Genomic DNA, 71,747 nt, shown 5'->3' with positions numbered 1-71,747 from the left:
TCTAAGTACACTTTCGTATTCAGAAACTCAATGAATCCTGACTAATTCAGTCGAATCGGATCGAATCATTAAAAGGTAAAAATCTTCCGACGTGAATTTTTTTCATTTACAATACTCGAATCTGAGATGTTATTTAGAAAAAAAATAAGCGTCGAACCGCTTAAATTAATCTATATTGATTCCCATGTTTTTATTTTTATCTTAACGACTCACTGAGAAATTGTAAATACCATTAGAATAGTCAACAGACGTGAATAAGTTTGCCATCATACATTAAATTGCTTCTAGACCCTTCAGATCCTACATGATTCTTTGTTTGATCCGCAACACGCATGCAGAGGTCCTTTTAGTTTAGTCAATCAACTCTAATTACATGGGAACAAAATGGTAAAAATATATTTTAAAAAGGACATTTTGGACTTTCTCTCCGTCGATTACAAGGTGTTCGTGTTCCCAATTAATTTATTAAGACTAATTTTTAATAAAATATCACTTTGATCTAACCACAAAATGCTTTTAGTAAACTGCTTCTCAAATTTTTTGTTATATTTACAGTCCATCCATAAACAAAATTTACTTACAGCGCAGGCATTCAAATTCTATTGGCCAGTACTTTGTAATCAGGACTAATCAACGTTCGAATGAAATTAAAATTCTCAGCTGTAATAAGTTGAGAGCCAATGATTTCATCAAAAGAAATCCCTCCGCTAATATTATAAATCGCCAGCCGTATTACTACTCATGGTAAATTGAAGTCAGCTCCATATTTATTATATGCAGCGCCACTTCTTATAAATTTCTGCAAACGTCCATCTTGCGCCGCCATGCATTACCTGTTGAACTGTGGCTCCGAATTCGAACAAGGATTAGAGATTCGACAACTTACAAAAATCGATGAATGAAGTACTTCTTAATGAGATATTAAAATGTTACAACCGTTTAGTTTAAAAGGTTAATATAATTAGATACAGTGTGGTTGGTTTATTTATTTATTCTCTTATATATATACTTCCCCTTACATGTTAGCAGCAATAGTTTTGAATACATGTCCTGTGAAATTTCACTAAATGGGAAGCATACGTGTGTGCAATATCTCGAACTTACACTCTGATACCACGTGAGATTTTAAAATATTACATATATCTAATATAAAATGTTAAAACTTATTTATTTATTCTCTTATACTTAAGACCCTGGAAAAAAGTATGAATATATCATAACATAGGAAATATCTTGAGAAAAGGAGTTTTTGTGTAATGTCATTGCTCTTGAAGTATAATTAATATATCAGGTGACAATGTTATAAATCAATAAAGTTCTCTAATTCCTCTTGATTTTTAATAATATCACAAAAAATATTTCTGGTAACAATAGATTTTTTATATATCTAGTAAAATAATGACACGTGATATACTTGTTACTAGATGTGTGCACAGGTACCGGGTATACTTGGAACCGATCGGAATCTACCCGTTAAGGTAGGATCCGGATAGCTCGTATTGAAAATAGGATAGGTTCCGAGTATTAAAATCAGGAACTGGTGAAAATCGTTTCTGATTTCAATTCCTGCCTATAGGGTATCGGAACCGGTTATTTATTAAAAAAAAGAGAAAAGAGTAAAATTATTATCTCCTCTAATGAATCAGAACAAAAGCACTTTATTGTGTGAGATCGTAATATGAATATTTAATTTTATCGATGGATTGATGAGACATATTTTTGTTGTTATGGATTAATCTAAATTTTGTTGATATTCTTTGGCGTGATTACTGATTATAAATGTGACATTTTCGATTTTATTTAGCGAGAAAAAAAAATTTACAGGTTTCAACAGAGTACCCGAAACCTATGGTATAATACAAGTTCTAAGTAGGTTTCGATTCCAGGATTCAACAAGATATAATCCGATTTCAAAATCTTGAAACATATTCCTTACAAAGTAGGATCCGAGTGTCATGAAAAATACAAGGTATTCAGAACCAATCACTCCTGCCCGTTACACATTATCCTTTCTCGGGCGGTCATCTCCGATCGTACGTAATAATTGTTTCATTTTATGTGGTTTCTTTTCGATGAGAAAGTGGAAGCAATTTCTTCTTTGACCCCAGAACAGGAAAAAGGAAAACTCTTGAAGTGCACACTTTTTTCTTCCTCGAGTGTGATGAAAGCAAGTAGGCAAGGTGAATGTGTCAAAAGCGACCAGTCTACCATGCGATAAAAGATAATAGAGGGAAAAGAAAAACTGAAAATGCAGCACCTATGCGAGCGAGACAATTGTGTAATCCAACAGTTGCTATTTACTTTTTGCAGTAATACGACGAAGGGTAACGTAAAGACAAATAATCAGACATTATTTGAGGGTCTCGACAATCTTAGTACAAAATTTAGTTTATTCGTAGAATTTCATATTAATACTATTTAGTTATGCATTAAACCTACAGAATTTTCATGAAATCGAAGATATAATTGTTAAATTTCATTGGATTTATAAGCGATGGGACATGTTTTCAATCCAAAAACTCGAGATTATAAGTTGTGATAGCCAATATATTATGAATTTATTGAATTCTTTTTAACTTTTTCATGTAGGATTCTAAACTCTCAATAATAATTAATAGATGATTGGCTAGGGGAGAAACTAGCAATAAGGATTCTCACTCTCGCTTAAGAGAAGCCTTATGGAATATAATGGACTCTTTTTTGGTGGATTTCATATCATAAAAAATTGATATTAAACCATATAAATATAATGGACAGTTAAGGGATTGGAACCTTCTTCGAGAGTCCAAGCATGAAAATAAGATTGTAAAACCATAGGCTACCTTCTTAATGGAGAAAAATATTGCTAAACATAATCCTCCTTGGAAAAAGTAACATAACTCTATCTTTCAATTTCTTTATTTGTTGTTAGTATTTCGTAAAATGAATTTGTGAAGATTAACAGGATGCAAAATTAACAGTTACGAATCAAGCGTGCTGTTGATTTGTAGAGCATTATTTCTACATTACAAAACAATAGGAATCAGAGAAACTCAACTAGCACATTAAAGTTCATATACAACTTTAATTTACTGATATGGTAGAGATGAAATCCGTAGTTCAATTTGAGATTAATGATTAAGCTTAACTAGATTTACAGTCGATATATATCGTGTTGCTTGCATAAAAATAAATTTATAAGAAATGGCGAAAATTTATTCTCAAATAAAGTGAAGAATTGCAATAAGAAGAAAGGTTCTGTCTTTCAGTAAACACATCAAGAAATAAATGACACGGCTTGTGATAACGATGTACTATTACACTGTATATAAAATGTAACAATAAAACCTCCCCTGCATATTTCCACAATCTGAAGTACCTATCAAACGTGTAAACGAAGAAAACAAAGAATAAAATACCTATCAGCTCATGTTAAAGCAATTTCCAGATAAACATTTTTGGAAATTTAGATTTTCTGAGCTAACTACTTCTGCAATCAATCACTTTTCACAAAATAACGATATCTGAGACAAACATCCCATAAACATAAATTTCTAGTGCCTATTTTGAACACATAGTACTCGAACAGAACCCTCAGTTGCCGAGGGAATCAAATCACGTTGTTGGAAAATCAGACCCCGGCTTAATTTAAGTTGTTCTATTCTTAATTTGATTTGTGGATGCTATGCTAAAGGTCCATCAGCATTTCGTTAGATCTGCCCATTCACAAGAAAACAAAATGTAAGGTATGGTAATATAAACTATAACAAATAAGGTATACCTTCCAAGAAAAAGCCATGGCCTTTGTTCGCATTATTCAAAGTCGCTTTCCAAAGTGACACTGCAAAATACATTTATCATAAACAAAAATTGTGAACCCGAGAATATTCTGACACCTTATGCCATTTTTGGTAGATGAAAATGTAATTATGTTCCTAAGATCTCACGTGGATCTTGGGTAATTACATGTCTTTGGTTTTTCCTCTGGTAGACTTGTGAAGCTTCATTGTATAATATCATTTCTTTCCGCGGAGGATGAGGTTGACCAATCGATTAATATTATGCCTCCAGAAAAAGACCAATATCTATTATCTTCATAACTTTTTTACTAATCGGATCACTTTCTGAAACTATTTGTAAGAATAATGAATTTTTCCTAAATATGCAAATGAAAAATAAGTAATATAATTTCAATTTTTTTTTAAAAAAGTATGGTTACTCAAAGTCGTTTTTGGTCCTAGGACCAATAACAATAACAATAATCTTTAAGTGATTTTGTTATTTTTTCCCTAAATATTTTTTTCTTTACTATATCTTGTTCTCAACCTGATTTCATGATGTCACTTTTCTCCCTTCTGTTAATTTTCAGTCAGAAACATTACTTTTTCCATCCGAATTTTTTAAAATATAAAGTTGTTTTTTAAAATTAAATTTAGATCAATTTTTTTTAAAAAAAGTAAAATCACCAGAGGGAGCCGTAGAGGAGGGGGAAGATGGAGGCCTCACTAGCGGCCACCATTTATCAAATCAAGATCGCCAGTACTGGGCGGTGGTGCCTACCTTTGAGGCTCCACTGCCCTTCACTTCTCCCTCTTTCTCTTGTCAATTTTTTTTAATAAATAAATTGGGGGAATGGTGGCCTCATTAGCGGCCACTACAGTTTAATAGGATCATTTACAATTACTGATGTCATTGACGAGCCCAATTAGATGGGTGTTGGCCACTCCCGGGCCCTACCCCTCTGAAATCGGTATCCCAATAGAGCTCGATTTTGTTCGAGTGGATTACTACCTAATTGGGGTCACCAACGACCTTAGTGATTGAAGGCTATCTCCCTGGGCCAGTGGTGGAAAGAGAGACTGCCAGGCCCCCACACGGCCCCCTCCTATCCTATAAGGTGTGGCCTTGGACCTTCATTACCTTGTTTCCTTTTTAAAAACTTTTGTATATTTTCTTTTATTTTTTGAAATTAATATTTATTTAAAATTCAAGCGGAAAAGTTAATGATTTTTATTGAAAATCGACGGAAGGATTCAAAGTGACTCAATGACAGAAGATTGCAGGCGAGGACCCAAAAAAATTCTTAGGATGAAAATGACAAAAACACTAAATATTGAGAATCAACTATCAACTTTTTCTAACAATAAAAATCTTCCTTCTAATCAAATAAATAAATAAAGAGCGAAGATAATGGTGAAGCCAGTGAACCGACAAACCTTGGTAATGAAGATGAACATTACTAAACATAACGGATCATTCATATCGATTCTTTCATATTCTTACTAGACTATTTCAATTTCCCAATCACGAATAGATTAATTAGAAAATGGAACCTCCTGCCAAACTCTTTAACTATTACAATTACAAACCTGAAACTCCTGCCTAAGAGTCATTGACATTTGACAATATTAGTAATTACATATCTATCTATTCTATGTACTTAAAATAAACTCCACGGTATAGTGTGCTCAGCGATCTCTATTTATTTTAGGGTAAAATGCACTCTCCCCTTGAAATTTAGAGAAATAATATATAATCCATTTGTTTAAAACATAGGCACTTAAAATCATTTGTCTTCTTTGACCAACTAGTATTTTTTATAAGAAAATACAAATTTGGGACATAATTTTTGAATCATTCTCTTAAGGCCACGCATTTATTATTTTATCTAATAAGGCCACCATGTAACATAAAAAATTCGTGTAAATCCTTTCTTACTTTAAATTATATTCTGTAATTTTGGAAATAAAAAATTAAAAATTAAAAACAAAGTGAAAAAAAAAAAGAGAAGGTGGATGACGAGAGAGGAGAAAGGCCTCCAAAAACATTGTTTCAGGTGGTAATCATTGATGGGCCACTACTATTGCATAATTATTTGCTGCGATTACAAAGTTCAAAAGTGCTACGTTTTTTATTGGATATGATTCTTTTGATTGTACAGTTTCCATCCTTGATGGCTCGCCTTCAGCCACCATCGTGCAAGATGATGTCTTTACGAGCAGCGGTAGCCGGTGATGCGTCAACTGCCTCCTATTCTCTTTACTTCTCTTTGTTCGTAGTTTTTATTTTTTTTTTGTATTTTCAAATTTTTTATTTTTCAAAATAAAGAAAATATTTCAATAAGAATTTTATACAGTGAGGGCTGTATTCAGTAAAACATATATGTATGGTCTTAAAAAGGAGAAATCCAAAAGTTATGACCTCATTTAGTATTTCTCCCAAAAATAATGATTTGATCAAATAAGTCAAATGGGATTAAGTGTATATTTTCTCAACAAATGGGGTTGAGTGTCACTTATCCAAAGATCATGGAAAGTAAGTTCAGCTTACCCTTTATTTTATGAAAATCTATCAATCGGCATTTTGATAATTTTGCGATTCCCTTCCTCGACATTAAAATACAAATGTTAAATGAATAACCTCTATCAATAATAAATTCATTAATTGATAATATAATATATATATATATATATAGAGAGAGAGAGAGAGAGAGATCCACTACTATTAGAAAATATATAAAAAGATTATTTTAAAAATAACTAAAAACTAAAAAGGGCCCTGCATCAGCTCGCATTTATGGTGACTAATCTATATATATACTATTATAAAAACAGAGGTAACAATTCGGACGATGCCACGTAAAACTTAGGAAGAATGTTAATGAGTGACTTGAGTTTTCACTAATCACCATGTGATAATTGGCATATGATTATTGTCCCACATTACTCTTGAAATTTAAAAAATTCTTACTTTTGGACTCGAAAGTCCTGAATATATAGTTTTGAATAAACTCAAAATATCCAACCAAAAGTTGAAAAGATATAGAGGAAAAGTTATAATGGATATATGCTCTCAATATCTTCACAAGAAAAGAAAAAAAAGAAACTATCATATCCTTACTGTCCATGAACATCTCAACACGCTCATAGCATCTAGAAGTAAGGGGAAAAAAAAGAAAAATGAAGAAACTTAAACAAAATGGGTTAATTTTATCAAAAATAATGAATTTTCACTACATTTTTTTTTTGAATCTAGCAGCAACCTTTTTTTTTCCCCCAAATCTAGCAACAACTTGCCGACGTTAATCCAAATCTAACATCTGTCCCCTACTCCTTAAATTTTCTGACGGGACAAGATAATGGCGGGTGACGTGGCTAACTATTTTTAAGCTCCAATAAAACAACGACACATGGACTTATGGTCCCACTCGCTTTTTTAAAAAGACCCTAAAATTTGTTATTTTTTAAATTTGGCCCCATATTCTTGTCTCTTTTTTCCATTAGCACACCCATCGATGGACCTGTGGCCGAAAGGGAAGGAGGAAGGAGAAGGAAGAGATGTCGGCGGCGGAGTCGAGTGGTCGAGGATCAGGGGAGAGTCCCCAACCAAGTCGACCCCCCTCCCTTATGCCTTTGTTTTTTAATCAAAAAAGCATAGGGATAAGGGAAGGGACCGACCCAGCTGGCCCCTTACCCCACCGATCGTCGATTCCTCAGGCGACAACCTCGCCTGAGGGGTCTAAAGTAGGTGGGGAAACCTCCAGTCGGGTCGGCCCCCCTCCCCTCCCCCTTTGTTTTCATTTTTTTCGGTGTAACCATTATTTTCATATATAGATTCAATGTGGGGGTTCTGTAAAAGAAAAAAAATGTTGATTCTTGGTGGGTCTGTCCTATTTGATTGGAATTGGGGGTTTTAATAGGGTGAGAGGACTATGCAGGAGATGGAAGTTAGGGGTGAAGCTATCTTTCGGGGCACAAGGAGAGTCTCTGCTTCGCGGGGTGGAAGATGGACGACGACTTTACTACCCTTATCATAAGAAGCGATGGTGATGTGAATGAAGATGCGAGATGGCGGAGGGATGCGTGAAGAATAGAGGACGAGCACAAAATGAACAAGAAAAAGAAAGGAAGAATGGGGAGAATAGGTAAGATGGTGATGAAAGTGATAGCAAGGGGAGGGAACAGCCTTGTCTACTGGTCCATAGGGTGTGGAAGAAAGAGAGAGATGGCAAGAACCGCTACGTCGGATTCCATTAGTATGTCAGTGCTGTTAACTTACCACGTCAGAAAAATTGATAGACTTATGGACCAATGTTAGATTTGGACTAGCATTGGCAAGTTGAGGCTTGGGGGGCAGGGGGGGAGCTAATATGTTAGATTTGGGAAAAAGGTGAAAGTTCATAATTTTTGATGAAATTAAACCTAAAGAAAATATAATTAATAAAAGGGTAAATCACACCAAAAATCATGAACTTTCACAGTTTTCTCAAATATAGCGTCAACTCTCTATTTTTCCAAATCTGACAGCAACTTGCCCACGTTAGACCAAATGTAGCATTCATCTCGAATTCCGTCACGTATTCTGACATGGCAAGTAACGGCAGCCGATTTGGCCCGATGGTTTTAAAGCTCTAATTAAACATCGACACCTGGACCAATGGTCCCACTTGATTATTTAAGAAGACCCTAATATTTCTCATTTTTCAAATTTGGCCCATATTCTTGGGGCCGAGTCGAGGAATCAAGTAGTCGAAGGAGGAAGGAGGAGGAAATGACATCGACAGCGGAGTCGATGGGTTGAAGGGTAGTGGAAATCATAGTCAAGCCGGTCCCATCTCCTCAAAAAACAAAAGGAGAGGGGAGGGGGCGACCCAACTAGGGCCCGCCCCCGTTCGCCGTTGACCCCTCAGGTGAGGTGGGAAACAACGTGACGAAGATATGATGGACGAAGGAGGTGGATGAGATAGTGGTGCAAGGAGACGAGGATAATGATAAGGGAGCTGGATGGTGAACGACAAATGAAAAAGGAAGAAAAAAGGGAAGGCTGATGTGTATGGTGGATTGTTGTTACCAAGGAAGTAAGAGGGACAGGGAGTTAAGGTGGCTATGGAGAGAGGAAGAAGAAAAGAGGGATGAGAGCAAAGATGAGGAAAGGGAGAAGGAGATAATGAAGTTGCGGTTGTGGTGATGGAGATGGTGATGGTTAAGAGGAGAAGGGAAGGTTATTTATGTATGTGTTGTGTTGTGTTGTGTGTGTGTCTGTGTGTGAGAGAGAGAAGAAAAAGCCAGTGTTATCAGAACCGGATCGGACCGAGAACCGAACCTATATTCGGTTCGGTTAGCTTAAAAATCGAAAATGCATAAATAGATTGGTGAACCCAAAAAACCGGCTAGTTTTTAGATAAACCCATCGAACCCATTCGAATCGGTCGGTTGCACGGGTTCATAATTTTTAAAGGAAATCCAAATCGAATCCCCTTACTCGAATAAAAAATGAGCAGAATTGAATCTTAAAACCCTAGTTTAGTCTTCATCTTTGAGCTCAGTTTTCTTATTCTTCATATTCACTCTCCTTAGTTCAGTCATCGCTCATCATCACTGATTTATACTTCGAGCTCGAGCATCATAAGATTCCTCTTCTCCTTCAAGCTCGAGCATCGCAAGATTCCTCTTCTCCTTCGAGCGGCAGAGTCCAGAGTCTCCAAAAGATTCCTCTTCTCCTTCGAATCGAGTAGAGCCTCTCATACTGCATCAATCTGTTGAACACTTGAACTGATTGAGTAAAGCCTCTATTGTAAAGGAGCTTCGATTCGAGCTTCCTCACTGTCTCTATTGAACGGATCGAGCATCAACCTTCTTGTCGATGTAATCAGCCTAGAATCAGGCTCGGGCTCTATCGTAGGGATTAAAAGGGAGAAGGCAGACGGGAGCCTTGTTCTTGTTATCGTCGATGTACTAGAGGATGACAAAGGACTCGAAGATGGATTTGCCATTGTGGATGGGCTCTGTTGTAGGGATTGAAAGGGAGAAGGCGGGCGGGAGTGTTGTTCTTGTTGTCGTCGATGTACTGAAGGATGATGAGGGACTCGAAGATGGGTTTGTCGTAGGGATTGGAAGGGAGAAAGCAGGCGGGAGACTTGTTCTTGTTGTCATCGATGTACTGGAGGATGATAAGGGACTCGGAGATGGGTTTACTGTTGTGGATGGGCTCTATCGTAGGGATTGGAAGGGAGAAGGCGGGCGGGAGCCTTGTTCTTGTCGTCGATGTACTGGAGGATAATGAGGGACTCGGAGATGGGTTTGTTGTAGGGATTGGAAAGGAGAAGGCAGGTGAGAGCGTTTTTCTTGTTGTCGTTGATGTACTGGAGGATGATGAGGGCTCAGGGATGGGTTTGCCGTTGTGGATGGGGTTCATCTAGAAGAGCAGGGGACTCTTGTTTGTTTCTTAGGTCCTCCTCCTTGTACACGAGCTGGATTGAGCGACGGTGGACAGACAGAGCAACGAATGAGAGAGGGGGAGTTAAGGGGAGAGAGATATGGTTATTTTTGAAAAAATAAAAAATTTTGGGTCTATTTTTATAATAATCATGTATTGTATAATTTTTAATTAAACGTGTAGTCCGACCCATCGAACTCGTGAGCTCATACCTTGACCAGTTCAACATTTGGTCTGATTCTGATAACACTGAAAAAAAACTATGTGTGCTGAGGATGGAGGTAGAGGCTAAGGAGGAGAAGGGTGAAGAATATGTTAATGATGGGTGCTGGTCATGGAGATGACCCTGCGCCACTCTACATCTGATCATCTCTCATTGAAGAGCCACTTTTTGCTTAGTCTCTGATGGAGAAATCTGGGTACGGTCGAGATGGGATATTCCTGTCGAGTTGATGTTGGGAAAATTGAGAGATGATGTTAGATTTGAAAAAAAGTTAAAATTTATGATTTTTACCGTGATTAACTCTTAATAAAAATAAATTTTAACAAGCATGCAGTAATTTAAAAGCAGTTTTCTTACAAACAATTTGAAATCAATTTTCTTACAACAAACCTAATGATGTCGTTGATAGAACTTTATGTTACTAAAACTCTCATTCCAATAGTACTAATCAGTTTTTTTTTTCTGTATGCTCAATTACCTCTAGCCTACGTGAACGTGTGAACTTTCATCTAATTAATATAATAACAGTCATGATGATGAAGATATGACGATCACTTATAAGCAAAATATATCATATCAACTTCGCATATGGTTTTTTTTTTTTGGTGCCAGGGATTTAGAGTGAGAGTGTCATTTATTTTTCTTTTTTCTCTTAACGGAGTGTCATTTCTCACAATAGCAATTCTAGAGCATTATTTTATCAAAAAACTAGTCACATAAACGGTGCGTTGCATGAGTATTTAGTGATATTATAATTTTATAATACAAAATATTAGAAATAAATAAAAAATATTGAGAGTAGTTACATTAATTAATATCTCTAAAAAATTATAAAAATCTCCTTAGGAACATATAATAAAATTATAAATATATTATGAAAATTTGAAAAAGAGTAAGTTTATATTAATGGAGAGATTCGAAGAAACGACTGACCACAAGCTAAGAGGCAGGAACGGGAGAATTTCACGAGTCCAATATGCTAACTTGGAAAACCATCGTTGCACAAACGGAAAAATTTCATGGAAGTATGCTAAATTAATATATATATATATACTAGCCCTTATACCCGCGCTTTGCATGGGATTAGTCCTTAGTCATTTTGAAGAAAATTTTCAATTAATAATTCGTTAATTCTTATATTGTAATAGTAATTTTTTCCCTGGCAATTAATCCATTTGGTGAAAGTTGAAATTTTTTTGATGATGATGATGATAATAACAACATCAATAATACTAACTGCATTACCGTTGTGATATGTTCATTGACTAATGAGTCATATTTTGCTGCTGATCAGAGAGTAGGGACTGAAAATGTACACTTCTCTAGGCTAATTTTTAGGTTGCTACCTAGCTCCTTACCGGAAACATATTCTGGCCTTCCAAATACATGGAAACTTACAAATTTGCTCAAGACATATACGCAGCACAAAGATTGAGAGCAAAAGCAACTTGATCTATCATGGTTATTGCATTTTCATTCCTTCCCATTAAATTCAGAAATGTAAACGATTACATCAAGAAAAGGCACAAGTAGCGACGGTCCATCAAAATTGGAGGCAATCGCTTTGATGATGATCAACAATACTGCTACGATATTGTAAAGCCATATTTTCAACGCCCAAAAACAAAGACTGAATACCATGGTGCGCACACAAAAAAAAAAAAAAAAACATCGTTCCATCAGTTTGACATTGACCCATATGGCATGGATATATACACTCACTATGCTATGGACTACACTGAAATTGAAAACCACCGAGGTCGTACAGAGAGATGAAAAGGGAAATTCGTCCCTACGATTGGTAATCACCAAAATTTGTAGTGCAACCTGCAACTTGAGGCTCAACATCTGTGTCGGTAGGGACTGTCACTCTAAGCGATGCTTCGTATAGCTTTGCCAGCTACTTCTTTAGACTGCATTAGCCTTTTCAAATATCTCCAAGAAACAAAGAACGTGCGGCAGCAAAAGTATTACAAGTCAAAGAGCGCAAAAGTAGGAGGTTTTAGAACAACTTACGTTTGCCATTGCTGATATTGTCCGAGGACTCGTAGTCGAAACAGATCGTTTGGAAATATTCGACTAAATGATACATGGTATCGAAATATCCGATTGCTTAAATTATCAGATAATGTGCCCTTTCTACTTGAAGGAACCTTACAATAATAAATATAAAAATAAAGCAAAGAAATGAAGGAGCCTCATAGCCTAGTTGTTTAACTATTCTCTGAATGAATAATTTTCATACCTTAATCTACAGTCTTTCAGTCGAACTCGGGCACCATATCTATTCGGACAAAGATCAGGTAATTTAGTCGTTATAATGCGCAAGCATGTCTCGCACTCTGAAGATGACAAGGCCCCGTTGCAAGCACCATGTGCGTACGCCTTCTCCGTTTCATCAGGAGATTCAGCATAATAATCGTATCCGTTATCTGCAGTTTCAAATACCACATCCTCGAGGACATCTTCTAGGTTACTGCTAAAAAAACCACCATCAGCGTACTCTTTAGGGTTGCAGATATAATCCACGAGGGTCGTGTCTTGACTACCTCTTGCAATGCTAGCAAGAGAAAAGAAACCCATAAAGATGGCGATAATGATTCTTCGTGAGGCGATCATGATCGAGTACTGCCTATAAGCTTTGTTTGATTTTTTACACTGACAATTTCTTTGAGTTATATACTGGAGTTTATTCCCACCAATTTGCAGATGCGCTAAATTCCTTTGTAACTCTCGTCATTTGCGAATGCTTCCAAGTATAGATTCTATCGTCTGCCGGCAATTCAGTAGTTCCAATGGATTATGGCCAAGACTTATTTGTAAAATTATAACATAACTGCTTTTCAAAAAATCTAATTTTCTATCGGAAAATATGACCACAGGACTAAAGTGGTAAAATTCCGGTAGATTGAGCACAGAAAAAAAAAAAACAAAATATAAAGATTTAGAATGAAAATGGCGAAAGCGTTAATAAGGTTATGACATAAATCGTCCTTTTTTCCGTGGCCTTTTGGTAAACCAAAGTTATAGTTTCTCACAAATTTGAGTATTGTGAATCGAAAAAATTCACGCCGTGAGAGATTTACCTCATATGAGCTAACTCAACTGGACTGAATTAGTCGGACGCCCATTAGGCTTCTAAATACCAAAGTGCTCACCAAAAAAATTGAGCTTAGATATCCATGTGGGGAAAGCTTACGTATGCCAAATTCAGAACCGAAATTTCCAAATAACTCATCGTTTCATATCAACTTATACTAAACTTTATAGGCTAAATTATGATAAAAATTTTACAATAATTATTTCATTTATTAGCGGCGTTTAGTGCTTATCAAATAATTTTACTATATAGATTTCGTATATTGTCTAACCTAGGTTTACTCAACATGGTAGAATGAGATGACAAGGAAATGAGAATAAATGCGCTATGACGCCATGTCTCTATCTTAAGTACTTATGCAATCTCTTCTAAGTGCCCGACTAACAAGATGAAATTAAGAATGTACGAAGCAGAATGAACTTTCTAATGAACGTACAACTTCGAGAATTGCCGTAGCATGAATTCAATGTATGAATATGCCCATATTTTTTTTTATCATAATTTACAACACCGGCACCGTGCTTGTGTACAAAATTGGTGCACGTAACAGCAAAGAACAATAATTCCATAATATACCTTCTTTACTGGGCTAAGTTTGAATTTGATTATGTGTTCGCATTCCTCCTAACTCTGTCGAAGATTGGATTTTGTACCAAGTCTTTTGCAGAAGGCCGCTGCCTTGGATCAGGATCCACCATCATCTATTGAATATACGCAATGTCAGGAAAAGAATAGTCAGATTCAAAGTGCGCAGAAAATTCTACCCTGAACTAGTCTTGTAAACCAAATCTGAAAATTGTGTCCGGAAACTGAAATCAAATGACTGCCTGCCAAGCAGTGATCAGATGGGGTGGCGGTGGTGTTCAAAATCTCAGCTTTGCAGTTCCGGATAGGAGTTCAAAGTCCATCGCAGAATTAATAACTGCTTTCGCATCCCATAAAGTTTACAAGGAAGAGTGTAATTACCTTGAGTAAATTCTGGAATTGCAACGAATGGCCCGGAAGAAGAGAAAGTCTTCCCTCCCTAAGATTTAGAAACTGCGGGCCTGAATCCGGTAAAGGAGAACCCCTCACAAGCTCATAAATGGCAGCCCCCAGAGAAAATATATCGACCTTGCTCAAATGATCATAAACATCATTCAGGATTTCTAGGGGCATGTAGCGGGCATCACCCTCCTCTATAGGAAGACTCTTATCCAATGGAGTTGCACAACCAAAGTCACCAAGCTTATAAACACTGTTCTTGACGTAAATATTATCAGGCTTCACGTCTAGGTGGGCAATACCTCTATCGTGTATGAACTGCAATGCCTTTGCAATCTGTTTAGGAAAGCCAGACGAAAATTTTGTTAACAAACAACGTATATTTCATAGATGAAATGCAAGTATCTAGACTGAGGGAGATATCTTTTTGGTAATTCAAATGAATAGTCTAGTTTCTCGACACTTCCAAGTACAACCACAAACCATGAAGACTCAATGCAGAGCTCCATAAACTCAACACGGAGCTTCATGTATTAAGTTGTTCAACAAAGTGTTTCAACCACAACACATGGAAGCTGAACTTTATCTTTTGCATGAATTAGATAAGAAAATGTCAATTTTCTTAAATATACTACCCACGTTCCTTATATCGCCTTTTTTCCCAGCTGAACATCAAACCGCTTAGCTGGAGAGACATGACTAATAATCTTTCTGAGATTCTACGATGACCAATTTGAGTATTCTCTGATTTAACTAGTGCACCAATTGTTGGCAAAAGATCCATTTTTGTGAGTTAACATATCAATAGAAGAACGCATATGAGCATATATACTAAACATCACATAAAATATGTCAAGTTATTCTAAATGGATCATGGACTCACTGTCATAGAATGCAGAGATTCCGCAATCCAAATCGCAGCACCAACCAATTAACAAATAGAAGAGCTATACTGTAGAGATGCTCATTTTCATTCGTCGTTAATTACGCCTTTTCTTTCACATAAATGGGTCAATGACTCTAACAAATAGAAGAGCTATACTGTTGGATTTGCTTATTATAGGCCAGAGCAATCAATAAATCATCAAAGATTCTGCTTCACTGTTACCAAGAAATAGCTCATATAAATGCACTGACATCGTGCAACAAAGTACAATTTAACTATCGTGTCAAGCAAATCCTTTATATATGATATAGATCAACAGAACTGCACCTGATATAGGGCTTTCAACGCTTCATTCTCAGTGAATGATTGAGAAGACTTTCCAACAGATAAGCTGTAGTCACAGAGCTCCATCTGAATGTAGAGCTGCTCATTTTCAAACCAAGAAGAGTAGTAACTCGTGATGTTCTCATGAGACCCTGTGAACGAAGATACTATAAAGTTGTCAGAGGGAGATTATGCTGGAAATATGCAATTGATGAAAAGGGCTACTGTCTTCACCTAAAGCAGCTAAAGCTTGAACTTCCATCAAAGCTTTTCTCCTGCAAAAAGGGGGAGAAAAAAAAAGTTTAAGAATCCCAAACAAGAAACAAATATATGATAGCGCCGATGAACTACCTTTCCGTGTCATGATGTAACTGCCTTGTGCTATGTTTCACAGCGTATAAACAGCCATCAATCCTCTTCAAAACTTTGAAAACGCGACTGAAGTTCCCAGTACCAATTTGCTGTAAGAAAATCAGATTATTAAGTCACAAAGCGCCAATTTGTTCATTTAAAATAATGAACACAAAGGATAGATTTTAAGCACTTCAGGTAGGATGAAGACCTCAATTTCATGGAAATCTGTATGATAACGTGAGAGCCCATCTCCACCAATTATTGCAGGAAAGAAACCTGCAAATTGTGACAGTAGATTATAGTTTCAAAACATCGGAAAATTCCAAACATTAGAAGAAATAGCACCGATTATTCTCTTGAGGAAGATACGACAAGAAATCCAATATGCCGTCTAGCATAATACATCAAGGCGGTTCACCTGCACATTTTGATCTTCGATTACCAAAAGGATCTATCTCTATATCTGAACCTTCATTGAGGTATGGGTTCTTAATGCAAGGAGGAGGCATCACCCGGCAGCGTAAAGCAACAGCAGATTGTGGCACATAACTGTGGACCTTTTTATTCCCCTTCACCGATGTTTTCTCTGTCTTAGCTTCATCTCTTTCAAGAGTATCCTCCTCAAGTTCTTCTATGTGTGGACAACCAGATAGTGAGGGACTCAATGGATTTAATGAGATGCTATCAGTTCCTGCACAAGTATAGCATATTTATTACAAAGAAATTAATGAGCTAGAGCATGGAAACAGCACAACCACACGGAAGTATAAGAACCAATAGGATAAACAAAAATCCCCCACTAATTGTTGGACATGACAAAATATTTGAAGAAGCTGCAAATAAAAGAACAAAGCATGGAATATGTCGTGCCGGGCTTCCAAGTCCTAAGTGCAGTTAGATCAGACACAGATGATCTTCCCGAACTCCTCCTTAAGTCATCAAGTTAGACCAAACTTTTCCATCTCAAACATATGTTTAACTTAGATGAGAACCAGTAGATAGCTCGAGCATACCCTTGAAACTCAATACCCTGGCCTAAACAGCCAAAAAGTTCATATCTCCAGATAAAGTTGGGTGGCATTCTGAGCAAATTGTTTCTTTTACCACATAATGGAATGTCAAATAATAATTTTTTGGAGCTAATATTGACATAATTCATCGAAGCCAATATATAATCAACCTGATTCCCTTTTTTACAATTCAACAGTTGAGAGGAAAGCTTTAGTCTCCTATTCTACACTGCATGTACAAAACAACAGCACCCTCCTCCAACAAGTTCATTAGTTGCACATTTCATAGAGAAACAAGCTACTTCTTTTGATACCAGATGTGTAAATCTAGCTCCTTCTAGGAACAGGAGTCAACGTTCAGATTAATATTGAATGTAGACATACAATGTCCCTGAAGAAATAAGCACGCAGAGTGAAAAAAATGCACAGAAATTGGAAGTCAAATTATGAATCTGAACAAATTTCTTGTAGAAAATAAAAGTACCCTCCTCCAATAACTTCATTATTTGCATATTTCACATAGAAACTCAAACAAGCTACTTCCTTTTCATGCCAGATGCACAAATCGAGCTCCTTTAACCGACGGAACTCAACTTCTCGATTAATATTAGCCGCAGATATAAAATAACCCGGAAGAAGTGAACACTCTGAGCAAGAAATTGCTAACCTCGTCCACTTGTTTTGCTCGCAGTTTTTACTTTCTCCGGTGACTTCGGGCAAGGAGTGTTCTCCTGCACAAATAAGAAACTTACTCTGATAAATCCACACATTCAATCATAGTATGATGGAGCAATGAACGGCTTAAGAGTCCTCTCACCTTATTGAAATTGACACTGTTCAGTAAGTTCTGATTATCCGGCGTGATGTAATCGGGAGTGCTGCAATCAAAATCAATCAGAAACACTTCGGTTATCATCGAATACGAATGGGAATAACTAATTGCCGGAAGTAACTAAGACACTGCCTTGATTTGGCACAGAAATGTCGACGGGATCGATTACCAGAAGAAATCCTGACTGAGGATGAAATCGAGGTTGGCGTCAGGGGCGTCGAAGTCGTGAGCTGGCATAGTATGCCGGTGAGGCTCCAGCGGAGCTGAATCCGAGTCTTGGAGGCTCTGAAATGGGGGAAACGAGGGAGGAGGCGGCTGGGGGCGAAGGGAGAACAGCTGAGCCTGCTGACCAGGCTGCAAGCTCCTCGACAGCGGTCCCTTCGTCTTCTTCCGCCCTCCCGTCTTCCCGCTGCCGCCGCCGCTCCTCTTCAAGTTCTTCCTCTTCATCTCTCTCTCTCTCTCTCTCTCTCTCTACAGTCCCTTCGACTGGTTGAGGAGGACGAAGACACGATTTAAATTGCGCGGGGATTCGATTATTTGGTGAGGATCCGGTGCGATGCGATGTAGATGTTCTTGCATCTCAGCCATTGAATACGTGGAGGATGGGATTGGAAAGGAATCTGCAACCGTTAATTGATGGTTTTAGGTGGGAAGCTTCCGTGGGTGGCGTACCATGTAAGCTTCATCGATTTTCAGCGGACGACAGAATATGTTTCCTCCCAACATTGGAGGGGAAAAGGAAAACAAAAAAAAATTAAGGTGGTGTTTGCTAACGAAATAGTGTATGGTTGTATTTAACTTCACAAGATAAAGATAAAAGTCATTGAAAAAATTTATTATTAAAAAATTAATTATAATAATGAAAAAGTCTGTGAAAGAATTATTAAATTGAAAAAAATAAAAAAATAATGATTATATTGTCGAATTGTGAGAAAAATAATAAATAATTTTGAGAATTTAATATTAAAAAATTACTTATAACAATGATTAAGAAAAAATACGTAAAAGAATTTATTATTAAATTAAAAAAATATAAAAGTAATAATTATATTATTGAATTGAGGAAAAAAAAATTAGAGTGAAGTGGAGCATGATTTAACTCCATTGCCAAACAATTCCATCCCAAAAACCAAAAAATTAGATTTGGAAACAGTAGACTAAATTATTACTATATATACCTAGGGGTGATCGGTTCCGGGTACCCTGTATATTTCATAATACCCGGACCCTACCCTGTAAGGGACAGGTTCCAAGATTTTGGAACCGGACCTTACCCTGTTGAATCATGGAACCGAAACCTACTCGAAACCTGTATTATACCACAGGTTCCGGGTATCCTGTTGGAACCTGTAAATTTTTTCCTCTCGCTAAATAAAATCGAAAATATCATATACATAATCAGTAATTATGTCAAATATATTATCAACAAAATTTAGATTAATCCTTAATAATGAAATAATAATATGTCTCATCGACCCATCGACAAAATTGAACATTCATAATACGATCTCACACAACAAAATGCCTATGTTCTGATTCATTAGAAAAAATAGTAACTTTACTCTTTCCTCTTTTTTTTTAATAAATAACCGGTTTCGGGTACCGTGTAGGCAGGAACCGGAACCGGAACCGATTTTCACAGGTTCCTAATTTTAATACCCGGAACCTACCCTATTTTCAATACGAGCTACCCAGACCCTACCCGTTAGGGTAGGTTCCAACCGGTTCCGGGTATACCCAGTACCCGTGCACACCCCTATATATACCTATATATATATATATATATATATATTAGATTTACCTCTAGAAAAAGGAAAAAATAAAAAATAGGTTGCCGTTTTTTTGGATAAGTAATTAAATCAGTTCGATTTTGTATTTCCTTGATAAGAAATTTCCGCTAAGAAAGCATACCCGTTATCGGCCTATAGGTATGTCGTTTCACGATCTAGGATCTGTTTCATACAAATTCTACAACATATGCATGTATTAATATTATATTATATTATATTATTTGCAAATTGTTTGAAATCTGAATATTATGTGAATTATGAAATTTATTAGATGATTCAATAACTTACTTGTAATTTAGTTAAACTTACTTAAACTTAAAGTGCTTATAAAGTCCAGATAATTAATTTCCGAAGGGCTTGCACACGCCTCATTAAATCTAAGTAATTAAGTTACAATTTAAATTGGAAAGTTATTTTAAGAAGATTTAATTAAAATTCAAAATCGACTTTTCAAGTGGGGAGTTAATATGGCGGTATTTAATTAATTTATTTTTTTAATTACATTTTAGAGAACATTAATACATTTGTGAATTATTTTAACATTTGTTTTATAAATTTATGACGTTAATTTATAATTTTTAAATGTTACAATTTTATTTAAGATAAAATAATAAAAATAAAATATTAATAGAATTATAAAAATAGTGCTCCGCGTATTGCATATATTTCTTTTAAATAATTTTCGGATGTGTTTAAAATAAATAATAAGATAAGTAATATAGGATTGAAAAATTTAATTGCAACAATCAAATCATGCAAAAAATAATATTGTGAAATATACATAATATTGCTTTATTATGAAAGGAAAACATACCATTAAAATGAAGAAAAAATTGCAATGATAAGAATAAGTAATAATTTGATTTGTATAAGATTATTATGTCAATCAAACATTACAAAAAAAATTATATTATAGAAAAATATATTATATACGGGATGTAAATTAAAAATATAACATAAATAGTTTTTAAACTTAAGTTTAAAATACGTAATAGCATATCGATCATGAGAGAAACAGCTTGACATAAAGTGTAAAGAGAAATAAAAGTAGAAAGAAAATAGTATCGAAAATGAATTTTGTCTATGCTCTATTTATAGGACATATAACACGTTGAATTTAGAAATGCATCATATTTCGAGAAAAACTTTTAAATTACCGAAAGAATTTTAATATTTCAAAAATAGAATATTCAATTATACCCTAAGTACAAATAATATAGACAGATATTTACAATTCATCGAACCAATGCATACAAAATCTTCCAAATTCATTTAAATTAAATTAAATTAATAAATACATGAATATATTCGGGTACATGAATCTTTTTTATTAGAAATATAATTTTTCGAGTAAGCGAAGAGGCAATTAACCACGAGCTGAGGGCTATTAAACGGGATGATTCGAGACCCTCACATTATTTAATCAAGAGCTGGGGTTCTCGAATAAAATTTTTACGTTCCGCTCTTCATATTTTTATAGTATATATAGATATATAGATTTGAAATACATTGTTTAAACGAAAAAAAGTAACAAAACGATAGAAAATGGACGTATAGAATAGAAAGAGAAGAAATGTAGGGACGGGGAGAGGATGAGAGTTGAATAGGTATTAAATTTATAATTATAATCTTAATTTAGTTATTGTTTGAATATATTTTTTTATTAAGGGTATTTCATATTTAAAAGTGAGACGAATGTTTTCCTAGATTAAATGCAACGGTAATTTTGTAATTTTAATTCCATGTTTTTCACCCCAACCTACCATTTATCTTTTCCTCTTTTCTTCAATCAATGTCCATTCCACCTTTATTTTTTTATTTCAACTTTAAATTTATTTTTTTATCATTTTTCTTTAAAATTAAATTTCATAATTTTTCATATAAAATAAACCATTTTAAATTTCACATGTAATGCACAAAGCAGGTTCAAATCTATTAATTCACATGAAATTAATATTTTATTGCATCAAATAATAATGTCTATCGTCCACATGTAACTCAAAATCACACTCAGTGCCTATACACAGTTTTACAGATTGAAATTAAATTTGATTCCCTCGCTCTTGTATGTACATATATATATATATATATAGTATAGATATATAGATTAACTCTCATTAAAGAAATTATTATTATTAGGACCCAAAATCTCTCAAATTTGGAATATATATATATATATATATATATTAGATCTTATCTAGACTATAATTAATTTTTAGATATATATTTATGTCAATTTAACTATGTTGTAATTTTTCCATGGACCTTTTGAAGTTGTTAAGGATCCTTTTCGGTGGTAAGATTTTCAGAATATATATATATATATATGTATATGTGTAGGTATGGATTATGTGCTACGGACGTACTGTTTCTATGTGCTTCTCCACAATGGACTCAGGCTTCTTGCCTGAGTTGCTTATCCACCGCATACTCTTCTATTTGCCCTACAGGGAAGTCGTGAAGCCGACTGCCAAAATCGGTGAATGGTTCAGGTAATTCCTCTCGAGTATCCCGATATTAGAAGATTTGACTTTTGAGCACTGCCTCACATTGAGAAAGGAGATCCTGTCACCACAAATAAACAAGAGCTCGAGCTGTCGAGGTTGAGGTCATAGCTGCCATGAATTGAGGAGATATCTACATTACCACTACTCCTACGATATCGTAGGAGCCATGAAGGGCGGGGAGAAAAACTAAAGAGTAATCTATTGAAGTTGACGTCCATGTGTCCTTTGACCTGTGAAGTCGTCTCCTTTTATAGACATATTTCAGGCGGTTATTCTTCCCATTTTGCTCTCTAATTTGCAACACGAAAATCAAGTAACCACCCACTAGCATGATTTAAGGAGACAACTGCCTAATCATCAAGAAAGTATGTTCCTGAAGCCTCCACATGTTACAAGGCTTGTAGACGTGTTTTTGAATGAAAATAATATGCTCCACTCTCTCCCAAGAAAAGACAATACCCGTTAGAAACGTGACTTGACTCAAGCGGTTCGATACTTGTTTCGATTAAGTAAGGCCTTCAGTGCGAGTCCTTATAAATGCAGAAAATTTACGCTGAGATAGCTTTACCCCTGAATAAGTCGACTCGGCTCGATTAGATTAGTTAGGGCCAATTGAACTTTTAAAAATCAAGGTTCATACAGAAAAAAAAAAAGACAACACTTGTTTTGTAATCTACTCGTGCCCATGTGGCTTCATAATGCCATCAGGAGGCGACCCATGTTCCCGATAACATTTTCCAAGAAAATTAAAATTGTACCGGTAACACCGGGGGAATGCCATTCCACGACATTATAACATATGTCTTTCAGTTCCTTTCCCATGTCATTCCTAGGGGTGTTCGGGTCCGGGTACCTTGTGATTTTCATGATGCCCAAACCCTACCCTGTAAAGAACAGATTCCAAATTTTGGAACAGGAACCTGTATTACACCACAGGTTTCGGGTACCCTGTTGGAACCTATAAATTTTTTTAATCTCGCTAAATAAAACAAAAAATGTCTCATCCATAATCAGTAATTACGTAAAATAGAATATCAGCACAGATTTAGATTAATCCACAATATATCTACAATAAAGAGTAATACGTCTCATCAATCCATCCACTAAGAAAGATAGACAGAGAGGGGAATATGGTAAAGTAAAAGGGAGAAATATATCTGAATATAACTAGAGAAAATTATTATCGAGTCTAGGTACCGGTTCCGGATATCCTATATGCAGGAACCAGAACCGAAATCTGTTTTCACCGGTTCCTAATTTTAATATCCCAGACGCTACCATATTTTTAATACGAGCTACCCGGATCCTACCCTAACGGGTAGGTTCTGACCGGTTCCTGGTATACCCAGTATCCGTGCACGCCCCTGGTCATTCCGCACGGATAGAAAGGATTTAGATTGAGATTTCATTATTTGACGTTGATCGGCCGTGACAAGTCTCTTGAGGCAAATCCGTTCCTTTGAAATCTCCAAGTAGTCAATGTTAATTGCGGTCCAGATTTTAAGGATTTCATTGTGGAAAAGCTTTTTTGCTGTTACGAGTATTACTATGAGTTGCATACAATGCAAGACCGTCGCATACAAGACCGTTATCGAATAGTTTTTTTTTGCTATTACGAGTTATGGAATTGCAACGAATGACCCAAAAAAAGAGAGTTCTCTATCCCTAAGATTGAGAAACTTCGAGCCTCAGGAATATATCGACCATCCTCAAAGATTGATCATAATCATCATTCAAGCTTACTCTCAGCTAACTCGGCCATTGGCCCTTAGCTACTGTTTAGTGTTGCCTCACCAACATCCTGCTCACATCAATTGTAGCATTGCCCTCGTTAAAAGCTTCCACTCTTATCCCTTCCTCAATCTCTTCATTTTGAAAGAAAGTTTCATCGATCTCTATCAAACTGCCATTGGTTGGCATGTGATTGGATACATCTCCATCAACCTGTCCAGCATCCACCTCAAGATTCTTGGAAATATTACATGTCACATGATGCAATAAGTCCTTGTTGCCCTCACATTATCATCTTTGGTAGCTATTAGCAACTCCTCTAATGCTTTGTTTGTTTCAACAAGCAAAGTTGCTTCAGGTAACACATATCCATACGTTAAATATAAATTTCTTTTAAGTAAAGAAACTTAAAAAAGAAGTAGGAAACACTAGAGAGAGAGGAGGGAGCCAAACTTACTTTGCCAGCTCAATGCCACTTTCTCAGCAAATTTCATACAGCTTATAACTATTTTCAACACTAGAGAGAAAATCTACCTTAGAAATGAGGGCCCAACCTTCCATGCAGCATCGCATACACTTCCCACGAAGTGTGACAACTCATTGTAGGACATATCAAGGCTTTCACAAAGCTTTTAGCTGCCTAGTTTGGTGTTGGGGAAGTGGAACACTAGAATATGGATCACATATTAATAAGTTTGCGACAAATCATTTAAATTTCGTTAATATATTATTATCTCAAATAATTCAAAATAATATCTTTCTTGCAATAATAATTCACTAAATGGATACTCAACTCGGCATAATTAACAAACATCAACCTAACTTCTAACCCAAAATCAGCTCAAGCAAGTAAGAGAGGAGCAGCAGATATTCTGGCATTCGCAAAACCATCCATGAGTATTTAACTCGACGAAATTATCAAATATCAACCCAACTTCTAACCCAAAATCATTTCAAACAAGTCAAGAGAACAATAATAGACATTAATAATCAAGAACAAGCTTATAGTTCGCAGTGTCATCCATGAATACTTAACTCGATAAAATTATCAAACATCAACCTAACTTTTAATCCAAAATCAGCTCAAACAAGTCAAGAGAGGAGCAACAAACATTAATAATCAAGAACTCGCTAGCAGTTCGCAAAATCATCCATGGGTACTCAACTCAACAAAATTATCAAATATCACCGCAACTTCTAACCTAGAATCAACTCAAACAAGTTAAGAGAGGAGGTTTGAAATTGGATTTTTGTCAAGATAGCTAACTCAGAGAAAGAATCAAGTATAGTGGGTCAGCATCATACATTAAGAATCATGTCAAGAATGACACTTAAATTCAGAGTTCTTCTTGCGGATAGTGTAACAATGATCATGAGGTCAACATCCAATTAGCTTTCACACCATCTTCTCTTGGGGCTTTTCTCACCCTCCCAAACAATTCAAAGCATTTCCTTAAAGCAATCAACTACATATGTGCAAAATCTCCATAGCCAATTTTCCATTTTTGATTATGAAATCATAGGGGGAGGATGCCTTTGCTACTATTCTTATTTCACACGATCCAAGAACTTCCATAATCATCCACAGTTGTGCAGGGAAAGTAGAATCGTGAGAACATGAGGAGGAGTTATGAGAAGTAAGGAGGACTGAGGAGGAGGAGGGTGCAGTTTGTACTCTCAAAAGGCGTTCAATCTTTCGTTGTTATTGTTTACCAGAAAACAGTTTTTTGGGAGGAAAGTTTAATAAATGTTTTGTAGAATGACTGAATTTTCAGTCAACTGAACCCAAGCCATATTCTGTTCCATAACATGTAAAATCTTCTAAAATTTCCATAAAAAATAGTGAGTCTTTATGACTAAGAATAGTTAGGCTATTATGATTAGGTATAGCTAAACTTTATAACGCGTTCGGTCATCCTTTAAAGTATACAACAGTAAAAGAAAATTATAAAGGAAAACTAATCAAAAAGTCTAGCTATACCTAGTCATAATAGCCTAATTATTCTTAGTAATAAAGACTCGCCATTCTTTAGAACAATAATTCTTCAAGATTCTTTCTTCCGTTCAAGTCACTTTTCATGTCATCTTTTTCTTTTACTCTTTTCTTTCTCTCATCATGACTCTATAATTCATAGGAAATTGAGAGTCCTGGCTTTTACAAAGTTTTTAGTTGCTTGATTTGGTATTGGGGAGGTGGAATACTAGAACATGAATCGCATATTCATAAGTTTGCGACAGATCATTTAAATTTCGTTAATGTATCATTATCTCAAATAATTCAAAATGATATCTTTCTTGCAATAATAATTCACTAAATGGATACTCAACTCGGCATAATTAACAAACATCAACCCAACTTCTAACCCAAAATCAGCTTAAGCAAGTAAGAGAGGAGCAATAGATATTCTGGCATTCGCAAAACCATCCATGAATATTTAACTCGACGAAATTATCAAATATCAACCCAACTTCTAACCCAAAATCATTTCAAACAAGTCAAGAGAACAACAACAGACATTAATAATCAAGAACAAGCTTATAGTTCGCAGAGTCATCCATGAGTACCTAACTCGAAAAAATTATCAAACATCAACCTAACTTTTAATCCAAAATCAGCTCAAACAAGTCAAGAGAGGAGCAACAAACATTAATAATCAAGAACTCGCTAGCATTTCGCAAAATCATCCATGGGTACTCAACTCAACAAAATTATCAAATATCACTACAACTTCTAACCTAGAATCAACCCAAACAAGTCAAGAGAGGAGGCTTGAAATTTGATTTTTGACAAGACAGCTAATTCAAAGAAAGAATCGAGTATAATGGACCAGCAGCATACATTAAGAATCATGTCCAAAATGACACTTAAATACAGAGTTCTTCTTGCGGATAGTGTAACACTGATCATGATGTCAACATCTAGTTAGCTTTCACAACATCTTCTCTTGGGGCTTTTCTCACCCTCCCAAACAGTTCAAAGCATTTCCTCAGAGCAATCAACTGCATATGTAATATCATCCACGGTTGTGCAGGGAAAGTAGAATCGTAAGAATATGAGGAGAAGGATGAGTAAGGAGGAGTGATGAGGAGGAGGGTGCAATTTTAACTCTCAAGAGGCGTTCAATCTCTCGTAATTATTGTTTACAAGAGAACAGTTTTTTGGGAGGAAAGTTTAGTAAATGTTTAGTACTTGAGGATGATTGAATTTTCAGTCGAATGAACTCAAGCATTATTATGTTCCATAACATTTGTATAATCTTTTTACCCTTTTTCAACCTAAAATTACGTTGTGACGTAACTCTAGAATCATGTTAGTATCTCATTTACAATAATAACTAAGAGGTACCTTTTCTCTAGATAACTTCCGTTCTTGGTCCCTTTCCAAATTAATGTATATGTAATATTTAAATAAATCTTTTCATAACAAAGAAAAGTAACTTTTCTCTATATAACTACCGTTCTTGGTTGTGAAGATGGAGAAGGCCACCATCGACTGAGACATGGAGCAAAATCTAAAGAAGGCCAAAGACATGATGGCGAGGGTGAAAACAAATAAACACGTGGAGATATTTGAGCAACTAAATCGAGACCAAATGGAAAAATGTCGGAAATTAATGTGAGCGCATAGATGTAATTTTTGAACTGGAAGAGGGAGGAAAAGGAGGGACAAGGGACAAAGATTGTGGAATTGTTCATCACGAAGGTAATAGTAGGAAAATTCTCCCCAGAGAAAATAGTACAAAGCGATAATTTAATGCAAGTAGTGAGAGAGGACCACCAAGGTCATTTCCTAGAAAAAAGAACAACTAACTAATGACACATATTATTAGGAATATATATGTGATATCTTCACATTATGAGACTTCAGTGTAATTTGTATAGATGACTCTCTATATATAAAGAATACAACTACCCATATTGGGTACATAATACATATAATTTCAAGACTGGCTACTTCTATATTGATGGTAAAGATGCAAAGCGAAGTCGAGTTATATATATAGGTGGTAAATCTATCCAAAGGAATATATATATATATCAACGTTTGTTGGTTTAAGCGGTTTGACTCTTGTTCTGCTTAAAAAATATTTCAAAATTCGAATCCTTGTGAATGCAAAAAAATTCATACTAGAAGAGATTTATCCTCTATTGGGCTGATTCGACTCGACTGGATTAATCAAGATCCAATTGGGATTCCGGATATCAGAGTTGACATCGAAAATATATATATATATATATATATATATATATAGGCAGTGAAATGGACAAAATTGCATTATCTTAAACTATACATCAACTTGAAGGGATACTTGAATCTTGAATATTGGGTCATCATCCTGTTCATTCTTCTTGGCTTGCTAATTAAAGTTAGTTTTTGTATTTTCAAACTTATCACCAAATAATTTTCTCTTTGAATTGGAGAGCTCTAAGCACCGCATGGGATTATAGTATGACCATTGCTCTGCTTCACCCATTGTCGTAAAATGACAAAATCTACAAAAGGTAAACCGCCCAATCATTAACCATTTTGCAATTTAATTTCAACTTGCAAATAAATAAATAAATAAGGCAACACCAATTAGATTGTGTTTGGTTTTAGAGTTGAGTAGGGTTGAGTTTAGATTTTAATTGGTTTGTAATGATTGTGTTGTTGAATTATGAGAAAAAGTGTAAAAAAGTAATGCATAGTTTAGAGGAAGTAATGCATATTTTAAAATCAAATCTCAATTTTACTCAACTCTAAAATCAAACACAACTTCATATTTCAAGCAATCATTACATTTTTCTTGATTTACAACTTGCGTTAAGTTTTTTTGTCTGTGAATGGGGAGGACGGAGCCTAGAAGAAAGTTCAACTAACTTATATTAAGTTTGAATATTTGGGCTATGTGGTCATGTTTGGTACAAAAGAATATGAAAAGGAATGTAATGAGACTCGTAATATTCCTCTTCATTTTCTTATTTGGTGCCACTTTTATGAGTTTAAAAGGAGCATCCCGTTCCTACCGAAAATAAAAGAGCATTGCATTAGGAATTTTTATCTTCAACTATAAGGAATGAACTTTCGTTAAAAAAAGTTAAGTAATACTCAATTTTTATGTAGATATAGATTAAATTATGCTATCTCATTATAACCGAAAAAAAATTATGCTACCTCATTCCTACTAAAAAAAATTATACTATCTCATAAATCTATCATATAAAATATCTCATTAGATATCACGAATATATATAGCTTTTTCAATGTTTACAATTTTATTTTTTATATTTGATGTATATAAAAACTCATTTGCAATAATACTATATTAATATTTTAAAATATAAACTAATGTACTTAATAGAAAATATAATACTATAACTCATGCTCACGTGCCATGATCGTAATTCTTTATCAGTATATGTATAACAATATCTTATCTTTTGATTTTTTTAATCATAGTATTATAAATCTTACTGAGTGATCCTATATATTTTGTTATTCTTTTACTTACTTCTGTGAGTATTTGAGTTTGGTACAAGACACATTTTTAAAGTCGTACTCTCTAAGTAGAGACGGACATAGGGATGGAAATTAATTTTTTATAATAAATATTTAAAGAAAAAAAAAGAGACGACGATAGAAATAGGGAAGGAGATTTCCATCTCTAAATCAATCTTTTTTTAAATAAAAAATATTCCTTAAATTTTTACATATAAACATATACAAAATTTAAATGATATTTCAAATAATGTTGGGCAATTAGATATTACAGAACTAATAGGGGGCAGAGACTGCCAATTAGGCCCCTCAAGACCCCCAGTTCGAGAAATGGGTGAAAGATCAAGGGAAAAAGACATAATCAATTCAGTAACATTTGATAAAACATCCATGATCCTGCATAGGGTATAAGATCACCACTTTCTAGCTTCTATGCATATTTTTCACATACATGCATAAAGTCGCTGTACGCAAATGCCAAACTGGAGGAACAAACAATACGTACCTTTCCTGCCATCATATTCACGCAACTGCATAAGTTGAGACTTTGTTAATGGTTGAGGTTGAGGGTGCTTCCTCGGCTTCAGATTTTCTAAGCTTTTCGACAGCCGCTATTGTGATCATGCAACACATCAGTATGTATAGTATTCATCAACATAGAGGGATGGCTGAATATTAATCATGTGCAGTCCATTCGTATAGAATAAACGAACAGATTATCAAAAAAAAAAATAGAAATATTCGTACACCGACCAAAGATTCTTGGCGACAGTAAAATTACCCTTCCAATATGCACGGCAACAGTGACTCTTGGACACACTAATAAATAACCTCCGAACTAGAATGATCAAACCAATGTTTGGGATTAGACCGTCCCAAATCAGGAGCAGCTGATACAGTTCCACAAAAAGACCCAGAAGGAATTAACTGGAATGAAGCATGTATCCAGACGTGTCTATCGCATTGCAACGCAAACGTCCCAAATGGGCCGCGATACGGCTCCCATCGAGACAAATATCAGCATTTTCCCATTATTCAAGCAAATGCCAATGCAGATGCACGGTCTCCCCTAGTAGCCTCAAGATTTCAAGAAGCATAAACCACCTAATTAATAACTAGTTTGTAGTTCGAGTTCCATCTAGCTAAACCCGGGTTAGTGTGACAAGAACCTTAGGAAAAACATTACGCATCATCACATATGAAACCTAGCAACTCACTGAGATTCGTCCACTTGAATTGATCTCAATTTTCTCCACTGAGCTCAAGCCAGGCTTGCCCGATGATCCACAATCCCGATTGCTTCGTCACCACGAGTAATACCCCCACCACCACCACCAAATTAATGGAACAAGAAGATTGCACAAACAAATACAGGGAATAGAGACCAATTCATTGACTAATACTCACTCGCGAAACCTGCTTCCACTACAGACTCTACAGCCTCCAATTTCACCCGACTGCCAGCACGGGCAGGGCGTCTCCCAAGCTGGTGCAAGGGACAGCTTCCTACGTCAAGTGTCTTGATCGTTGTTAAATAAAACTGCAGCGCGGTTCACATGAGAGGAAGGAGCGCGTCTTTCGTATCTCCTACCAGATCGAGTCTGATATTGCAAATTGTTCTGCAGCCCTCAATTTTAAAACTCTTCACTTTGATCATTTTTTTCCCTTTATTTCAATCTTACCCCAAACTTTTGGGATATTACACGCAGGGGAGGAAGTGCTTCGTAAAGTAAGAGATTGTGGCAACAATCTCGGCACCCTTTTCCAAATTCCAATGCGGTTGTCATGGTCCAGAGCCTCTATTCCGAGGGTTGTGGTTGGGGGGGACGAGAGGGTTGCATTTGGGTCGACAAAGAGATCAACTTCAGTGTTTCAGATCGAAGCAGCAGCCACCATCGTAACTGCTGTTGCTCCGCCGAAGTTGGTTGTGGGGCTAGTCCATGTCCATGATCCTACGTACAAATTATACTAAGCATTAGTTTGAAGCAAGACATTGTACTTATATAGATGTTGGCTACTTAAAATGGACTTCATAATAAGAGGAGCATGCTTTACTCAATAGAAAAAGTTGGCCTCTCAAGAAGATGAGTACTTCTCGATCGATGGCTCGACCGGATAAAGGCAAGATTCTATTATCTTTCTTTAATAAAGAAAAGTTTTGACGAGTACTTGAAATCATTGTTCAAGCACCTCTTTCGAAGAGTTTCATTGAATCTACAAGAGATGTAGCATTAATATTCTCTCTCTCTTTTTTTTTTTTTTTGGCCTTGATGTTGTTGGAGAAGAAAATGTTAGGTTTAGCTAGCACAGTTGATACCTTGATCCGATGAATAAACGTAGAGTTATTCTAAGGATAGACTTGATTAGGTCAATATCAACAGCACAGCTGGTTTCATCAACAAACATGAGGTAAATTGGAGATGGGCCTCCTTAATAGAATCCGATGCTTTCAATTTTCGGGCCAGTACTTGTTACTTGTAACTATATAAAAAGAGCCTATAAGAAGTTAACGGTCTTATTTGGTCCTTTATGTCTGAATAAGTACAGGCCCCAGATAAGGTGCGGATTCGAGAGAAATTTATCGAGAAATGAGACATACAAATCAATTGTACCCGAACAACATCGTTTTTCTTCATTTTTTTGATCTTTTCGGGACAGATACTTGCACGTGCTCCTGCATATACCATTGTTGGCTAGGGCCGGTAGCCAATTCATGAAGATCGTTGCCTCCTTTTCCTTGATTAGTCTTTGCTAATCTATGATAACTGTTGGTGATTCATGATAAGCCTCTAGTCTAATTGCACATTCCACATTCACGATGTACATGCATAATTTTTTTAATAATACACGCAATTTTTTTGTTTTTAGGAAATTATCTTGATAAGCCTCTAGTGTAATCAGTATACCTATTCCAAGTTTTTTCCCGAACTCATTTTCCCAACAAAATTTTGGAGACGATATGTGTCCTATTTTGCCGTTGTTCTTAATCAGATAATAGTTTTCAGCACATTATTAAAATCTGAAACATATATAGTACCAGCATCCATGAAATCTCACAATATATAAGCTACTTATATATATATATATATATATATATATATATAAATATGTCGTTATACATCAGTTTTATGAGATGATAAATCGAGTTATGTTTAAATTACGATTTGCAGTTAACAAAGCAAATCTAAACTTTATATTTTCGGTAACAACTCTCTTTTCTTTTTCGGTTATAAAAGAGGTCAAGGCCAAGTAAAAATCTCTTTTTTCGCTTCTTTAATTTTTGCACCATGCATGAATATTGTTGGTTTATGTATATCTAAATATCTGCAAAGTAAATGTATCACAGAAATTCCCAGAATACAGGACCATGAGTTTCCAATTGGAAAAGTCTGTCGTGGACCCCGACTTTTTCTCGTACAGAACCTTGTCAATCGAGTGACATTTCTTGGGTGTGAATCTCAGTATCCGTAAACTCAACTAGGTCCCGACTAATCTAATCAAACCTGGTCGGCCAACTAAGAGGTAAAATTCTCTCAGCGTGAATTTTTTATATTCACAAGAACTCAAACTTGAAACCTTATTTAAGCGAAATAAGAGTCAAACTGCTTGAATCAACTAATGTTGATAGATAGAGTGACGTATGTGCAAACGAAACATCCCAAAACACAACAAACACTAATACAAACAAACGATTTCCTTTTAACAATATCAATGATATTATATGCATATATATTATATATATGGATCAGAAAAAAGAGAAGATATTCCAGTGAGAAAGCACCCGATAGTGGAAGGTCTGTTCAACAGCTGAAGAGATGGAGACGCCCACGTGAAATTCAACGATTTTGGCCCCGTGTGATTTGTGATGCTGTGATTTTCGATTTGCACCACCTGCAAATAAGTCTCAACTAATTCAGATTCGAGTAAGGTTGGCTAAGGAATCAATCTCTTCCTATTATGGATTCGAGTTTTGATTCTCTTCATTTACGCAAGATTTGAAATCGAGATCTGTTTTAAAAAAAAGATGTCATATCACTAGAACCAGCTCAGGGTGGTTGATCTTCTTGTATTTGATTTCATGGCAGAATGCTTAATTTATAACCCTGCTAATTCCATTAGAAAACATAAAATGGAAAATTATAACTTGTACATTACGTGCTATCTCATATATCGTGACTAGCATGCCGTGACAACATCCGAAGATTTTTCCATTTAAGGGAAAATGCCCCTACTTCTGCTGATAGTTACGGCCATGCCAGTCATTAACCTGATGCTGCATATGCAAAATTCGTAAGGAATATGCCTATTAAAAAAAAAAGAATTCGCGAGAAATAGCAATATTACGAGTTGGAAAGTAAATTTCCTAAGATTCAGTCCATGTCGAATTTCTTTAATTGAGAAAATAACCCTACTTATGCTGGAAGTAAATGTGGTAATTATTCTCATTGCAGTGAATGTGATTTGGCATCATGAATTCCAAAGACATAGAGAAACATGTTCAAACATCGTTCGGAAAGTTCTTTGCTATCCTTCATTCAATTCAGGATGACACTATACATATGTAATGCTAATGTGGTTCAATAAAAAGGTTTTTTTTTTAATGCGGTGAGATTGCTGACGATCACCACGGTTATTGCTATCTTCTGACCAGGAGTGGAGAGTCCGCCGCTGGCCACCGACGGCCCTAATAGTCATTGATGACCTCGCCGAGCTATGAGGACAGCCAATCAGGCACCCACCCTCAACCTCTACATGCCTCGGTCCCTTTCTCCTTTCTATATTTTATTTATTTTTAATTCAAAAGTGATTTTTGTTAAAAAAATAGGAGGAAGGTGAAAATGAAAATAAAAACAACTAAATGTGGTGGCCGAGAAATCAACTAAATGTTAGGGGGCTATATATTTAGAGCATTCCAGAAGGGCCCCAACCAGGCATGCTCCCCCCCACTTTGGCTATAAAATTGTCCCCTCCGCCCTTTCATTCTCATACCCTCGCATCGAACTTCTCTCCTTTTCGTCTTCTTCTTCTTCTTCTTCGACGACGATTGTTTGATCCTCTGCGGGTCTCGTGGTCAGTTCTCTTTCAGACATGGCGGTCATGAAGCTCTACGGCAGCCTTTTGTCCACAGCGATGGGGAGGGTGGTCGCTTGCCTCTACGAGAAGGGCTTGGACTTCGAGTTCATCCCCGTCGACATGAAATCCGGCGAGCATAAGAAGGAACCCTTCCTTTCCCTCAACGTCAGTCCCGATTCCACCTTCTGAATTGTTTTTTTTCCCTATGAATTTTCTTTCGTTTTTTTAAATTTTTTTCTGATGTTTCTCCAATTTTGTATCATTTTTTTTAATTTACTGATCATGGTATGACTAGAACCGAGAAGATCTTGATAAAGGAGGTATAATGCAGTGAATTGCGTCTTTACGTGGGTTCAATTAGCGTTCGATTAGTGTCAATCGGACTTCCCGAGTCAATTTCAGATGTTCTGTCCGAACTGCTTAAAAAATCTGACATGTCTCTGTAAATGTCGGATTTGGTGCAGCCGTTTGGTCAAGTTCCAGCATTCGTGGATGGTGACTTGAAGCTCTTCGGTAAGAATTTCATTTCGTCGTGGTTTTAATTATTGGTAAATAAAGGGCTATGGATAGTCTCGCCAAATGAAAATCTGAGTATTGAACTTTGGAAGCTGAAACACTTGTTCCTTACGAACAGAGTCGAGGGCGATAACCCAGTACATAGCCCACGAGTACGCCGACAAGGGGACGCCGCTGGTGGTGCCGGGGAAGCAGATGGCGATCGTGTCGGTGTGGATGGAGGTGGAGGCCCACCAGTACGATCAGCCGGCAGGAAGCTCGTGTGGGAGCTGGGTTACAAGCCGCACTTCGGGATGCAGCCCGACAACGCGGTGGTGGAGGAGAACGAGGGGAAGCTCGGGAAGGTCCTGGACGTGTATGAGGCCCGACTGTCCCAGTCCAAGTACATCGGCGGGGACACCTTCACCCTCGCCGACCTCCACCACCTCCCGACCCTGAGCTACCTCATGGACACCCCGGCGAAGAAGCTCATCGAGTCGAGGCCCAAGGTCAGCGCCTGGGTCACCGATATCACTTCCCGGCCCGCGTGGTGCAAGGCTATCGAGTTTAGGAAGCAGCAGTGAGGCTTGCTTTCTCACATATATCATAGCAGTAGTTGTTGTTGTTGCTGGGAGAGTGTGGTTTTTGGGCGATGGACTATGGAGATCGCTGATGCTTGAGTCTTCAATGATGAAAGTTGGGGGCATTGATCGGTAATAATACTGTAAACGAAAGGGCAATCCTGTACTGTCGCTGAATTATTTCTGTTCCCCTCAGAATTATTACTATATATCCAATAATGGCTATGGAAAATCAATGTCATCTATCCATTTCCTCCAGATCAGCACCCCACGAGCGTTGTCATCCAACTACTTCCTGTTCCTTTTCTGTCCATCCCGTCGTTTGGTTCCGTATAAAGTTTCATTTTACATTATCAACTTCACGGCGTATCTTACGGTGTTAGTAAGCTAATCATCACAATGACTTTTTCAGAGTTAAAATTTTATAATAGTGGATGGTAAAAATTTTACATTAAACACATAGAATTGTTTGATTATAATGGAATTTATAATTATGAGACTCATGTCTGTCTTTGTAAAAATAAGTAGATGTTATATTATTATTAACATTTTCGGTAATTCAATAGAACTTATTAAACATAACAATCTAATATTTCAGTATATGATTCATGAATAATTTCATAGTTAATTTTTTCCTTTAATCTTTACTCTCTCTGTAATTAAACAATACTCGAATCAACGCCTTTTAGTGTACTTTTTCTTATACACGAGAATAGAACGAAATGGAATAAGTTTCATAAAATAAAATAAAATGTGATCATATTAAGAGTAATATTTTCCATTTATTCTTGATTTCATGAATATGAAGGAGCTGAATCAAAAAGATGAATTTATTTACCAATTTATTACTGTATAGATACATTTTCTGCAACATTGTATAGATAATTTTTAAATACATGAAATTCAAATAGTAAGAAGCTTATATAAAGATTAGTTGAAATGATAGATAATATTATTTAAATTTTTTAGAGGAAAGCTCATTTCATCAAGTTAATTATAAGTGGTCTTTCTAATAAAATGTTATTTTGATGGAGCAAAATGATGAATATTTATTTCATTTCATTCCGTACCAATTCATCAAGAATGACCTTGATCTTTTGTTACCATATTTTGCACGTCCGCACAAATGAAATATTGACCTTCGTATTAGCTAGATAATTGATTTGCTGTACCAACATAATTTATAAAAATATGTTATTTTCTATTATTTAATAATGAGAAACTAAATGCTAATAAATAATCTACTCTTTTCTTCCTGAGAATAACAATAATCTACTATGAAAATCTTATTCAAATAAAATAAAAATTTGAAACAAGTAATTAAGAGCACCTCCAGCGGCAATGCCTTCCTAAGTGCTAAATGCCACGCGGCACGCCTATGGGCTTGGCACTAGAACCATTGCAGAAGACTCGGGGCAACAACATAGCGCCTCTACTCACACACAGTTCCCTATCGGTGCCCCACTGATAGTGGCAAGCGGCGTTGCTTGCTCGGGACCACGCGGCTTACTGGTTTTTTACTTTTATTTAATTTTTTTTCAACCACTTCCTTTTTCACCTTTTCAAATAAAAACTATGAAGCCCTTAACAAGTGCTTACCACTGGAGTAGGGAGTGCCTCTTCGAGTACCGGTACTCCATCGGGTGATGTGCACCTACATGGAGCTAGGTGAGCCCTAAATGACATTCAAGTAAGTGCCCTCCATTGTAGATGATCTAAAGAAAAAGAAAAAACGAATGGGGAGGAAATACACGTTGAACGTGAGAATGAGTTTTATTTATTGGGAAAAGTACAAAAACCCCCATGTACTTTGGAGTTGGGACAAATAACACCATGTTCTTCTCCCAGGAACATATAACACTCTGTTCTGTACTCTGTCAGATATTAAGGGTACTTCCGTTCATTTTTCCATCAAAAATTTATTTTTTTAAAATAAAATATTTCAAAATTCTAATATTACCCTCATATGGTGCAACTCGTCCTAATACAAAACAACAATGGTGCGATATGTCCCAACCTTAAATCACAGTGGTGCAATTCGTCCTAACCCCAAATAAATAGTAAATAAATACATATAAATAAATAAACAATGTTTACGCGTTGATCCGTCCCCAAATAAATGGTAAATAATCACCCTATTCATAAAAGGAGATATGTGCAAGTAGACAAGATTGAAAATAAAATAATATTTTATTTACATGATCACTTGTCAATATTATCCAAGTTAACATCACATGGGTACTGTTCGGGGACCAATTAAGGCATAGTAAATATATTAAAAAAAATCAAAAGTTTCCCACTACCCATTAAAGTAAGGTCTTAGTGGCAGACATATCTTTACAAAGTATGCAAATCAATCTTTACAAAAGCTTCCCACTACCCAGTCTTTACAGAAGCTTCCCTCTAAGCGAGATGGGTTGTCTTTTGTCTCTTTTTTGTAGTGCTATCTTCTCCGGCTGGAGCTGACTTCCTTGAAGATCTTGGTTCTTGGATAGATGCAGCTCTTTTTCTTTGCACTGGAATCTGCAACAACAAGAACACGAGCAGGTATGAAATCTGAAGCGTATGGTGTTTGTGAAATCGAATAAAATACTTTCTTTTTACCTTTTTCATGGGTTCATTCCGGGTGCTTCGAGTCGTCTAAGTTGAGTTATTTGCAGGTGGATCTGCACCATTTGCTTGTGTATGAGGTATTAAACCCCTATCAGCAGCCCAATTTGCTTCTTTTTCCATTTTCAACCTCGCTCTTCTTTGCGAGGGCGTCTCTCCTTTGATAGCTGCTCTGCAACCCATAACATTATGCCCAATTCTTCCACAATTGCCACACTTGACAGGTATGTTGGCTCTAGACATCTTGTAAGCATTTTTTGCTTCACCAACTGCCTTTTTTCTCACCTTTCTAGGCCTACTAGGTGGTTTTTGCACAATTGGAGGGTTTATTTTTTGGTTTTTCCCCTCCCAAATACTCTTATCTGGTAGTGAGACAATAATATGACTATATGCCTTTAAATATGTCTCTTTAGAGTAATAAGAATGCACATAATGTTCTAGAGTCTCTCTATTTTTGTAAATGCAAGCAATAGCATGACCACAGGGAACACCAGTAATGTCTCACACCTTACATGTACAAGTCTTGACATGCAAATCCACAGAAAACATGTTTGTATGACAATCAACCTGAAATTTTTTCTCCCCGACAGGTACTACTATGCTGTTTCGACTTTTTACCTTATTTTCCTCAAGTTTCTGTTGAATATTAGGGGTTATTGGGCCTCTATATTGCTCCATCCCAGTTTTTTTTCACATAAAATCTCTTCATCAGCCTTCTCCTTATCTATTCAAACATAGACAAAATAGGTTTGTCTCTAGCTCTAATGATATAGGCATTGAATGATTCAGCTAAATTATTCACCAACAAATCACACTTACAGTTAGATTTGAAATGACACTTGGACCAAAGAGAAGGCTTCAGTTTGCATAACCACGAATGGGGTCCTTTACCCTCTTCACATTTCCCATTTGCCACCTGCTTTTGTTCAAGTTGTAGCATCTTCTTCATTGTAACTTCAAAACCTTTGACAGTTGTTGCAGATGCTGCCTCCCATACAATGTCCACTTCTTGCTTCCCTTTCCACTGCTTCTTGAAATTGTCCACTAGGTACTTCAAACAATACCTATGGTCTAGCCTTGGAAAATGCTCCTTAAATGCCTGAGCCAGCCCCTAACATTTAAAATATCCTGCAAAGTTAGCACATTACAATTGTATAAAGTATGTGAAATAAGCAAATACATGATAGTAGTTACCTTTTGCATATCAGACATGAAAAAGTTAACTCGAGAGTTTCACTTGAAATGGCATCTAATAAGTTTGTAAGAAACCAAACCCAACTCTCTCTATTTTCTTGCTCAACTACAGCCATGGCCACGGGAAAAATGTTCTCATTGCCATCCTTAGCTATAGCAGAGAGTAAATGTCCTCCATTGTATGATTTTAGATGGCAGCCATCTAAACCAATAAAGGGTCTACACCCATGTATAAGGCCGTACTTCATGGCATTAAAGGAAACAAAGAATCTGCCAAAGAAATGAAACTTTAAAATTACTTGGCCATGCTATTGGAAATTCATCATAAATGACAAATAAACAAATTCATATTACCTTTGGAACCGTGGGGGCAATTCTTTTGGAACTCCATCTACGATGGTTGGAGGTTGAGGATCTACACAAACATTAACAACACTTCCTCTGTCTTTCTCCAGAATTATAGCTGCATAATCCCTTATTATACAATACTGCTCTAAATGGTCTCCCTCAACATTTTTTATTGCTTCAGCTTTGGCCATGTAGATCTTTTTTAAACTAACTTCACAACCCAACTCCCTTTGTATTCTGGCTTGAAATGCGTGAACATCTAGCTTTGAATTCTCCTTGAAGTCATCTTCGTATCTTTTAGCTAGGTATAAGGCAGACACCAAGTGATTAATGTTCTCACGTCCGCATGTATGTTCAGGTATGAAAGTCCTTATCTGGAAAGTACTTTCATCAGCTAACTTCACAGCATAAACTCTAAACTTGCAAATTGACCTATGTTTGCAAATGGCAGTATACCTTGTACCTTCATTATACTGCCATTTAAAATCATAATTCCTCCTCACGCACCATTCCCTTAATGCAGCCCTAAACTCATTGACATTTGCAAACTTCATTCCAACTAACAATTATGGGTTTTTCATACCTACACATGCAACAAACTCTGGGTACCCATCCACCTCCCTTTCGTCATATGATCCCCTTAAGTTATGGAAATCATCACCAATCCCTTCTTCGAGAAATTCATCGATATTCCCATCAAGGTCACATGTGTTGTCTTCATTTTGAATATCATCATCGCTCTCAACATAAAATTGGTTCAATTGTTCGAGCAACTGACCTAACCCGAACACATCATCATCTTCTGCTTCAATTCCTTTATTAACCCCTATGGGGTCTTCATTATCTCCCTCATCCTCATGTGATTCATCAGTGGAATCCCCATATCCACCATCACCATCATCCTTATCATTTGCAGGAACCTGCCTAGACACTTCTTTTGTATAGCTACAGTTAGGTTCTTATGTAATCACAGTAAGGTGTAATTCCTCACGAGTAATCACAGAAGGCTCCTCCTCAATAGAATTCTCTTTCAATGAAGTTGACATTTTGGTCTCTGTAACATGAACAAATAAATAGTTTAATATTTCAGTACAATCAAACAACAACAGCAACAGAACAACAACGGCACACTTGAAATTAAACTATGCGAGCTGATTTAATTTATGTACTTGTACTAGATTGATTCTTCTGAGAAACTTCTTTTAACATTTAGGGGTAGCCAAGGCCACTGAAATGGACCACATGACAGGGGGGATAGCTTCTGATGCTTGCAAGCAATAAGAGTCCTGATGATGCCAGAGTTTTGGAGACATTTATTCACTCGGTATAACAGAATTTATGCTCCTTTGATGTTCTAATCGCATACATCTTCCATGTTCTAATAGTTTTAATACTAAAAGTTTGAATTATCATTATGTCCCGTAATTATAAATTCCCAATTTTATTTTGTTCAACAAAAGCAAAAGTGCAATTAAAATTCTCTGTTATATCCAATTCGCCAAATTGCGGATTCAACTACTATTCGCTCGAGTTCCTAGTTGATGTGCTACGACTAGGCTATTCCTGTTTCTCGCTTGTATTGCAAGAAAGGAATTATGCAGATAAGCAGACATGAGACCTGATACTACACTTGCTCTTTCATGCAAATGAAGCATGGCATAGTGCACTAGATCATTGGAGAAAGTCAAATCTTAAACTCCGTGCTAGATCACGGGATTTTTTTTGCAGCAGAAAGATAACTGCAACTCTGTAGACTCGCTTTTGATACATCATAACACAACATTTGCAACGTAATGAAAATTAATTTGTTCACCAATAAGAGTCATTTCCACATTATTCCGATCGCCTGCACACTTGAAAAGCAAGAAATACAGAACAGTATTGAAAAGCAACAGAAAGAGCAAGAAATACAGAACAACATTGAAAAGCAACAGAAACAACAAGAAATACAATAATTCTGCAGAACAAATGAACACATGCACACACAGATATGCAAACGTATATTTCAGTGAAGTTGACATTTTGGTCTTTGTAATATGAACAAATAAATCGTTTAATATTTCAATACGATCAAACAACAACAGCAACAGCACAGATCAGATACAGAATTGAAACAACATTGAAAAGCAACAGAAATAGCAAGAAATACAGAACAACATTGAAAAGCAACAGAAACAGCAAGAAATACAAAACAGCATTGAAAAGCAACAGAACCTTCACGGCAGCCTTGTCAAGTCCTTCCAGAGGTAGCTTTCCAATTCCTTTCCGATTTCAGCAGTCAAATTTCGCAGAAGAAGCTTTGCCCTATTTCAGCATTCGAAGTTTTCCCGTGAACCCTAAAGCTGGTTCTTAGATTGGAACACCACACGAGAAATTCATGCACGGAGAGTCCAAAAACAAATATCATTAGCAAACACAAAATTATGAAACGTTGGGAGGAAAGACGAGTCGTTGCACCGGAATGATAACAAGCAAAAGGGACCTTACCTCCACTGAAATTCTCTGTGCCGAAGTCCACGGATTCTTGATCGGGGAACCTCTCCTTGCCCTAAACCTTCATGGCAGCCTCATCGAATCCTTCCACAGGTAGCTTTCCCGTTCCCTTCCGATTTCAGCAGTCGAATTTCGCAGGAGAAGATTTGCCCTATTTCATTTCAGCAGTCGAAGTTTTCCCCCAAACCCTAAAGCTGGGTTCTCAGATTGGAAAACGAAAGAAAGAGGGCAAAATGGTCTATTGAAAAGAAATTTAACGTCGTTGCCCCTAATGTCTGACGGAGTAAAGAACATGGTGTTATATGTCACTGGGAGAAGAACATGGTGCTATTTGTCTCAACCTCAAAGCACAGGGGGGTTTTTGTACTTTTCCCTTATTTATTTATTTGTTACTTTTTTGATAAGGTGAGAAGGAATTCTGTAAATTCTAAAATAATTTTTTTAAAATGATATTACGGATACGAACATTCACAGAGATGTACTATTTGTGACGAGATCGACAGTTCCAAAAAGAGAGTGGGCAAATAGCAGCTCACTTTACTTTCGGTACTTTGAAGGAAAACTTTTCGAGAAAATATGATTTTCCTTAAGCATATATTTTAGGCGCTGTTATCAAAACCGAACCGGATCGGCCTATTTGACCGGTCGAATCGGAAACCGGACCTATGTCCAGTCCGATTAGCTTAAAAATTGAAAATGCACACATAGACCGATGAACCTAAAAAAATTGGACAATTTTTAGGCAAACCCATCAAATCCATGTGAACCGGCCGGTTGGATGAGTTCATAATTTTTTAAACATGAAGGACCTAAATGTAAATCCGAAAAATAAAAAACTCAAAATTAATGAAACCCTAGTCTTCGACAATCGGCACCAGTTCTCCTCTTCTCTGTTGGAGAGAGAGTCAAGATCGCTTAGAGAGGAAGAACTCGGAGGTTGTCAAGATCGCCTAGAGAGTCGGGCAGAGATCCGTTGAAGGAATTCTTTTAGCAAATTACTAGGTTTGCTGCTATGGTACTACCCAGAGCTCGTCGAATTTGAAGGCCTTGGGGATGAGGGTTTTGTCCATTCTTTCTGCAGAGTAATAGCTAATCTAAATGTTTGTGAGCTGCTCAGCTCCACGGGCTTCCTCGGAAGCAACATGTCCTTCTCCGATTTCGACTTAGCTTCAATTGAACTGTTAATGGCCATTGCCTATCTGCCTAATCGAAGCAACAAGGTTTCGATCGAAGGCTTGCTATAGTGATTTAAGCCAAAGAAGCTTCAATTGTTGCTGTGAAGCCTGAGGTAGTGGAAAGATGGGTGGATTTAGGGTGGACGGACATGGGGTACAAGAACTGAAGAAGAGCAGCAGAGAGAGGGAGTTGAGGGAGGGTTATTTTGAAGGAACAAAAAAATTTTGAGTTTGTATTTATAATAATTATGTATTATATAATTTTTAATTAAATGTGCGGTTCGAACTCATGAACTCATTCTTCGATCGGTTCAATATTCAATTCGGTTCTGATAATACTAATTTTAGGAGAATTTAGCAATTCTTTTTATGCGGAAAAATGAAAATAAAGGGGAAAGTGTTGCTATTTCTTCCGAATTTGGCATGCCGAACTTGGCCGACGAAAATATCCCGATTTCATATTTAGAGCATTCCAGAAGGTCCCCGACCAGTCAACCTCCCCCCCCATTTTGGCTATAAAATCGTCCCCTCCGCCCTTTTATTCTCATACCCTCGCATCGAACCCTTCTCCTCTTCATCTTCTTCTTCTTCGGCGACAATTGTTTGATCCTCTGTGAGTCTCGTGGTCAAATCTCGTTCAGACATGGCGGTCATGAAGCTCTACGGCAGCCCTTTGTCCTCCGCGGTGTGGAGGGTGCTCGCCTCCCTCTACGAGAAAGGCTTGGACTTCGAGTTCATCCCCGTCGACATGAAATCCGGCGAGCACAAGAAGGAACCCTACCTTTCCCTCAACGTCAGTACCGATTCCACCTTCTGAACTGTCTTTTTTTTTTTTTTGAATTTTCTTTCATTTTTTAAAATTTTTCTGAAGTTTCTCCAAAATTTTATTTTATGAATTTTCTTGGATTTTTTTTAAATTTTCTGATTGTGGTATAACCAGAACCGAGAAGATCTTGATAAAAGAGGTATAATGCAGTGATACGCATCTTTAGTTCAATTAGTGTTCGATTATTCTCAATCGGACTTCCCGAGTCAATTTCAGATGTTCTGTTCCGAACTGCTTAAAAAATCTGACATGTCTCTGTAAATGTCGGCTTTGGTGCAGCCGTTTGGTCAAGTTCCAGCATTCGTGGATGGTGACTTGAAGCTTTTCGGTAAGAATCTCGTGGTTTTAATTATCGGTAAATAAAGGGATATAGATAGCCTCCCTAAATGAAAATCGGGTATTGTACTTTGGAAGCTGAAGCACTTGTTCCTTATGAACAGAGTCGAGGGCTATAACTCAGTACATATCCCACGAGTATGCCGACAAGGGGACGCCGCTGGTGGTGCCGGGGAAGCAGATGGCGATCGTGTCGGTGTGGATGGAGGTGGAGGCCCACCAGTACGACCCACTGGCGGGGAAGCTCGCGTGGGAGCTGGGTTACAAGCCGCACTTCGGGATGCAGCCCGACAACGCGGTGGTGGAGGAGAACGAGGGGAAGCTCGGGAAGGTCCTGGACGTGTATGAGGCTCGACTGTCCCAGTCCAAGTACATCGGCGGGGACACCTTCACCCTCGCTGACCTCCACCACCTCCCAACCCTGAGCTTCCTCATGGACACCCCGGCGAAGAAGCTCATCGAGTCGAGGCCCAAGGTCAGCGCCTGGGTCGCCGATATCACTTCCCGGCCCGCGTGGTGCAAGGTTGTCGAGTTTAGGAAGCAGCATTGAGGCTTGCTTTCTCACATATATCGTAGTAGTAGTAGTAGTTGTTGTTGCTGCTGTTGCTGGGAGAGTGGTTTTTGGGTGATGGACTATGGACTATATAGATTGCTGGTGCTTGAGTCTCCAATGATGAAAGTTGGGGGCATTGACCAGTAATAATAAGGTAAACGAGAGGGCAATCCTGTACTTTCGCTGAATGCATTCTGTTCCCCTCAGAGTAATTACTATATATCCAATAATCGCTATGGAAAATCAGTGTCATCTATCCATTCCCTCCAGATCAGCACTCCACGAGCGTTGTTATCCATATACTTCCAGTTCCTTTTGTGTCCATTTCGACGTTTTGTTCCTTGTAGAGTTATCATTCTACATTATCAACTTCTCGTATTTTAGGGTGTTTAATTGTGAAGTTAATTATTAAAATTATTTTTTCTAGCTAAAATTTTATAGTAGTGGTTTGTAAAAGCCTTGGATTTAAAATACATAAAATTATGAGATTATAATGAAAATTACGATCATAAGATTAACGTCTTTTATCTTAGTAAAAATAAATAATGTATTATATTATTATTAATATTTTTAGTAATTAAATATAATTTATCAATATAACAATTAAATATATCAGTTTATGATCCATGAATAATTTAATAGTTAATTTTTTCCTTCAAATTTTACTCTGTAATCAAATAATACTCGAATTAAACGCTCTTTAGTTTTTCTCTTGATGATAGTTTTGGTTTGGAAATACTTTGTATTCCGGTCTCCAGTTTGCATCCATTCGCTCCGGTATTTTTGAAACCATAAAAGCTCTTCTTGGGCAAGAATATCATCCAATTCATTATTCAATTCAACTTCCAGCCTTCGGAGAAACCTATTAGGCCGTTCTTGCATTGCTCTTTGCAGCCCTTTCAGTCGTGCAAGCACCTTCCGCTTCCTTGACTCTATATGGCCAAAAATAACTCTATTCCATTCTTTGATTTTTTCACGGGAAAAAGCAAGGCCCGTTGGTACGTATTGATGATTATTCCATTCCTCATTGAGGAGACGTAGGTAGTGCGAATTAGAGTGCCAGGCTGCCAAGTAACAGAATGATCGTTTGCTCGGATCACCTTGTCCGCACCTGTCGAGTTTGACAATAATAGGGTGATGGTGATGAGCTCACGGACTAGAAATGGAGAAGAAAGAAAGGTGCAAAGTAGATCCAACTAAACTCATTCGATAAGATAACTCGCAACGAGTAAGAAAGTCGTTTTGATTCGTTAAGCTCAATGATGAACTATAAGAATTGGAGTTTTTACCGCTAAATAAGAAACTTGTTCATATAAGAAAAGAGAGGAAATGTAAATATTCATGCCCTTCTCATTGATCAGAATAGAGCTCATATAGTGCTCTTACAATCACTTCAACAGTGACAACAATGGAAAGTAAATACAACTAGTTCCCAAGTATAAAGTTTAAATGAAGATGATTGAACAAAAGTCTCCAACCCCATCCAGCTTAGTGCAACCACCATTATTTGAAGGAAATTCGTTCAAAATGCAGGTGGGTAATTAATGAGCCACCTGCTCTACTTGATCAAAGTGTTTGACCACCTATTTCCATGCACTCAAGTATGGTAATGGGTACGGGGCGAGATGCAGTAAGTTTCTTGGCCTTGAAATGCGTAATAGGACCGAAACTAGAATTGACATCGTCCTGAATTGCATGCTAGGGCACATCAAATGGTCATACTTGACTCGAGGCAAAACCTGCATCAATGCCTCCTGCAAAGTCATCCTCCATGCCGCATTACATAGTGCCCGATCAGGCCTTTTGCAAACTTGATCGTAACCCCGAGATTGAGAACCTTTCCAGGTGTAACAAGGTCCACTACTGCCCCTATCCAAAAGACCACAGCTTTCCATCGTAGCTCGAAAGTAAACTGCTGAACTTGGACCGAATGGAGCTCCCCCTGTCTTTTCACTAGCATCTAGAATATCATTAAAATAGCCAAACGCGAGCCATGCCCTTCTAGTAAAGACCAAAGCTCCTTTCTAGTAGTTAAGGTCGGATGAGCATATACCGGAGTAAGTAACCATGTATGGTTGCCGTAAGATACACGAAAATGAAAAGCTTGGGCCTGCCTCTCGATTCTAGTAAGCTATAGCCTCTTAGCCTTCCAAAAGACCCATAAACCTCCACAAAAATCACGAGCCTCTATACGAACATAAGAAAACCCCGCGAACCGCTTACAAATCCTCTCTGCCTTTTGGCTGCTACCCCGTGGCTCCGCAAATAACAACGACGTCAGGGTTCTCAGCACGAATGTAATTTTAACTGCACCGGGGGGGAGAGGAGAGCATCAGAAGTTCTCACATCCGCTTGGAGCCGGGCCAGAATTCTGAAACATAGGTTTGACCAGGCCTTTGCCTTTGTGGACTTCTCCACCATTCTCCCTTGGCACTGTCTCGGCCTTCTTCTTCGAAGCCTCCATGCTATTGGGCTTTCTACACTTATTGGGACCTGATGGGCCTGGGTCATCTTGCTGCTGTTGAACGGAATCTCGCTGTACCTCAGCCGGTGCCGGTTGATCGGAGTGTTTGCCAGCTGACCTAGAAATTTCTTGTTCCGGACAGACATCAATCTGTTGACCCACAATTAAAAAAATACCAGGTTGATACCTTCATAAGAAATGTCGAAAATCCGTGTTGATGTCAATTTTGATAGTTCGACCAATAGCATCCCCAATTTCTCTTAAACAAGCCTCATTACAGTACTCGGTGGGAACTCCGCAATGCGGATCCAAAAAGCAGCCATCTCGATCGTTGCCTTCGATGGTCAGAGATTAGGTACCCAATTCCGAAAGAAGAGGTAGTGGCCCAGTATCGTCCAAGGTCCATCCTAAAGAACTCTTATCCCGATCTTCCATGTCGCTGAATTTAGCTGTGAAGAAATCGTTGCCCAAGCTAATCAATTTGAAGTCCCCCTTAGGCTTCCACAATCGTCGCAGTCTTCTTCGAAGGTACACATAGCCTACTTTCCTTCCTAACACTTCGATGATGAGAGAGCCCCACCATGGCGCCCGCACCTTCCGGAGAAGCTCCTTCGAAAATCGAATCACTGGGCAATCCTCCGATTCGGGCCCATCATCGTCTTGATCACAGAACTCCCATGTCCTCACTGACCTGCACCGAGATTTGAATGGGATGGAATCCTTCACAATAACCTCTTTTGCACCCCGACCAAAATACCATCTGTTTGAACGTGAGTTTCAGTTTCCCTCCATTGGCATCCTCAGGCTCATTCAAAGCTGCATCAGACCCATCCACTCCTCTCCCATTTGTCTCCTGTATAGAGTCCTTTTCACGATTGCGAACTATTTCTCACTCTCTTGCTGTTGCGATTGGTCTCCTCCCCGGCGGGAGGGTTACCCGCCGCCGCCGGCACCAGACTCTCTGTCGTCATTCACTCACATTGAGGATTTACGATGTGCGGGCATTTGAAGACACAATGTTAATACTCCAACTTAAAAATTTCAGAATTTGTATATCGAATGACATATAAAAGAGAAAAAGAAGTTACACTTAGGCACTTCTTTTCCTGAAGGCGGAAGGGATCCGATGCACTAATTTCATCTTCTACTTTTTTATATCTACTAGCGGACGGTGCACCCGCACTCCACACGACAATAAAAGAAAGATGCAATAAAATACGACATATTATATTTTTTCGTTTCTACTATACCATAAATGAGTGTTTGTGTATTGATAATCAAATTTATGAAAAATCTATAAACATATATAAATCTCATGCGTTAAGGCGAGTCGAAAAATTAAATTGCAACATTTGGGATAATCAAATTTATGAGGATACAGATGAGAGTAGAAACCAAAAATTTTCAGAGAGCACTAGATAGTGTCTTTACTTTTTTTTTTTTTGATCACAGAATTATGGAAAACATTACTCTCAAATTCCAGGAGATCGAGTATTAGATGTTATTTCTCCTTCTAATAAGTGCACTTCCCGAGACTCGATCTTGTATTCTCATTTTTAATATTACAAAATTGTGGAAAACATTAACCTCATAATTCTAGGAGATTGAGTATTAGAAGTTATTTCTCCTCTCAATAAGTGCGTTTATTACAAAATTGTGGGAAACATTAACTTCACAATTCTGGGAGATTGAGTATTAGAGGTTATTTCTCCTCTCAATAAGGGCGTTTCTCGAGTCTCGAACTTGTGTTCTCCTTCTTACGGGGATTTGAACGGCTTAATACTAAACCAACATTTTGTTGGCGTGTCCTTATTTTTTAAAACTCAAAAAATTTATGTAATGCATGCGAAGTAACCTTCATCATCCCACCCACTCCTTACTAATGCTATCCAAATAAGTCGATTATGTGATTCTGCAGGCTTAACTACACATAATGAGATCTTATCATCTTATACTTACAAATATTTAATAAAAGAATTTTTATTTCATTGATAAAGCGGAGGGATGTAAACGTTCTAGGGGAAACTTTTCCGAGAAGAAATAATGAAATAAGTGGCCAATGAAATAAGCGGTCACTCAAAAAGAAGATCGATAGTGGATGACATTTGCACAGACGAACGAATGAACACGCAATATTCAGAGAAAACAACGTTTTAGCAACCAAAAAAGGGAGATGTTCCCAACAGGAAAACGCTCATGGAGGAAGGGTTGATAAAATCTAAGTCTTCAATGAATTCAAAGGGAAAAAAGAAAAAGTAAAAAATAATAATAACAATATTCAACAATAAAGTTTTTTATGGTGAAAACGACCTCAGCTATACATTTTATTTAACCAATTCTATGTTTACAATATTATATACATATTTCATATGAATAGTTTCACTAGTGAGATTCGAAACATAAATCTCGTGCCACTACACTACATTTTTCCTCATTTGGTATTAAATTGAACATAAGATGAAGATTTGACATATTAATAAATGCGGTAGCAATAATTCCCATTCCCGAATATGCAATATAATTTTTTTTTTCCCAATCTCAAATTTCTTTTTTTTACCCCAATATTGGGAATATTCCATCTTCCACTACCCAAAATTCATGATAACATAATAACGTTTCTCCTATCGACTTTGGTCATCCAAAGCAAGAAAACCAAACAAATGTCCAATAGTATTATATAATTTATTATCATAGCGTTCCAATAGGAATTGAACTCGTCAGGCTGCCCTCAAATAAGTTCAATCACCCACTCCCTCCCTATAAAGAGTCCCCTCCTCTGCTCCCCTCTCCCACCTTCACTCCCATCCCCAATATCTTTCTCAACCCTTAATTTGATCTCAGTATAAGCTTCTTTAGTTTCAGACATGGCGGTTCTGAAGGTCCATGGCAACCCCATATCCTCAGCCACTTGGAGGGTGCTCGCCTGCCTCTATGAGAAGGAGCTCGACTTCGAGTTTGTCATGGTCGACTTGAGATCCGGCGAACACAAGAAGGAGCCCTTCCTTTCTCTCAACGTGAGTTTACTAATTCCGATTTCTGCTTCCTTCTCCTAAAGATAAGATTTAAAAAAAAAAAAGAACATACCTTGTGAAATTGTTCATCTCGTGGTGCAGCCATTCGGTCTAGTCCCCGCGTTTGAGGATGGAGACCTGAAGCTCTTTGGTAAGTATTCCGAAAGTTCATTTATTCATGATATGTTGAAATTAGAGTTTCGATCCTATTAGATGAATGTCCTAAGCCCTCGGGCCGGTTTGATCTTCTATGGTGCAAACACGATCGTGAAACTTAGAGGATTATTTGATTTCTCTGTAGAGTCGAGGGCGATCACCCAGTACATAGCTCACACATACGCGGACAAGGGAACTCCGCTGGTGATCCCCGGCAAGGAAATGGCGACCGTTTCCGTGTGGATGGAAGTGGAGGCCCAACAGTACGACCCAGCAGCGTTGAAGCTGCAGTTTGAGCTGGCGATTAATCCCCTGCTGGGGATACAAACCGATGCAGCAGTAGTGGAGGAGTACGAGCACAAGCTCGCAAAGGTCCTGGATGTGTACGAGGCCCGCCTGTCTCAGTCCAAGTACCTTGGTGGGGACTGCTTCACCCTCGCTGACCTCCACCACCTGCCGACCCTGAACTACCTCATGCCCACCCAGGTCAGGAAGATCTTCGACGCAAGGCCGAAGGTTAGCGCCTGGGTCGCCGATATCTCGTCCCGACCTGCCTGGTGCAAGGTCCTGGAGATGATAAAGCCAAAGTAAGGGGAGTCCTCAGCCTGGAAATGGAGTAATTTCCCAGCAGAGCTCCTCTGTATTTTGTTGCTGTTGTTGGTTGTGCTTGCGAAGTGGATATTTTCATGTTTATGAGGATGCTTTTTAACTTTTGATGTATATGGAGATGCTCTGCTTGTGTCTTCAATAATGGATGTTGAGGGCATTGCCATTAATAAAAGGATACAGGGGAGAAAAACTTTTAGTATCGGCCACCGTTTACTGTTTTGTACCTTTTTTAGTGAGATCGTGAGATGTCCTAACGAGTTTATTAGTTGAAAGTAATCCTCGGTCCAGTGTCAGCTTGATGCAGTCGCCACGAGATGTTTATCACTGTCTTCTGCTTTATCCACCAGTAGTCCGTTTCTTGCTGGGGGGTGGTTATCTAAATATTAAAACTTGCAATCGCATAGAAAAACAATAAAAAATGTAGGAAAAAAGAAGTGGGAAAAATAAGCTTCGGAAAAAGACCAAAATTTCAAAGTAGCAGTTGAGTTATTAATGAAGGTAGGAATTGCAGTTGAGAATGACCTGGTGAGAGTGGGAATTATTGCAGTCCGCTACTAACCCAGTAAGGTAAGAAGCTAAAAGTCGAAAGAAGAGATGAATTAATGTGTGTTTTTGACAATTTTTTTAAGCTCATTTTTCATGAGAATTGATTAATAAATTAACTGCAAGCCATTTTTGTTTCAAATGGTTTAGTTGGCGTGGGTTGCCTGATGACAATAATGATGGAGGTTTTCCCTTTTAGATGATTAATTAGTTTATTTTGCGCAGCTGGAGTGGGAGAGCATTTGGAGCTCAATGTATACTCCATGTTTCTCAGAAATATTTTATGACATATGAAAAAAGAAAAAAAAAAAGTAACAACCACTTATTTTTCTTGAAGGGAGAAGGGATCCGATGTATTAATTTTTTTTTTCTGTTTTCATGGCCCGATATTTGGAAATTCATTAGACCCTATTAATTAAAGTTGAACCCAAATTAGCCTACTAAGGAGCAAAATTCTCCAAATCATGAATTTTCTTCATTTATAAGAGTCAAACTTATAGATTTACTTAAGAAAAAGAGACATTAAACCACTTGAATCAACCAATGTCGTTACTCTGTACTAAATTCATATGTACAAATTATTATGGACTGAGAAAGGGTGCAAGAAAAAATGTTAGTTGAGTGTTATTAATTCACGATGAATAAGTAATACCCCAATCACAAATGGGATGGCTCATGTCCCTGTAGTTAGCTTTCCATTTCTTTAAACTAGCTTATAAGCTGTTCTTATAATTGAAAAAAATATATGGATTATCCACTAATAATTGTTAAATGGACGAACATTCATTAATGTATTGATCTGATTTAAATATGAAACATTAAATTAACCCTTTAATTAATTGAGAACCTTGGAAGCTCATAATCTTTTAATTATTTTTAATTATGCAATTTAGTTTTGAATTAAAAATAGTTTTTTAATTTTCAAAGTTAATAATTTTGGGTTTAAAAAAATTAAATTCAACGGCTACTTTTTTATGGATGATAAAAACTGAATTTATTAATTTTATTAAAAAATTTCTCGGTTAGAAAATAAAATCTAATAAATTTACATAATTATTTTTTAAAAAAATTATTTCGGCGAAAAATAGAAATTAACAAATTTATATATGAATTTTTTAAAAAATATTTATCTGGTCTGAAAAGGAAATTTGTGAATTTTATATATGATCAAAAAATTTATTTCAATTATAAAAGGATAAATTAGAAAATACATTTGAATAAAAAATAAAAAAATTGCAAAGGGCCGTTGGAACCCATTCCAATGGCTCTTCGCAATTTTAAAAAAATAAGAATAAAAGGGAAAGAATGGCAAACATGATGTCCACGTGGCACGCTCCTATTGGAGCATGCTGCACACTTCGCGGTGAAAAAAATGACCCGGCCCAAGTTGCCACGTGGAGATAATTGGGCCCTATTTTTTTTTTTTCCCAGCTCTGCAGATGCTCTTAGCGTCCAAGTTAGAACCTGGACTAAGCATGTCCTGGGCGAGGTGGGGTGGGACGCGTCTGACAACTTCGTTAGGCTTGGCGACGCTACGTTGACTGGCCCTTATTCTTCAAAGGATTGATGTGTTGGATCCACAAAATCATCGCCTAACGATCAGGGATACAGGGGAGCCATGGTTGAGTCGGGAATATGAAACATTGGAAGTAAACGAATTTTTTTTTTAAAACAATCATGTTATCCATGGTCTCTGTCTTTCGGGTAGAATCTCGTTAACGAGTGATATTTGCACGGACGAATGTAAAATTTCATAAGGAAAAAATTTGGAGAAAATATGTTAGGCCTTATGCCTCCTTCGGAACCAAATCATTTTTTTCTTCTTTTGTTTGTGGAGAAAATGGCGTTTAACAATCAGAAAAAGATCTTCCCGATAGGAAAAACAAAGAAATAAAATAAATCCAAAGCCAAAGGTACAAAGAAAAACAACTAAAAATTGACCGAAAGAAAAACAAAAGAAGAAGAAATGCAATATTCAACGACAACTTTCCACAGAGAAAGCGATGCCAGCCATTTAAGAAAAGTCCATTCCATGCACCTTTTTTTCATCCAAGGAAAGACCGTTGGAAGATAAATAGGAAATATTTTACTCTCGTTTGATTTTAAAGTAAAATTTTAAAATTTTACTTTAATTTAATTCTATCTAATAGAGAAGATTAGCATGAATCATCATCATCAATGCTTGCTATGTATAGCTTATGTATTTTAGTCGTGTATATATAGTTTCCATATCTAGAACTAACTTCTATTTTTAGACCCTTGTATACGACTATTTATTTTCAATCAATTTCACCTCACCAAGTAAGTGAGGATTCAGCCAATTCTTCTCAATCTTTATGGTATCAAAGCCTCAAATCAGGATAACACCCGTATTGCTCTATAATCCTTCCTGATCCTAATCTATGATTCTTCTCACAGCTTTTCTTTCTCACATTCTCTATGGCTGACAATAATTCCGCACTCATCTCCTCTTCATCCTCGTCTGTTATCATTCAAACACCCTCTAATATTCCTACTATCCCTATCAAATTGAATGGCAGAAACTATCTCTATTGGAAAGGTATCATGACCCCTCTACTTGCTACCTATGGATTGCTGGACCATGTTGAAGGTCGAGCGATTGCACCAAACAAAACTATCACAGCAGTTGATGGCACTATAGGTGCTAATCCTGACTATCTCAAGTGGGAGTCCAGAGACAATTTCGCACTTACCTGTGTAATGTTGGCAATAACAGAGGAGATCGGCGTCACCATTCTCACTGCCAGGACATCACAGGAGGCATGGACCTCCCTTGCGACCTCATTTCTCACCCAGACCGACGCCCAGGAAGATCTTCTCGACCAACAGTGGCGAGACCTAAAAAAGGGCAATCAACCAATGGCTAAATTTATCGGAATGGTGAAAGAGCATGCTCTTCGATATGCCCAAATTGGAAAACCAAAAACATTAGCAGACATTAATCGACGCATATACACGGGTTTCGGCCCCGATTGGGAACCGATTGTCCTAGCACAGTCGGAACGGATGATTACCCTCACCACCGACAAACTTCAATCTCTTCTCGTTGGCCACGAAGAGCGTCGCCTTTACGCTCAGGGAAGCCAGACGATTGCCGCACCTTCGAGCGCTCCGCTCTCGGGTCTGCTCGGCGCAGGACCCATAGAGGCTTTCTACACGGACGGAAGGAAGGGAGGCAATGGCGGCAAGAAGAACTCCGGGAAGGGTTACGGCGGCAAGAAGAACTCCGTCAGCAAAGGAGGCTCGGGAGGATCGGGAGGCTCGGGTGATTTTCTCTCTGGAACGTATGGAGGAAACCCTAATTTTCAGATTGGGGGAGAAGTCGGGCAGAGAAGATTGGGTCAGGCCGGGCAGGCGAACTCGGGTCAGAACTATCTAGGTCAGGTCAACTCGGGCTCAATCCGAGACCCGCGCTTCGGCCCAGGTTCCTTCGGGCCTCAGGGTAATTCTTTCGGGCCTCAGGGCAGTTTTGAGCTGTTAACTTCTGGCCGGCCCAATTCAGCCCGTCACTCTACCAGAGGCCCAGCTGCCTTTGGCAATTCTGGCTTTCGGCCCAATTCAACAATTATTTGCCAAATCTGCAACCGTCCAGGACACACCGCTCCATTCTGTCAGTCTTCTGGAGCACAGGCTCATCTGACCCATGGTGCTTATCCGGGAATTCATGATTCAGACTGGTACATGGACTCAGGGGCAACACACCATGTCACATCTGACATATCCAACCTCAATTTTCATGATGACACCTCACACTCAGATCACATTCTCGTGGGTGATGGTAAATCAATTCCAGTCCTTGCCTCTGGTTCCTCTAGTCTTAAACTCTCTCAACGTCCTTTACACTTAAATCATATTCTTTATGCACCACATATTTCTATATCTAAATTCGCTAGAGACAATACTTGATTTTTTGAACTTCACCCAGATTGTTTCATTGTGAAGGATCGTCATACACACTAGGAGCTTATGCGTGGACCAGTTAAAGATGGACTCTACTGTTTTCACCCGAGAGATAGGCATATCAACCATCCTCAAGCTCATCTTTCTGTGTCCGGATCTAGTGTTCTCTAGCATCAACGCTGGGGCATTCGTCTTTTCCAATAATCCGTCGTGCTTTAAGTACTTCCTTTTCCCTTAATAATGATCATGTTGGTCATATTTGCTCCGCCTGTCAAGAAGGAAAATTAATAAATAATTCTTTTCCATCTACTCTTCACAAAAGCACCTTTCCTTTTAAGCTTGTTCATACTGATATTTGGGGTCCTGCACCAATTACTTCTTCTACTGGTCATCATTATTACATTCACTTTTTTGATGATTACAGTAAATACTCTTGGTTTTATGTCCTTAAATCTCGATCTGATGTACTTAGTGTTTTTCGAGCATTTCGTCTTCAAATTGAGAATCTCCATGGACGTCGAATCAAGTATTTTCAGTCAGATGGTGCAAAGGAATTCCTCTCTGCAGATTTTCAATCTGAACTGCAGAAAAATGGTATCTTCCACCGTATCTCATGTCCTCATGATCCCCAACAGAACGGCTCTGCTGAGCGTAAACACTGTCATATTGCTGACATAGGACTCACATTACTCTTTCACTCTTCCATTCCACCAAAATTTTGGGATTTTGCCTTTGAAACAGCAGTATATCTTATTAACAGATTACCTACAAAATCTCTTAATTTTCAATCTCCTTTTGAGGTGCTTCATGGTAGTCCCCCTGATTACTCTAACTTACGAGTGTTTGGGTGTCTTTGCTATCCTTATTTACGACCTTACACACGTCATAAGTTAGAATCTCGATCTCAACCCTGTGTCTTCCTTGGGTATCCTTATCATTACCAAGGGTATCGATGTCTAAATCCTATCACTGGTCGAATCTTCCTATCTACTCAGGTTGTGTTCGATGAGCGTTCTTTTCCTTTCAGGACAGGTGAGCCTATCTCGGTGGATGACAGTCGGTTCTCTTCTGGTCCTGCACTTGCTACTGGTATGTCTATTCCCTCCTCCTCTAGTACCACTTCTACTTGTATTCCCATTCCCCTCTTGAGTCTTATGTTCCTGCTCCTGAGATTCATGACCAGTTCGCTGAGTCTGGAGTTTCGGCTGAGGTTACTGAGGGCAATGATGTTGCACCTATTACTCAGAATACTCACAGGATGACAACACGATGTAAGGATGGTACGCTGCCTCCTCCTCGGTTCGCTATATCTCGCCATCCCTCTGCTTTCTCTGTTTCCGCTGCTTTGCTGGAACCTCAAACTTTTGCACAAGCGCGCAAACACTCCACTTGGCGAGCTGCAATGGAAGAGGAATATCTGGCATTACTCCAGAATCATACATGGGATCTTGTCCCACCATATTCTACACAGAATGCGATTGGCTGCAAATGGGTTTATCGCATCAAACAGAAGGCCGATGGCACCATTGATCGTTACAAGGCTCGTTTGGTGGCAAAGGGTTTCAATCAGAGAGAAGGAGTTGACTATTCAGAGACGTTTAGTCTAGTCATCAAGCCGGTAACCATTCGGACAGTACTATCTATTGCCGTCTCCTCTCAGTGGCCGATTCGTCAACTAGATGTGAAGAATGCATTTCTTCATGGGCATCTCACTGAGGAGGTCTATATGTCTCAACCTCCTGGCTTCTTAGATGCTTCTCGCCCTGATTATGTTTGTCGACTCCGTCGATCTCTCTATGGGCTCAAACAAGCCCCCCGGGCCTGGTTCCAACACCTCAATACATATCTTCAGAGACTTGGATTCTCAGACTCTAAAGCTGATCCCTCACTGTTCATTCTTCGAGGATCTACTTATCTTGTCTATCTTCTCGTCTATGTTGATGACATCATCTTGACGGGAACTCCAGGTGCACCCTTTGATTCCATAATTATTGCCTTACATCGGGAATTTGCCATGAAGGATCTCGGTCCTCTTCACTACTTTCTTGGGATGGAGGCTTGAACTAATGGTACTGGACTCTATTTGACACAGTCCAAGTATATTCATGATCTTCTCGCTCGCACTTCTATGCTGGAGTGCAAGCCTATTAGCTCTCCAGTCTCTTCAGGATCCAGACTTTCCCTTCATGATGGAGATACCTTTTAGGACCCTTCTCTCTACAGAAGTGTGGTAGGCAGCCTTCGGTATCTCTCCCTCACTAGACCTGATATTGTCTATGCAGTAAATCAGGTATGTCAGTTTATGCACTGCCCAACTACTGCTCACTGGATGGCAGTGAAACGTATCCTCCGTTATCTCAAGGATACAATTACTTATGGTCTTCATATTCGCTCGGGCTCCATCTCATCTATTCATGGTTTTTCTGATGCTGATTGGGCCGGTAACCCTGATGATCGTCGCTCTGTCAGTGGTTTCATAGTCTTTTTTGGCTCCAATCCCGTCTCTTGGAGCTCCAAAAAGCAGAGGACAGTTGCCCGGTCGAGTACTGAGTCTGAGTATAAGAGCCTTGCCAATGCCACTGCTGAGATTTTATGGCTTCAGTCTCTCCTTCGGGAACTTGGAGTTTCCCAATGTCATCCTCCGACTCTTTGGTGTGACAATATCTCTGCGATCTATCTTACAGCGAATCCAGTTTTTCACGCTCGGACCAAGCATATTGAGATTGACTATCACTTTGTACGGGAGCGCTTCATGAGCAGGCAACTCTCTATTCGCTTCATTAACTCCGATGATCAACTCGCTGATGTACTCACCAAAGGCTTATCTTCTACTCGCTTCATTGACATTCGCTTCAAGCTTCACGTGGCGAAGTCCCCGTTCGGCTTGCGGGGGAGTAATAGAGAAGATTAGCATGAATCATCATCATCAATGCTTGCTATGTATAGCTTACGTATTTTAGTCGTGTATATATAGTTTCCATATCTAGAACTAGCTTCTATTTTTAGACCATTGTATACGACTATTTATTTTCAATCAATTTCACCTCACCAAGTAAGTGAGGATTCAGCCAATTCTTCTCAGTCTTTACTATCGATAAAAAAACAAAATAATTCATATAAAGTCAATGGGTGAATCCCATTTATATCACTCTTTTTTAAAATCAAAATCAAATAATTCATACAAAGATAAATGGTAACCCTCATACATAACCATTTATACCACTCTTTTTCAAAATTAAAATCTAATTTTAAAATATTACATACAAATTAAACGCAATAAAAATGTCATTAACAGCTTCATAGAAATGAAAATTGAATATGAAAAATCCTTATTTCCAATAATACATTTTTTGCAACAGGACATTTTTTTGTCCAATCTGGAATATCCTTTTTGTACAATATATCGAGAATATTCCATTTGCCACGACCCGATGTTAATGATAAAATAATCACGTTTCTCCCACTAACTTTGGTCACTTAAGGCAAGAGAAAAAAAAATATCAATCAATATAATATCTATCTATATCTATACTAGAGCATTCCAGAAGGTTGAACTTGTCAAGCCCTCTTTCATGACCCGTCTCTCCCTATAAATAATCCCCTCTCCCTCCTGTTTTCACTCCCATCCCCTCCCATTATCTGATTAGACTCTTTATTTGATCTTAATAGTCTCAAGGCTCAAGCTTCTTTACTATCAGAAATGGCGGTTCTGAAGGTCCACGGCAACCCCATGTCCACAGCCGCCACGAGGGTGCTGGCGTGCCTCATCGAGAAGGGACTCGAGTTCGAGTTTGTCATGGTAGACATGAGATCCGGCGAACACAAGAAGGAGCCCTTCCTTTCCCTTAACGTGAGTTTCTCTATTCACTTCCAATAAAGTCTCTCTCTGACATAATAGGTCCAGTGAAAATTTAACAAGATATCCCACGTGCTCTTATTCTTATGGGTTTGGCGCAGCCATTCGGTCAAGTCCCAGCCTTTGAGGATGGAGACTTGAAGCTCTTCGGTAAGTGTTTCGGAAGTTCATCGCATCATGGTAGTTAAGCTTTGACTTTCGATCTTATTATATGAATTTTCTAAGCCCTCGATGTGGTATAGATCGTCTGCTTGGACGGCGAGTCTTATAGTGTATGACGCAAAAACGCTGGTGAAACTTGAAAGATGATTAATTGATTTATGTATGTAGAATCGAGGGCGATCACCCAGTACATAGCTCACACTTATGCGGACAAGGGGACTCCACTGGTGATCCCCGGCAAGGAAATGGCGATAGTTTCCGTGTGGATGGAAGTGGAGGCCCAGCAGTACGACCCGGCGGCATCGAAGCTCCTGTGGGAGCTGGCCATTAAGTCCTTCTTGGGGATGCAGACCGACCCTGCGGTGGTGGAGGAGTACGAGCCCAAGCTCGCAAAGGTCCTGGACGTGTACGAGGCTCGCCTGTCTCAGTCCAAGTACATTGGTGGGGACTGCTTCACCCTCGCTGACCTCCACCACCTCCCGACCCTCAACTACCTCATGCGCACCCCGGTCAAGAAGCTCTTCGACGCAAGGCCGAAGGTCAGCGCCTGGGTGGCCGATATCTCTTCCCGACCTGCGTGGTGCAAGGTCCTCGAGATGACGAACCCCAAGTGAGGAGGCACTGAACCATTAGACTTGGAGATTTTAAATTCCTGCGGATCTCTTATATATGTATTTTGTTGTTGATGTGTGTCTTTTAAAGTGAGACGTTCATGCTTCTGAGGATGCTTTAGAACGTAATGTATTTGGAGATGCTCTGCTTGTGTCTTCAATCATGAAAGTTGAGGGAATTACTACCAATAAAGCTAAGAGAGTAAAGTTTGAAAAATTTCGTATATCCATCAGTATTTTGGGAATTTCTTTTTAGTAATGTCAACTGAACTTATTAATTGAGAATAATTCTCCTTCGAATGTCAATTTGATCACGGCAGACACTTACCACTATTTTAATTTGTGGTTTATCCTCGACCCAATGGTCTGTTTCTTGCTTTTCTGGGGTGATGACCTAAATATTAAACTTGCAATTTGCAAGAAAAAAATGAGAAAATGAAAACAAAGAGAAAAAGAGGGGAAAACGCTTTAAAGAAAGAAGAACCTTTAGGCCTTGTTTGGATTGTAAGTTTAACTTTAATTTTAATTTTAATTTAACACACTACACAATAAAAATACACATTTTCTAAATTAAAAATTTTAATTTTAATTTTAACTCAACACACTACATAACAAAAGTACATGTTTGCCAAGTCAAATTTATACTTTCATCTCATTTGTCCTTTTTCACAATCAAAATCAAAATCAAAATCAAAGTTATTTTAACTCTGAAACCAAACGCACCGTTAGAGTCAACAGTTGATTTCTTGTGACATAATATGGAATTGTAGGTGAGTGTAATGTGGTAGGAATGGAAATTGCAGTGTGCTACTATAAGAAGCTGAGATGTGAAACGAAAAAAATGACATGAGTTGATTAAAACGATTCGGCATTTTTTTTTCAATAAGTGAGGTTTAAATATCGACCGAGTCTCGTGAATGAAGAAATCCATACTACCTCTTTAATGGACTGATCCGACTCAAATTAAATTAGTCAGGATTTTTTGGACTTCTGAATATCATGACACACTAAAAACAAGTCAGAGGAAGAGAGATGATCTTCCGCTAAGATTGCGACAGATTTTAAGCTCAATTTTAATACAGAGCTTATTCTGTTGCAGTTTGCGTTACCAAACTAATGTACATTATAAAAAAATGTAGGATTCTCTACCACCGGAAAAAAAAAACAAATGTACTATTATTATTCGCATTGCTATGAGTAGAGCAGTTTAAATACGGATTCATGAAGGAATTTTTGTTTCGTACATCACCTACTTCATCAATGCTCTGTATAAATTAGATTCTTGTATTTCTTGGCATTTTGACACCAATAGAGTAATTGAAACAGAGGTGCAGATTACTTCATTCTCTGTATGGCCTCAAACAGGCTCCTTGAGCGTGGTTTCAAAGTCTCAACACTTCTCGAGCATTTTTGCTTCCATGACTCAAGGGCAGCTTCTTCTCTCTCTATACTTTGGCGGTCCTCCAATGTCATTTTTCCCCTGGTATATTTGGATGACATTATCCTCACTGGGACACTGGGCGTGCCTTTTAATACCATCTTAATAGCATTACACAATGAGTTTGCTACGAAGGATCTTTCTCTACATTTTTTCTTCAATGTGGAAGTTTAGTCCGACTCCAGTGACCTATATCTCATGCAGTCCAAGTGCATCCATGATATTCGTACCATAACTGATATGTTGGACTGCAAACCCATAAGCTCTCCTAATTCGCCAGGATCTCGACTTTCTCTACATCATGGTGATTCTTTTGATGATCCCTCTCTCTATCACAGTGTGGTTGGGAGTCTTCAACATCTCTCTGACACGACCAAATATTGCTTATGCTGTTAATCAAGTCTGTCAGTTTATGCATCGTCCTTCCACAATACATTGGCTGTCAAGAGAATTTTGCGGTATCTCAATGGTACTATCATCCATGGCTTCACATTGGACTTGGCCCTCTTTCGTCACTCCTTTTTTTTTTGATGTTGATTAGGCTGGGAATCCTGATGATCGGCGATCTGTTAGCGGATTCGTCATCTTTCTCGGCTCCACCTAGATTTCCTGGATTTCTAAGAAACAACACACGGTTGCAAGGTCTAGCACTGAGGTTGAGTACAAGAGCCTTGCCAATCCTACAGTTGAGATCATTTGGATGCAATCATTGCAATGGGAACTGGGTATATCACTTCGTCACTCTCCAATTTTTTGGTGTGACAATGCCTCTGCAATCTATCTCACTGCCAATTCTGTTTTCCATGCCCGAACTAAACACATTGAGATTGACTATCACTTTGTTAGGGAACGATTCGTGCGCAAAGACTTACTTATCCGATTCATTAGCTCAAAAGATTAGCTGGCAAATGGTCTCACGAAAGGACTTTCATCCTCTCAATTCTCTGATATCCGGTCCAAACTTCACATGGTAGCCTCCTGTTCAGCTTGCGGGGGAGTACTAAAGTAATCGATGATCAAAATAATCAAAGACCGTAGCTTTCCATATATACTTAGTGTAATTTTGTTATGTATATTAATACCTTTGATTATTACTCTAGATAGATACATGTACATGTCTATATAATGCAATACATTTCACCTCACTAATCATACGAGGAATTCAGAATATTTTCTTCTAATTTTTAGACACGAAAATTTCTTGTAAACAAGCTAATATAATATGCAACATCAGTTTTATATTTTAGTCTATAATTTAATGTTCTAGGTTGGAGAATCAAAATGTGAAGTCACATGCGGGGACAGATACATTAATATAAGATAATGCACGAATAATGGACCTTTTTATATTATATCTTCAAGGGTTTTATCAATAAATTTTTTTCTACCCCTAAAAATATTTATCAATTAGTCCGAAAAAAAGAATAGAAAGTATGAAAACATGGAGCTTTTGATGTCCCGCCAGTGATACGGTACCGTCGGTTTTATAGCCGTTGGATCCGACATTTTATTTATTTATCCATCCAATGGTTATACCACTAGCAATGCCATACCATTGCAGGATGTCAAAATCTCCCCTAAAAATGAGGTCTCCACCAACCATTTCGGACATGTTCTCCACTTCCCCTTGGCTATACCCAATCCAACCACTATCATTAGGGGAAATTCTTAGTCAACTGGCTGGACCTTCCATCCCGTTTTGTCTTTTTTGACGATGTCGCACTCCAGTTCATTTGTATCGTACTTCGATTCGTAGTCTCTTCAGACAGTCGACTGCGTACCATCGGCTGCATTGCATATAAAACGACGTGATGGAGTTGACAGTATGCACTTGTAATCGACTGTTTGAACAGTCTATTTTTCGAAATATGATACAAATGAACTGGAGTACGATACGAGTACTAAGCGCTCAGAAAAGACAAAATAGGCTGGCGCTTAAGTAACGGAATTGAAGAATTTCCCTAACTCTCTAAAGTTATGCCACGCCATGTACTTTTCTCAACTATAAATTATCACATGAAATATTAGAAATTATTCAGTCACGTGGCTAGAACTACAATTCTATTTTGTCTTTTCTGAGCGTGTCGTACTCCACTTCATTTGTGTCATACTTGAAAAATAGATTTTCAGATAGTCAATTGCATGCGCGTGATGTTGATTGCATCACGTCATTTTGTATGCAATGCTACCGATAGTACGCACATGTAGTTGACTGTCTGAAGAGTCTATGAATCGAAGTACAATACAAATGAACTGGAATACGGCAACAGTATGACACACTTAGAAAAGACAAAATAGGGCTGGAGGTTCAGCCATGGGACTAAAGAATTTTCTCCTCATTAGTCGGTCGGCCAACCCCATCTTATATTAATGGGAGCTTATACGGTATTCCCGATGTACCATAACCCTCTACTCAGGACCATTAATTAAATAGCTTAGCTTTTTTTTTTTTTAATTTATTTTCCCCTTAACTACGATAATTGGATAGCTCAGCTTAGCTTTTTCCTATTTTTCCATCGGTATGGTAATCCAACGGTCCAGGACAGAGGAATGTGATAACTTGGGGACCATAAAATTTTGGTAAATTACTTCTCGTGTCCTAATATTTGGGGATTTTCTCGAGAGACAGAGCGGGAGGCCATAAATTGGAGAGGGGGGAGCTTCCGTCCTGCCCCAGACGAGGTGGTCAGAAGGCCGAGAGGTCAGGTGACCTCGGAGTGGTGGGAAGTTATAATTACTATTTTTACGCGAGTAAGTTATTAGTTAAGTTTTATACAATCATGTGATAATACAATACTCACAGAATATTTTATTAAAAAACTCATTGAAAAATATTAGTTGAGTGTCACCTATTCGCTTTGAATGAATAACATGCATCCGTTTTACTAGGCATATAAAAAGAAAAACCTATAAAAAATAGTGTAGCGTAGTGATGCATGCCCTCATCAGCAACCAAGAGATGTCAGGCTCGTTACTCCTAATAGGATTATTCGTGTCCCTTTATTATCTATATAAAATTTCTATTTATTTTACTAAGTGCATGGACTTTTTTTTTTTAATTTATTTATCATAATCTGTATTCCAACCAAGCTTCCCTGAGCCCGATAGGCCAGTAAGAGTGCTGCCCAAAATAGTTGTCGTCCGTTCAGAGGGCATATTCCTTACCAATGAACGGACATCCTGGACAAGTCCAGACTGGGCTAAGAGATCAACCATAAACCATAAACGGATAATGTTTCACACCAGCACCGATTGCATCAGGGGTCTCTATCTCTCTTTTCTCTCCCCCCGTTTATCAACTGATCCCGAGCGGTACCAAGCGAATGGGCTTTCAGTGTTACCCATAGTGTCACCATATACAAAGTTACGAATCCACAAACTCCTGTCCACCACGTCCAAAACTCGTAGAGGCGCTTGCTAATGCATCGACAGAGATCAGAGATCACAATCGATTCCCCCATACTGCATCTTCACAACAGTATGCAGAGCTATTGACGAAAAAATCTAGTGTCTTTGCCTATCCACTTTCTGTAAGTAGCTTTCACTTTCTTCTTCTTCTTCTTAATTGTACTTTTAAGTTACAGGGTATCAAAAGAATATTGGTTGACTCAATGAAACATTTAAATCAATAACGCCTCTTTGTACTAGGCTGAAAATGTAGAAAATACCCAAAAGAAAAGCTTAACCCTGAAATTCATTCTCTCTAGATATTTTTAATTAGCAGACTTAATACTGGAAAATCACATGGATTTAACAAAACAATGGTAAAATAATATTATAAAGCAAATTTTTAAAAAGAAAAAAAAAAAGAAAAGGAGAAAGACAAACTGAAACTCAGCATGCGCATCCAGGGAATCGAACCCTGGTCAGTACCGTGGGAGGGTACTATGATACCACTACACCAGATGCGCTTCTTGTGGCATCCCGTTGCCACCTTAATCCTTAGGCCATTTGTCATTTTGTACAAACCGAAGCTGTACTATGAAGCAGGTTTTAACAGAAAAAAAAGGAAAGCATGCATGTTTTCATAGGCATGGAGTGGAATGAAGAAGCCTAACTTAACTTCGTGATGATCCAGACTGGCCTCTCCGGTGAGATTTTGGCCTCATAGCCCACGGGTATTGCAGGCTAAGTTTGCGCTGTGCTTCCCCTATAAGTCATGCCACCCTAGGCGAACTTCACATCGACCCTGGCTAGCCAACCTAGCTGGCATTGCCCTTGCATTATGTAGTCGAGCCCCAGAGCTGACCAATGAGAGGCCAGGATGGCGATTATGAGGCCAGATCCGGCCTCTTCCTGCGAAGGATGCCAAGGGGACGCCCTGGTTTTTGCTACCTCTTGTTCCTTTTCTTTCCTACTTTCTGATTTAATAACTTTTTCAATCATATATATATATATATATATATATAAACTTGATAATAGAATAATAAATCGGGTCTTAACGGTAAATTTTGTAATATCATAGGGATAGAAAGGTAATGCATTAAATGCGTAATTTTAATGGAATATTGAAAGAAAACAAATATATGAAAAACTATTTTAATATGATCTATAATTTTATTTTAAACTAAATAATAATACATAGGTTAGGCAAATAAAATATAGCCAATTAGTTTTAAAAATTTCATCACATATGTACATATATATATTTATATATAAACTTCACAACAAGAGAATAAACAAGGTTAGAAAGATAAATGTGTAAATAACATAAGGTTAGAAAAAGTCAATGCCTCAATAAATACTATTTGTAAGGAAAATATAAATTATTTATTTTATAATGCATTAAATGCAAAACTAAATAGAATATTGAAAGAAAATAAATATATAAATTTTTTTTGGCTCAACGTTAATGAGGATCATTCATTAATATCCAAACAGATGCATCGATCCACTACAAAAGTGGAAACACATGAAAAGCTATTTTAATATAATCTTCACTTTTATTTTAAAATCAATAATATTATATAGGTAAGAAAGATTCGATCTTGGGATTTAATAAATAAAATATAGTTAATTGATTTTTTTAATTTTTTTTACATATCTATATATCTATCAACATATAAGTTTTACACCCATGCAATTACGTATTCATAAGGGAAAGCATTAAAAAGATTCAACCTTAAGGTTTAAATAAATGAAATTAGTCAATTTTTTCTTTTAAAATTTTATCATGTCTATATGTCTGTCAACATATATAAGATTTACTCCTATGTGGTTAATTGGGATAAAAATAATCCTAAACTTAATTTCATATATATCTTTTTTAAAGTATGTATATATATTAAAACATCTTGATTTAATTATTACATCAAGCTTCCTATTTCAAATTTTTGATCTAATGATTGTGGGATATTAATTTTGTTAATTGATGAAATATTACAATTATTTTTATAAATCCCAATGTATCATATATCCCTTTTAACATTTTTTAGTTTAATACATTCCCAAGAATGCACCGTATTCACATTTCTTGATGCACATAAATAAAAAAATGCAAAAATTGAATTAATTTTCAATATTAAATAGATCATGCAAAATAAATTTTCTCCAATCAATCAACAAATAAACTGTATATATATATATATATATATATATGTATATATAATATTATATACTAGTTATATTACTCGTGCGTTGCCCGGTATCATACAATAGATATTACTATTCTGAGCAATTATTTTCCACCATAAATGAAAAGAGTGTATGATATAGCAAAGAGCAATGAACTTGCAAGGAAATAACAAAAATAGAAAGGTATTTTTAAAAATTGGTAAACCTTCCATCATTTATTTTATCACATTATTCATAAATTATATTTACTTTACACGTGTGTGAGGATGTTTCTGTTCTAAAAAGTATAACATGTGAATTCGTTTAAATTCTTTTGATGATTATATTAACATAAACATCATAGGGTTTAAAAGAATTTAGGGCAAATTACACAAAAAAACCTAAATTTTGTAAAATGTCTCAATTTTGTCCTAAATTTTGTTTTGTAACAAAGCAAACCTTAAATTTTCTAAATTGTCTAAAAAATGACATCCGTTGTAAATTCCATCAATTTTGCATACATGGACTGTTAACTTCAGACATAAATTAATAAACAAATAAGATAGGTTAAATAAAAAAATTCAAATTTTCAAAAAAGTCTCAATTTCATAATAAATTTGGTATGTAATGAAAAAAAATCATATGGTTTATCAGATGATGTGTAAACTTTGTGGATCCCGTGAAGTCCACGTAGGCAAATAGACGACAAACTTAACAGAATGATAATGAGAGGTCAAATCTGAGACGATTCTCAAAATATGTGGTTTTTTAGTTACAAAACAAATTTTAAGACAAAACTAATACGTTTTACAAAACTTGGGTTTTTTTTTGTGATATTTGTCCAAGAATTTATAAAAAGAAAATATAATCAATTCTAAAAGTGAACATTTTTTTTCGAATTTGCATATTTTCTAGATATAATTTAAATTTACAATAAATGTGTGGAATTATATAAAGTGAAAAAGTTGCATGTCATTTCGGTAATATGAAAAATTCAAATAAACCAACAAATATAGTAAATTTTACACATTTGAACAATTATACTAACATTTTTCTATTAATAATTATTTAAAAAATTATCAAAATAGATTTTCCTGTATATATATGATAATATATATTTTAGAACATGCATATTTATTTTTTATTTGTTCATGTGAATTAACATACATATTTATTTTACATATGTATATATATGTATATTTTCAGAACTTATATAATTGATTTTATTATTTATTTATTTATTTGATAAATATTTTGTTAATGCGAATTAACTGTATATATATTTACAATTACACCACTAACAAATTCGACCACTCTAGAGGCCTTTCAAGCTCACGTAAAACAATCGGGGTGGTAGTTGAGGGCAAGGCGGCAGTCGTGGTGGCCGAAATACACAGCAACAGCGTGGAGGTCGCACAGGTCAAGGGGGCGGCAGTCCTCCTCAATTTCAGTCAGGTCGAGGCTATAATGGTAATCAGACACAGAGTTCTCGTGGTCGTGCTAATAGTTATGGTCGGGTGTCTACTATAACTATGCCCCACTCGGTTAGACCAAACAATTATTCGTCTCCCACTGCTAGTGAAGGAGCACCTGGGTCAGGTCCTTCCAATTATATTGTCTGTCAACTCTGCAATTCTTCCGGCCATAATGCTATCCAATGTATGCAAATTTATCAATTTGCTAACTCACAAGAGCTTCCCAAGTCGTTGGCTGCTATGTCCATGGGTGATATTCCTTCGATGGACACTTACATGGATTCCGGTGATTCTTCACATATGGTCAATTCGGAAGGTATACTCACTAATCCTTCCCCTTTTCTAGGTTCCAGCAAAGTCATCATTGGCGATGGGTAATTGGGTCATGACGAACCCGAAGTGAGCAAGCACTAAGCCTAGACTTGGAGGGTTTTAAATTCCTGAGGAGCCCTTATATATGTATTTGTTGTTGTTGATGTGCGTCTTTCAAAGTGAGACCTTCATGTTAACTTTTAATGTATTTGGAGATGCTCTGCTTGTGTCTTCAATCATGGAAGTTGAGGGCATTACTGCCAATAAAGCTAAGAGAGTAAAAGTGAGAAAAATTCCGTATATCCATCAGTATTTTGGGATTTTTTTTTATTTTTTATTTTTTCAGTAAGATCAATTGAAATAATTAAGGGAGAATAATTATTCCAATTCGAATATCGATTTGACCACGATCACGACCACGACCACGACCATGAGATGCCTGTCACTATTTTGTGGTTTATCCTCGACCCAATAGTCCGTTTCTTGCTTTCCTGGGGTGGGTGGCCTAAATAGTAAACTTGCAATTTGCAAGAAAAAACAAGAAAATGAAAACAGAGACAAAACGAGGGGTAAAAGCTTTTTTTTTTTTTTTTGGAAGTCAAAACTTCAAAGTCCGCAGTTGGTTTCTTCTGACATATCATAGACTTGTAGGTGAGAACGATGTGGTAGGAACGGGAATTGCAGCCTGCTATTATTATCTCAGCAAACTAGAAGCTAAGAAGCTAAAAAAAGAGACGATATCTTGCGCCGTGAATCACGACTTATTTCAAGCTCAATTTCACGAAGTGCTTTTTCTGTTGCATTTTTTTTTTGTGTCACGAGACTAATGCACGTTAAAAGAAATATGATTCTTATTATCATTTCGATGAGCAGAGCAGTTTAAATACGGATTCATGGAGGAATTTGTTTCGTATATATGGCATCACCTACCTACTTCATCAGTGCTGTATATAAATTAGAGTCCCGTATTTCTTGGCATTTTGACACGAATATATCTTGTAAATAAGATAATATAATCTCCAACATCGATTTTATATTTTAGTCTATAATTTAGTGTTCTAGGTTGGAGAATCAAAATGTGAGGTCACATGTGGGGACATATACATTGATAATAATGCATGGATGATGGATCTTTTTATAATGTATCTTTAGAGGTTTTATCAATATTTTATTTTCCTACCCCCTTAAAAAATATTTATTAATTTCTCCGATATGGGGACATCTGCATCGATAACGAGGTCTCCACCAACCATTTCTGGACATGTTCTCCCTTCTCCTTTGCTATACCCAAGCGGCCAGCCCAACCAACATCATTAGCCAGCCGGCCAACCCTACTTTATATTAATGGGAGCTTATACGGTATTCCCTATGCAACGTGACCCTCTAATCAATACCATTAGATAGCTTTTTTTTTTTTTTTCTGAATTACGATCATTGGACAGCACAGCTTAACCTTTTTTTTTTTTCCTTCCCGCCCTCCCTTTCCTTTCGCTTTTCTCCATCGGTATGGCAAATCCAACGCTCCTAGACAAGGGAATATGATAACTTGCTGTTGGGATCATAAAATTGTGATGTATTACATCACGTATCCCAACATTTGAGAAATTTCTCTCGAGAGAGATACAGAGGAGAGGCAAATTCCGTCCTCCCCCAACCGAGGGGATCAGAAGGCTGAGAGGTCAGGTGACCCCTCATTAGGGGTGAGAGAAACTTTCAATATTATAGTGACTATTTTTATACGCGTTGGTTATTAGTTGGGTTCTATGCAGTGACATAATTATATGATGTAATTACTGGATATTTTCTCAAAGAAATCATATCTTATACACATTTTACTGAAAACTTATTGGTTGAGCATTATTTATCTATTTTGGATGGATAAAATTCATTTTATTTGATAGATATGAGAAGAAAGACCTATTAATAGACTTTGTCAAGTTCTTTATTCATATATACTGATCAAAATTTCGTGCTATATCCTTAATATATGCATTCTAGATAGTTCATAACACCTTTACCTTCAAGATTCGATGTCGATTTCAATTGAAATACTTCCAGCTGAGTGGTTATTATTGCTCAAAGTACGACACCCAATTAAATTATCGTCCCACTTAGGATAATAATACATTATACACTGATGAAATAAGATACCATCTTAGGAACCTATTCAAAAAGGAATAAAACGTTAGATGCCATATTATGAAATAAAATGAGACTTTTTTGCATCAATCAATTTTGATATATAAGTGCGAGATATGGGAGTTCATTTGGCTAACTCTAAGCTTACATAAATCTCTCGATTTTTTTTTGTCATTAATACAAGGAAACTGATAATTATGCCTGAATTGCAGCTGCCTACTTCTGCCGATTGAGAGTGCTTAGAAAATTCCCATTGACTTTTGAATTATTATAGTCTATGTCATTCACTCTTGTTTTCGGCATATGTAGGCATACTCAGTCGGCACAAATAGCAATGCTCTTAATATAATTATGATACTTAATTATTACATCAAAGATTATAAATTTTTAAATAATTAT

The 71,747-nt window shown here is 37.2% G+C and overlaps 5 protein-coding genes, 1 non-coding gene and 1 pseudogene across 7 annotated transcripts; 4 read left to right on the top strand and 3 right to left on the bottom strand.

Annotated features, from left to right (window-relative positions):
• Positions 1-13,928: 13,928 nt before the first annotated feature.
• Positions 13,929-18,448, bottom strand: LOC116210268 (wee1-like protein kinase). 2 transcript variants are annotated; one of them, XM_031544117.1, is made up of 10 exons: positions 18,077-18,448; positions 17,893-17,953; positions 17,743-17,806; positions 16,484-16,756; positions 16,274-16,341; positions 16,063-16,172; positions 15,946-15,986; positions 15,715-15,878; positions 14,484-14,837; positions 13,929-14,218 (listed from the first exon to the last, which is right to left on the bottom strand). In XM_031544117.1, the coding sequence occupies exons 1-10, from the start codon at positions 18,352-18,354 to the stop codon at positions 14,123-14,125; spliced, it is 1,509 nt and encodes a 502-aa protein (XP_031399977.1). In that variant the 5' UTR covers positions 18,355-18,448; the 3' UTR covers positions 13,929-14,122. The 2 variants fall into 2 exon arrangements, with proteins under 2 accessions (XP_031399977.1, XP_031399978.1); XM_031544118.1 differs by having other exon boundaries at positions 15,715-15,863; positions 18,077-18,445.
• Positions 18,449-34,363: 15,915 nt separating this feature from the next.
• Positions 34,364-35,821, top strand: LOC116212394 (annotated as a pseudogene).
• A 2,185-nt stretch (positions 35,822-38,006) lies between these two features.
• On the bottom strand, positions 38,007-43,400 carry LOC116212199. The gene is made up of 6 exons (XM_031546769.1): positions 43,231-43,400; positions 40,325-40,660; positions 39,722-40,240; positions 39,448-39,637; positions 39,065-39,284; positions 38,007-38,086 (listed from the first exon to the last, which is right to left on the bottom strand). The coding sequence occupies exons 1-6, from the start codon at positions 43,398-43,400 to the stop codon at positions 38,007-38,009; spliced, it is 1,515 nt and encodes a 504-aa protein (XP_031402629.1).
• A 514-nt stretch (positions 43,401-43,914) lies between these two features.
• Positions 43,915-45,367, top strand: LOC116211996 (glutathione S-transferase-like). Its single transcript, XM_031546565.1, has 3 exons — positions 43,915-44,176; positions 44,489-44,537; positions 44,650-45,367. The coding sequence occupies exons 1-3, from the start codon at positions 44,027-44,029 to the stop codon at positions 45,093-45,095; spliced, it is 645 nt and encodes a 214-aa protein (XP_031402425.1). The 5' UTR covers positions 43,915-44,026; the 3' UTR covers positions 45,096-45,367.
• Positions 45,368-50,250: 4,883 nt separating this feature from the next.
• Positions 50,251-51,544, top strand: LOC116211493 (glutathione S-transferase PARB-like). The gene is made up of 3 exons (XM_031545914.1): positions 50,251-50,576; positions 50,676-50,724; positions 50,875-51,544. Exons 1-3 carry the CDS (start codon positions 50,427-50,429, stop codon positions 51,318-51,320), a joined length of 645 nt encoding a protein of 214 aa, XP_031401774.1. The 5' UTR covers positions 50,251-50,426; the 3' UTR covers positions 51,321-51,544.
• Positions 51,545-59,409: 7,865 nt separating this feature from the next.
• Positions 59,410-60,659, top strand: LOC116211494 (glutathione S-transferase APIC-like). Its single transcript, XM_031545915.1, has 3 exons — positions 59,410-59,652; positions 59,760-59,808; positions 59,989-60,659. Exons 1-3 carry the CDS (start codon positions 59,503-59,505, stop codon positions 60,432-60,434), a joined length of 645 nt encoding a protein of 214 aa, XP_031401775.1. The 5' UTR covers positions 59,410-59,502; the 3' UTR covers positions 60,435-60,659.
• A 5,050-nt stretch (positions 60,660-65,709) lies between these two features.
• On the bottom strand, positions 65,710-65,780 carry TRNAG-CCC. The gene has a single exon. It is a non-coding gene; the product is annotated as a tRNA-Gly (tRNA).
• Positions 65,781-71,747: the final 5,967 nt, after the last annotated feature.

This window comes from Punica granatum, chromosome 6, assembly GCF_007655135.1.
Source record: "Punica granatum isolate Tunisia-2019 chromosome 6, ASM765513v2, whole genome shotgun sequence".
Lineage (NCBI taxonomy): Eukaryota > Viridiplantae > Streptophyta > Magnoliopsida > Myrtales > Lythraceae > Punica > Punica granatum.
The sequence above is the reverse complement of the archived record's forward strand: the minus strand, read 5'-3'. Positions and strand labels throughout refer to the sequence as shown.

What these genes read in the sequence shown, in the direction of transcription:
- LOC116210268 (XM_031544117.1), bottom strand. Translation starts at nt 18,354, where the DNA reads ATGAAGAGGAAGAACTTGAAGAGGAGCGGCGGCGGCAGCGGGAAGACG. An exon ending in GAGCAAAACAAGTGGACGAG is followed by an intron (nt 16,757 to 17,742) that starts GTTAGCAATTTC and finishes ATACTTGTGCAG; the next exon opens with GAACTGATAGCATCTCATTA. An exon ending in TTACATCATGACACGGAAAG is followed by an intron (nt 15,987 to 16,062) that starts GTAGTTCATCGG and finishes CCCTTTTTGCAG; the next exon opens with GAGAAAAGCTTTGATGGAAG.
- LOC116212199 (XM_031546769.1), bottom strand. Translation starts at nt 43,400, where the DNA reads ATGGCCATTAACAGTTCAATTGAAGCTAAGTCGAAATCGGAGAAGGAC. An exon ending in GACGAAAGGGAGGTGGATGG is followed by an intron (nt 40,241 to 40,324) that starts GTACCCAGAGTT and finishes CAATGAGTTTAG; the next exon opens with GGCTGCATTAAGGGAATGGT. An exon ending in AAGAAAATAGAGAGAGTTGG is followed by an intron (nt 39,285 to 39,447) that starts GTTTGGTTTCTT and finishes TTTAAATGTTAG; the next exon opens with GGGCTGGCTCAGGCATTTAA.
- LOC116211996 (XM_031546565.1), top strand. Translation starts at nt 44,027, where the DNA reads ATGGCGGTCATGAAGCTCTACGGCAGCCCTTTGTCCTCCGCGGTGTGG. An exon ending in AACCCTACCTTTCCCTCAAC is followed by an intron (nt 44,177 to 44,488) that starts GTCAGTACCGAT and finishes GCTTTGGTGCAG; the next exon opens with CCGTTTGGTCAAGTTCCAGC. An exon ending in TGGTGACTTGAAGCTTTTCG is followed by an intron (nt 44,538 to 44,649) that starts GTAAGAATCTCG and finishes CCTTATGAACAG; the next exon opens with AGTCGAGGGCTATAACTCAG.
- LOC116211493 (XM_031545914.1), top strand. Translation starts at nt 50,427, where the DNA reads ATGGCGGTTCTGAAGGTCCATGGCAACCCCATATCCTCAGCCACTTGG. An exon ending in AGCCCTTCCTTTCTCTCAAC is followed by an intron (nt 50,577 to 50,675) that starts GTGAGTTTACTA and finishes CTCGTGGTGCAG; the next exon opens with CCATTCGGTCTAGTCCCCGC. An exon ending in TGGAGACCTGAAGCTCTTTG is followed by an intron (nt 50,725 to 50,874) that starts GTAAGTATTCCG and finishes ATTTCTCTGTAG; the next exon opens with AGTCGAGGGCGATCACCCAG.
- LOC116211494 (XM_031545915.1), top strand. Translation starts at nt 59,503, where the DNA reads ATGGCGGTTCTGAAGGTCCACGGCAACCCCATGTCCACAGCCGCCACG. An exon ending in AGCCCTTCCTTTCCCTTAAC is followed by an intron (nt 59,653 to 59,759) that starts GTGAGTTTCTCT and finishes GGTTTGGCGCAG; the next exon opens with CCATTCGGTCAAGTCCCAGC. An exon ending in TGGAGACTTGAAGCTCTTCG is followed by an intron (nt 59,809 to 59,988) that starts GTAAGTGTTTCG and finishes TTATGTATGTAG; the next exon opens with AATCGAGGGCGATCACCCAG.